The sequence below is a fragment of the Tamandua tetradactyla genome, chromosome 10, assembly GCF_023851605.1.
Source record: "Tamandua tetradactyla isolate mTamTet1 chromosome 10, mTamTet1.pri, whole genome shotgun sequence".
NCBI classification, from domain to species: domain Eukaryota; kingdom Metazoa; phylum Chordata; class Mammalia; order Pilosa; family Myrmecophagidae; genus Tamandua; species Tamandua tetradactyla.
In genome coordinates this window covers 49,041,801-49,113,889 of record NC_135336.1, presented here as the reverse complement: position 1 = coordinate 49,113,889, position 72,089 = coordinate 49,041,801, and the positions used below count along the sequence as shown (strand labels likewise).

The window sequence follows — 72,089 nt, the reverse complement described above, 5'->3', positions numbered from 1 at the left end:
CAGGGGTGGGGTACAGGGCACAGAGGCCAGGGCACAGGGAGGGCAGGATGCCGGTTGTGTCCTTGTGCAGGGGGAGGGATCCAGGGGCCCAGGACGAGGATTTATGAGTGTGCAGGCACAGGTCACAGGTTGCAGGGGTTGAGAGATGTGGGTCAGGGGCGGGTGATGTCAGCTGTGCAGGGCCCTGACACAAATGTGCAAGTGCAGGGGTTCGGCAGGGGTGTACATGTGCAGGGCATAGGCTATGTGGCACAGATACACACATGAACAGTTGCCACATGTGAGTGCAGGTTGCTTGTGCCAGCAGGGGTGTGGTAGCTGGGGCAAGGGTGTGCACATGTGTGGGGCAGGGGTCTGCAGTACAGAGGTCAAGAGGTTGGTGCACAGATGTTTGCGTGGCTGGTGGGGAGGATGTGGACAAATGTATGTATGGGTGTGACAGCACGACCCTGGTATGTGCAGGTCTGGAGGACAACACCCTGTTGTGCACATGCGCAGAGCCTAGGGGCAACAGGGCAGGGTTGAGTCTGTGTGGGCTGGGGGCAGTTATGGCCTGAGAATGAACATGAGTGCTTGCAACCTGGATGTTCAGTTGATGTCGGCAGGGAGGGAGAGGTGGAAGTTGAGGGGCTGAGCACAGGTGCATGGGTCTCTTAAGGGCTGGGGTGAGATGATGCACTTGCGGCGGGAGAGATAGTTTGGTCTGGTGAAAGTGTGCACATGTGTGCGGGTGTGTGTGTGTATAGGGGGAATGTGCTGGTGGGAGTTCAGGGCGGTGGTGCTGGAGCACAGCATGGGGGTGGGTGATGGGATTCAGGTGCATGGTGTACGGGGAGATTTGCGGGTCGCAGGATGAGACTGTTGCACATGAGTGTAGAGCATTCAAGTACCACAGCGGCTTAGCTTACTTCCTAGTCCTCGTCTCCATGTCTATACACTCCTAAGGGCTCTGTGCCTCCATTTGGCAATGGAACTCACCCAGTTATTGTGGGTGGGACCTTTTGATTAGATTGTTTCCGTGGAGGTGTGACACTGCCCATTCAATGTGGGTCTTAATTAGTTTACTGGCATCCTAAAAAGTGCTGAGAGAAAGAGAGAGAGAGAGAGAAAAAGAGAGAGAGAGAGAGAGAGAGAGAGAGTACAGAGCTGATACAGAGAGCAGATTGCCTAGACACAGACATTTGGAGATGCAGACAGAAATACCCCAGTGATAAGCAAGGACTCACACCAATAGCCAAGAACCTGGAAAGAGCCAAAGGAAGTTCAGAGATGAAATCTAGAGTTTACCCTATAGAAGCTGAGTGAGGATCCACAGATGCTTAGAGAGAAAGCCACTGGGGACAGAAGCTGAAAGCAATTAACTGGGAACTGGGAGCAGAGACCTCAGATGCCATTCACATGCCTTCCCAGCTAACAGGGGTGTCCTGGATGCCTGCTGCCTCTCCTCCATTAAGTCATCCTCTTGTTGGTGCCTTAATTTGAATATTTTTACGGGGTTAGGACTTTAAATTAGTAACTTAAAAAATGTCCTTGGTAAAAGCCAATCCATTTCTGACTCAGAAGTTGCTTGGGGTCAAGCACCACACCACCTTGTCTGCTACAAAGTGTAGCATGGTAAGAGACAATTAGGGTATGTAAGGACAGGAAGCAGTGAGGAGGGATGATTGTGAATGTAGATGTGATGAAGTTCATGTGCCAGTTTGGCTAAGTTATGGTGTCCAGTTTGGTCAAGCAAGCACAGTCAGTTTGTTGTATTGATGGCTGATTATAGCTACAATTAACAAAGGAAACTCCTTTCAGCCATGAGAGCAATCTCATCCAATCAACTGAAGGACTTAAAGGGACAACTTATGATTTCAGCAGTCAAAAAGAAGAATTTCTGTCTCCACTTCAGCCAGCCATCTTACACTGGGAAATTCACTGAAACTTTCATCAAAGTTTCCATCTTGTGGCCTGCCATACAGAATTTGGTCCTGCCTAGCCCCATGGTCATGTGAGCCAATTCTTATACATATATATATATTCCTATATACATATATATCTCTTGTAGATTCTCTTTCTTTGATGAAATTTGACTAATTTAGTAATACATCAGAGTGCCACTTAATTTTTCCTTCTGCCTTGTTCCAGGAAAACTGACTCAGGTTTTAAGTGAAAAGAGGACAAGAATGAAGTAGCTGAGCTAAATGGGTGAAAGATTTTATCCCTCGTGCTGTCTTAGAGGGTATAAAACACATGAGTGTACTTTGTGATTGAAGTTAGTTCCATAAACACTGAGCTCCTACTCTTTGTGAGGCACTGTTGTAGGCACTGGGGCTTAAAACAAGAATAACACATAGTTCAAGGCTTGTGTGTGTGTAGGTGGGGGTTGAAAATAAACAAAAATTATTTCAGCATAAAGTAGAAAGTACAGGGATAAAGGAACAAAGACACAGAGATGGGAAGCAGTATGGTATTCAAGGAAAACCATAAGAAATTTGGTAACATGGCAACTGTAGTTGTCAACTTTCATTGCACAGTAAAATCATCTGGCAAATTTTTAAAAAATGCACATACCTGGGCCCCACCCAAACTAATAAAATCCAAATTTCTGGAGGTGGGGTCTAGGCTCTCGTAAGGTTTTTAAGCTTCCTGGAAAATTCTAGTTGCATTCAGATTAAAGCTCACTGTAATGGATCATCACCTCTGAAGTAGAACTTAATGAGAGATGACACAGTATGCCCATCTGCAAAATAGGGCTAAGAACACCTATATGTCTAACTCATAAAGTTATTATGGGGATGCAATATGAATGCATTTGAAAATACTTTGTAAACTATGAAGCCCTATAAAGATGGAAGATAATAGTAGCTTTCTTGCCTGACTGAAAGCATTTTAAGCGTAGAGAACATGTCTTCTTTATCTTTGCATCTCTACAGTTCCCTGTGTAGCATCTGTCACGTGGTAGATCTCCAATTTACATTTTCCAAATGGGTGAATGGATGAATAACTCAACAATGCAAATAAACACACACTGAATTCTTGAAACTGCTCTGAAACAGAAGAAGTGATTAAAGGGAAAACTATCCTTATGGTTTATATTCAAAAGTAAAGTTTATAGGCATATATGAGCTTGCACAATGATTCAAATTAAGCTGATTCATTGCAAATTTCAAACAAAATGTGATGAAAGCTTAAAAATATGTACAGAAACATGTCCTTGATTTTGAGTGTTCCAGCTGAGAACATGGCTTGGTGCATAGACAATTTAAACAACTGGAGATTTCCAGAGGAAAAAAAGTCAATATTTGAAATCAAAGTACAATGGACTGCTTGGAAAGTAGTCACATTTTCTTTGGAGCTTCTTATTTTTATATTTTAGATGGTATGACTTTGAACAAAAATATGTACGTATGTGGGTGTTTGTTTGTATAGTGCATGCTGGTATATATAATTGTATGGATTTAGACATTATGGACATGATTGGATAAAATATATCTGTAATACAAAAGTGATTTACATGTTTTAAATTTAAGAGAAAATGTTGTGGGCTTATTGAATGGGTGAAGAAAGGCGAAGAACTATAATACATTATATTTTCATTCTGCCCTTTGCGATTTTTCAAGAAATATCATGAAAAAAAAACAGGTCCTTATTGGGGCCTGAGAAAAGTTAACCTCTTTGTGATTTTGCTGCACTTTGATATTCTTCCTAATTGATCACCAACTCATCTTCATTCTGACTCCTATTTTCCCCAATTTAGCTGTGCCATTCCCAGGAGGGAAGTAACATGCCTCCACCCAGTGCTAGAGGAATGCAAGCAGCAAGAAAGGGCGACCAAAGTGAAGGGAAGAGTGCAGGTAGATACAGCAACCTGAGAGAGGTTGCTGACCCTAAGAATAAGGTCTTCACAGTCCAGTATCAAACAAACAAGATCTTATTGGAAGACAGGATGATTCATGGATAGCTTCAGAAGTTTGATACCAAAGAAGCAGCAGCATTATATGGAACAGTAATGTCCAGGAGATCCATTTGAAAATAGGGGAGGGAATATGATAAGTGGGCAGGAGGTAAGGGAGTAGATCCAAGTTAGCAGCTCAGGGTACTGAGAAGGACTCCTGGGGTCCTCTGCTCTAGGTAGGGAAATGACAGTATAGAGAAAACTCCCAAATACAAGGAAAATGGGCAGCAAATAGGAGATCTGCCTTGCTTCAAGGATGTAAAAAAGATGGCCACCTAGCTTCTTAACCAAATTTCCTCCTACTTCATACACCTAACAGAGAGTAGCCAAGACTATTTTCAAGTGGTACTCTTTAGTGGAATGAGGACTTTGCTGCAGTGCTAGATTGGAGTATGTTAGTTGATGAAGGGGCAAGCTAATGTGCAGATGATTAGGGAAATGAAATCCATTGAAAATGGGGTTGGAATTGGAATGGATGGAAGTTAACATGTGGCCCTTAGCCTGGTCTATATTCTATAATAGCCCTTTACCCAGTCCCACAGCCTTCAGTCTACCTCCACAATGATTTTCCTAAACTGTAACCTTAATAACATTGCTCCCTGCTTTAAAAAGTATTCAGTGTTTCCCAAAGTCACAGAGTTAATCCCCAAATCTAAGCCTGGTTTATAAGGCACTTGCATCTATTACTTCTCCAGCTTCATGTCTAGCTGTCTTCCTTCACCCACCTTTTTACAGTCCCAGAAAACTTCCCACTGTCCAATGAACATTCCATACTCTCCCAAGTCTTTATTATGTAGCTGTTTCTGGTTACTTTTTTTCTTTTTTTAACATCTGACAATACAACAACCAGTCATCTAAATGGTTGAAATTCTACTCATCCTTCAAGGTTGGGTTCAAGTCTTATCTCTGGTTAGTTGTTCCCAGCCTTTTAAGCTACCCTTTCTTTGAGTGCTTTTGTTCATCCTCTCTTTTTTAACTCTTATGAGGTACTATTAATATTAATTGTACATTTATGTTTGTCTCTTCTCCAAACTTGTGAGCTCATCACAAGCAGGGAATCTGTCTGATTCATCTTGCTATTCCCCAGTTGTTAGCATGATGCTTGGTACATAGTCGATACTAATTTTTCATTGAGTGAATAGATGAATATATATTGTATTAGTTAGAATTAGGTTTAGTTAAATATAGAAGTTCTAAATAATGAACTCAAACAAAATAGAGAATTTTTTGCCTCATGTAAATGAAATTCGAAGACAGGTAGTCAAGAGCTGTATGTTGGTTCCATGGTGGCACCAGTTTTTCTAAAATTCTGCTCCCCATCCTGAACTTCAAGATAACCTTATGATCTAAAATGGTTGCTGGAGCAACAGTGAGTACATCGGAGTTACATGCAAGAAGAAGGAAAAAGGGGGGATAGGAAAAAGGAGAAATGCCCTATCCTAGCAAAGTCAGTGCTTCTTTGAGAAGATTTCCCAGACATCCACTTTAAGAATCCCATCTTACATTTCTTTTGCCACCTCTGGTTTCAAGGGAAGATGGGAAATGTATTCTTTAAGGTGGGCACATTCCTGTCTAGATAAAATTATATTCTAGTTTGTGAGGAAAAAGAGCAGAATGGCTATTAAATTAGGACCTAGCGGTAGCTCCTACAAAAATGTCTTTGTGATCCTTCCTGATGGTTGTGGCTTTTGGAGAGAGAGTGTCTGTGTTCAGATGATTGGGGTGGGCTGTCTTGTACTAAATTTGTTGATGTGTTACCATTTGGATACTAGAGACAAAGACCTAGACAATAAAAATGTCGAAGTATGGAATCTTTTAAATATTACTATCCTTTTATTAAAAGATTGGCTGGCCTAATATTTAACATTCCTGCAATGAGTTTTGAGAAGCTATTCTCTTTTTCTCCTGACGAGGGGAGAGAATCTCAACCAGATATTTCTATAAGAAGAAGAATCCATCCTAGATCTATGACTTCAAAAAGACTGATTATACTATAATAATCCAAACCCATGTAGAAAACTCAAATTGTGCTATAGCACCGTCACCTCATAATGGAGTGGGCTATAAATTCTGTCTCCTGGGGGAATGGGCAGGGATGGGCCATGATTGAAGGCCAAGCTGGGTATGCAATATTGAGGTACCAATCTTCAGAACTATAGTGATGTAAGACAACCTCTGCTTTCCAATATTTTCTGTGAGCACTCTTCCACACTTGGGCCCACAAAAACCAACTGAGTGGGAGATTCCTAAAATGCCATCACTATCCCAGAATTCCTAGTTAGCTACAAAGATTCAGATTCCTCTCCATGCTTAAAATGGAGTGGATAACTATCACCAGGTGGTGAAACACTTCAGGCAAACCTGGACAAGTTTGAACTAGGGGACCTTTCTGCTGGATACTCACTGCTGGCTCACTGTCACCTAATTAGCTTTGTAGCACTACCACACCAATGTGATATATGCAATTCACATTTTGCCCAGTTGAATTTATGGATCCCATTATGGCATATAGTCAGATTCTACTGTTTTCACATCACTATTTGAAAGGGAAAAGGAAATAAAATCCTTCCAAGCCTGTGTGTATCATGATGACAGAGTCTAAGGTTTTCTTTCCTTTCCATTGACCAGAATTCCAACTTTAGAAAGCTTATTTTATTTTATAAACATCTCCTTTTAGAATGTAACTACCTGGAGATAAAGAACTTTGCCAAAACCCAGAATTTAAATAGCTGAACACAAGTTGCAGTCTCTGCTGTTTACTTAACCCATTTGCTGCACAATCTCATTTAGGATAACAGCTATTATTTACTGAGCATTACCTATATGTAAAGCCCTGTGCTCTCCACTCCTCATCTATCACCCCCATTTACTCCACAAAGCCCTCTCATGTATCTATTGTCCCCATTTTACAGATGAGGAAGTACAGAGAGACTAGCCCAAGTAGGAGAGCAGTAATTAATCCTTTGATTGACTTCCAAATATAGATTCTTAACTATATGTCAAATTCCATAACAGAACTGGGAGGCATAGTGTAATAATTAGGAACTTGGGCTATGGAATACAAGTTAAAATTCTGATTCAGCCTATTAACCTGCTCTGTTATGCTGTACACTGCACAAGTGATTAAAATTCTCTGCAGGTCAGTATTTTTATCTCTAAAGTGGGAATATTTATAGTACTTACTTTCTATGGTGGGGGTGAATAAAAATAATAGATAATTTGTCCATGGATATCCAAGGTATTCTGTAGCATCACTTCCAAGAGTGACCTGGTGCACTGCCCACAGATAAGTTATTTGGAAAGATATATGATAAATTAATTCATGATAAGGTGTTAGTAATAATATGTCATGTTATTTAAGAAGTCTCTTGAATACTGTGATGATTTAGTATATTTTAAAAGCATTATAAATTTGTTTCAAATGAAATCTCACGTAAGAGCCATATATAGTCCATTCAACAGCAGACAGATGGGCAGGCCACCATGGCTCAACAGGCAGAGATTTCGCCAGCCATGTCAGAGACCTAGGTTCGATTCCTGGTGCCTGCCTGTGAAAAAAAAAAAAGCAGATAGACAAGTCTAATTAGGATGGCTCTCAGTATTGGGTGGCCATTTAGGAGTGATTGCACCATTGCCCAGGCTCTAAATCAACAGGAAAAGCAGAGACTGAAGATGGTGATCACAGGCTAGCCATGCTGGACTCAAGGAGCTTAGGGGACATCAGGTAGAGGCAGTAGACAGGTGTAGAGAGTGACTGGAGCTCAAGATAAGTTACTGAGCTGAAAACACAGATATGGAAGTTATCAGTGTTGGGGTGATTGTAGAAGTTGTGTGTTTGGAATGAGCTCTCAGAGAAAGTATGTAGAATGAAGAGAGAATGAGGGACAGAATGTTTGGGAAATATTCTCCCTATTGACTGAATGGAAGAAAAATCTGCAGAAGAGCCCAAGAAGGAGGGAATTGAGGAGGAAGATAATAACAAAGAGGAGATCCAGAAGTTGTTCTAAAAATGCAAACTATGATCTTTCTGTGAGTGTGTTAGGGATAATGGCCACTCCGAGGTGGAATGTTCCTGCAGAGGACCCCAAATGGCTGGCCATAGTTGGCTGGAGACTAGGACTTGACACAAGACTCAAAGTGAGTCAAGCAGAAGCCTCTCCCTGGGCTTTTGAACTGGAGGCTATGTAAATTCAGGGTCAGGACAGACATACCAGTCCTGGAATCAAGAAAGTTGGTCTCCAGGTATTTGACTAAAGGTGATATGCAGAGGAGTGATGACTCAGTGAGTTGGGATGCTTGAGAAAGAAGCAGGTTGCTTGCTTGTCACATTCTGGTTCCAGTCTCTCGGAGGTCCTGGGCTTCCCACTTCTGGGTTCTGTTATTTAGGTCACCTTATGTGGTTTGGATATCCAAAGCCAGTGTATCAAACCAAATCAGAAATATAGGGAGGAGGGGAGCATTTTAGGAAGCGAATGTGGTTAGTATCTAATGTAGTTAGGCCTACAAACTCATATGGTATTGGTGAGAGGTTGATGTAGTAGTGGGAAGAATGAAATGGAGGGAATTTGGCTATTCAGGGGATAAGAGTGAGAGAGAGGAAGGTACTTTTTTTTTTAATTAAGGGAATTTCTGAGAGCAAAGGAGCTGGCTAGAAAGGGAGATTTTTCTGAAACAATGATCTTTAGAATAGAGGATATGGGGTGCTGTGCACAATGTGAGGTACAAGATGACTCACTAGGGCTTAGAAAGAAAATACTAGAACTTCTATCTTTATTTTTCTCATGTTTAAAGTTTATATTTTGAGTAGTTTATAAAGAACAGATTATACTAGAAAAGCGATGTATTGGTATACCTTATAAATCAACATACACGCATTATGAATGCGTGTTAAAAAATGAAGCCACAGCACTAATGTACCAAAGAAACAGGACGTTCAATCTTTATTAAAGCCAATATTGTAATAGGCCTCATGGAGCTACATGAAGGAGAATATTTTGGCAAAGTAATAATAAAATAGTGGAAACAGGTGTGTCCTGATCTTAAAGATGTTTTACTTATTTACTTTCTTCTTTTTGTGCTTTCCTGAAACCTTTACTTTTCTCTTAATGAGGTGAGCGTTATGAATCTGGGAACAGAGTGGAACACAAAAGTATTTTTTATTTGATTACTTTTCCAGACCTAAGGCTCTTGGTCATCAGCGACTGGTCATTGCATACCAAAAACACCAGGTATAAAATAAAACATTTGTGTTAAACAAGTGCCAGAAGAACCTTCTTTGCTTTTTCCTTAACTCAGTTGTCTTTGGATGCCCAAATGGCTCATTCCTAAGTAGTCGTAGAAAAAAGAAAAATAGGTCTTCTGATTGCTAAAGGCTAAGGCAATCACTCTCTAATCTTTTTTTTCCTATTTGAAGTAGGACCACAAACATAGAAGACACAACACATCGTGTTCAAAACATTGAGAAACCTTTGCTCTTGTTTACAGCTTTATAATAAAAATCAGTTGAAAAGCAATAGTTCATCTTCATATATTGTGCATGTATAGACATATAAAACAGATTTTGCAGCTTATGTGAAAAGGAAGAGTTTTCCCATTTGTCCTTTGGTTGGACTGAGAGTGGGGATATTTGATGAAAAGTAAGGAGACAGATTATTTCTGGCATAAGCTCTGTATGAGAAGAGTAACTTATTAGCAAGGTAAAGGCCTGTCTTGCTCCTCTGAAGTTAAGGCCAGGATCCTAGAGAGGGCGAGGGATGGGAGGAAAGATCAAGAGGATTGGGCTGAGAGTGAGGACTAAGTACCAAGCACAGAGAATAACCAGCAAGCAAAGGTAAAAGACTGAATGGCCATCTGAAGTAGATTTTATATGAGCAGAGGATGAGTTATAGGAAAAAGTAAAAAGAAGAAAAGTTTTCCTCTTGCATTATCTTTTAGATTCTCTGTGCATGAACATCCACATAACTTCTGAATTTATTTCTGGTCAGAAGCTTCCTAGAGGTTATGTAATACCTAAAAGATTATATTTAAGAGGACTTCCACGTTGCCATCTGGTGACCTCATTAATTTTCAGGTTTAGTGTGGCAAATTCTTATCAGAGGATGTTAACTTTTAGTCCAGAGAAACTACTATCTGCACAACTTCTCATCAAAGAGGCTGACCTTTCAGAGAAAAGTCGTCAAATGTAATAAAATTCTGTAAATGACTTTGTACTGAGGGTCCAGATCATCTCCACTCTGCATTTGATTTTAGTGGATATTTGAATTCTTTAATTCCTTACTATTTCATTACAAAATTTATTTATGATTTTGGTTTAGATTTCAGGCAACTTTGCCCCATTTTGGCATATCTGCAGGCTTAAGTATGGGAGCTTACAAATACCATTTTCCCTAGGGAAATACTAGATAAGCAACCAAAGGACAACCAGAAATGTGAGATCGAAATAATTTATGACAAACCTACAATTCATACTTTATATATTTATAGGTTTATAGCTTGCCACACACAAATCTGAGCATAGTTAAGAGATAAAAATTTGAATTATGGCACACTACATATTGGGATTTCTTTTAATGTGAATAAATTATATTGACACTTCAAGAAAGAATTAAACCTCAAAAAACATATGCATTCACATATTGATTTTTTTTGGCCTAGGAAAGGAAACATGGCTAAGAATGTGCCCAGTGACTATATATTTCACCAGGCATACCCATGAGAATATTGGAGATATGTTGAATTCATTTTTAAATGCTCTGTTGGTCATTATCCCCTTGATTCTGCTGTTAGTTCCAACACCTGCTAGTTGGGAGAAGCAGTGCCAGGTCTGAACTGACATCACTAGCCTACCTCGCTGAAAACATTCTTTCTGGAAGTGCAGTCCCAAGTATTTCAATAGCTGTGGTCAGTCTACCATCAAAAATTGAACCAAGAGTTTGAAGATTATTAGACGTTTTCCAGATGCTGACTCCATACATGCATTCTAAAAATCAGTCTTCTTAAACATGCAAAGGTTCATCCAGTAATAATGAATGTTTTGATTTGGATAGTGCCCTATTAAGCAACTACAAGAAGTGCCAGCCACATTCTTCTTTGATGGGCTGATATTTAATAAGTTAGAAATGTCTGTCTCTGAATTAACAGATTTTTATTTCTTATCTTTTAACTTTAAGTAATCTATACATTTAGACTAGAATTATAAAATACCAAACTATTAGTAAATCCAAGTGCTTCATTTAAGAATTTGCCTCCAAATATTCTCTGAACATAGAGAAATAAACTCCAAGGTAGAGTTTTCCTTTATAAGACTGCACCTCATTCTTGCTTTGACTATCTGAACTAGTTTATCTAGCAGTCCTGATGTTCACCAAGGGTCATACTGAACCACTATATCAAAATCCTTCTATCTTTCTATTTTCCAATTCTGTTTAGTTATAGATGCAAAGCTGGACAAAAAATAATAGTTTGATTTTGGACTTCATTTTTATCTTGCCTAATTCTAAAACAAACTATAGTTTAAGAAGAAGCTCATCCAGGTACATTTGAATAAGCCACAAAATCCTCAGACAAATTGCAGGTATTTCTTCCTCTGTCCAGCCTTTGCCACACAGATTTCTACTGTTGTTTATGGAACTGTGAGAGCTGGGATTTGAGTGCACAGAGACTTTAGAATCAGATGTGTAAACTGATGTATATTTGAACATATTTCTGTGTCATGCAGTGTATTTTCAATGAATTGTTTATCTTTCAAAAAGGTACAGTCATTCTACCAATTTCAACTATCCTGTTTCACAGCTTCGCCTCATGTTTGTAGCAGAAAGGCATCTTACTTTTTGTATGGTCAGAATAGAAAAATAGTCTGTACTTTATTTTGTCACAACCGAGCTGGACCAATGAAGATGGAAGGCTGAGATTAAGTTGTCAAAAGAAGGAGACAGATAAAAAAAGCCTTAGACTAAACATTTACACACTGTCTATCTGGATTGACGTTCATCTGTGTGAAAAATCTCTGGCTATGTGTGACAGGCAGCAGAACAAGTGGTCCAGAGGGTTGCCAGCCTGCTGTCCAGGGACTTAGGTGGGTGGCAGGAACCTGACTACCATTGTGAAGACTGAATAAACATCAACATTTTCATAAGGAAGCTGAGGAATTCCAAATGCGTCAACCCAGTGAGAGAAACGCTCTGGAAAGGAAGCCACGGCAGACGCTCCCACACCTCTTGGATGGACATTCATATTTCCTATTTAAGGGCATCCACTTACCCATAAGCATGAGAACTGACCAAAAATTACTTGTACAATCCATCCCAATGAAGGCGTATTTTAGTTTTAGAAATTTAGCAAGGAAATCAACCTAAGGTGTCTACTTGAGAAAATTTCTGCCCATTTTTCTCCCAATCTCAGGAAATCTCCTGCTGAGATAGAAAATGTCTATATTAGTCAGGGTCTGGCTTCTAGTGAATAAAGTTTTAGGCAAGACCACAATCAGTTAAAAATAATAGTATGCACTCCAAGCAAATAGATGGAGAAATGCCATAAATATACTTGAGTATCATTAAAAGGTATTTTCAAGGGAAGGGAATATATTTTTACTGCATGAAAAATTTAAAGGCCTGAATATTTTTAAAATATGTTATTCTGAGTTAACTATTGTTTCTTTTCCCAACTCCTTAAGGGAGGAATTATCACATTTAACTGCGGCAGATAATAATTCAGCTCAAAAAATCATTAATATTGGAAATGGAAATTATTATTTTTGGAAATATGGCTCTAGTGCTCCTATGCTAGTTGTCAGGTAGATTTTAGAACTGTGTTTTCATTTGTTCTGTTTCCACTGTAGCTATTTGCTTTCCTACATGAAGGTTTTTAGGATTCCATATTGCTATATTCCATTCCAACAAGTGCATGGGCCCACTCACCAAGTCTGGATAAAGACCTTGTCTTGATATGCCTTTATTCAGTCTTTTTTTATTAAAAAATATTGACAATCTACATTTTCAAATTTTCAGAAAAAACATTCAAATAGTTACATTTGAATTCAAATGTAGTAGAATTGAAAGTCAACTAGCAAATGAGTTGTTTATATGGTAGAAAATATTCCCCTCAGAGGCTTCATCATTCATTTAAATTTATTGAGCAACATTGTATGTTCACGCGCATTTTAAAGCCTTTAATCCCTACTTATGAAGTGAAAAGCCCTGTTTCTCTAAGAATTTTCAAGCATCTGAAAGCAGATGGGAAAGTGGAAATAAGCCTAATCTTGAAGAGCAGCAAATCCAATGACCCAACTAAAATCAATGTTTTCCTTTAGAAGCATATGCAGAAACGAAGATGCTGAGAAATTAGTCTATTATTATAAAAAAAGTTATCTGTTTTATTTACATTAGGATCATATTTTACAAATAATAGAACTACTAATCTGATTATGTTCTAGACTAAACAGCCATATAGGATTCTATTTCCCTTTCTCCTTTTGTTATCTACATTTTATAAGGGAATCAATTAAGCCCTTACAATCTAATTGAAACACAGACTTTTGGCAGAACAGCAGTTAGAATAAAAGAGATTAATAAAATTCTAGGAATGCTCCTTATGATTCCAAATTTATGGCCTATGCATTGAATGATTTAGACTAGTGTTACCAGAAAAATAAATTAGAAACCATATAAAAAATAAATTAGGAGCCAGTAGACTGTGGCTGTTAGTTTCACTTGCTTCCCTCCACAGTAAAAGGACTATAGCTTATTAACTTCAGTGGGAATTCTTGCTAGCACTGCACCATAGGATTAGGCCAGTCATTATGTTGAAAGTGAGGTCCTGGTATGCTTGGATTAAGTGAATTCAAAACTGCTAACCATTGTTTGTTAGCAAATGAATTTCAGGGATTTTGGCATAGAAAGCTTAAAACTATTGCCCTAGCCAGCCTCAAAAGAATTATTTCACTCTAAGAGTACTTTGAAAATAAACCAAATCATACAGGAAGGGCAAATATGTGTTTGGCACAAGTTTATCTACTATATTCATTTGTATAAAGCATGTTTGAACATTTACACAGAAACATAATATATGTCAATGGAAGTGATTGGAAGACAATACATTTCCTCTGTACACTGGAGCTATGATAATCAGATGAGGTCAGAGAATGCCCAGGCTTATAGAATGACTTGTGTATTGTTCATCATATATTCTTCACATACAAGAAATTATCCATTTTAAACTCATCAGTAGCAAATCAAGGATGCTTGCTTCACTTTTCCTTGGCAATATATATATATATATATGGGCTTCCTTGGAGTTGCTGTGTGGGTTAGATAAAGAAAGTCAAACTAAGGAATCAAAAAAACTTAAGTCTATATTAATTCTATGAACTCACTGTGTAAGTGGGCAAGTTACAAACTTTAGCTAGATTCTAGACTGTTGGTGATTCAGTGGCTTTTCTGGCCAGGTCAAAGTTAGGGAATAGCTAGTTCAGTAGCATTCTTAGTATGGTCAACCTAGGGATTATACTTTAAATAAGCAATCATTCAGCACCAGACAAGTTCTAGAACATTCAACACCAAGCATCATCCAAGGACAAAGATTCTGATTTCAATCCAAGAGCTTCAGCTTCTACTTATTCTCTCTAATAGGAGGCACCTGTCTCTGCCAAGGTCACCTTTACAAAATAGATTACATAAATTTTACCATGCTATACAACAAGTGATAACTTTTCTTATTTGTAATAAATGAATCTGCCTGGCATCATTAGATCCCTCCCATTCTTTTTTTTAAAGAACTGTGCTTTTTCCCTTTATTTATTTATTTACTTATTTACTTATTTTTATTTACATGAGCAGACACCAGGAACCGAACCTAGGTCTCCAGCACAGCAGGCGAGAACTCTGCCACTAAACCACCATTGTCCGTTCCCTCCCATTCTTTTAAGTAATTTTCACTGGATGTAGGCAATTCTTTTGCACTAGCTGCTTTCTGGCTTAATTAGGCCTCCCTTTAATCCAGAAAAGAATCCTCTTTTACATCAGCCTTTGAATTTTTCTGGTTACTTCAAAGAATTCTTTTTAAGGAAAGACTGGTAAAGGTCTTGAACAGCACCAAAGAAGGTATATAAATAGTCATTAAACATGAGATGTGGCCCTTTGGAATTCAAGATGGATCTTATTCAGTTTACTGGAGTCCTTTAAAATAACTGACACAGACAGCAGAGATGCAAAATGAGATACAGATGCCTGGAGATGCAGAGGGAGCTGAGGGAACCATTTGAACCCTGAAGTTTGGAGAGGACAGCAGACATCACCACGTGCCTTCCCATGTGACAGAGAAACCCCAGATATGATCAGTCTTTCTTAAGAGAAGTCATCCACTTGGTGGTGTCTTAATTTTAACAATATTTTTTGTGTACAGTTTGTTTACATCCTTGGTTAAATTTATTCCTTAATATTTGAATCTTTTAGTCACTATCATGAATAGAATTTTTTCCTTGATTTCCTTATCATATTGCTCATTAGTATTGTATAAAAACACTACTGATTTTTGCATGTTGATCATGTTTCCTGCCACTTTGCAGAACTCATTTATTAACTCTAGTGGTTTTGTTGTAGTTTTTTGGACTTTCTATTTAGAGGATCATGTCATCTGCAAAAAGGGAAAGTTTTTACTTCTTCCTTTACAGTTTAGATGTCTTTTATTTCTTTTTCTTGCCTACCTGCTCTATCTGGAACTTCTAGCACAATGTTGAATAACAGTGGTGACAATGGACATCCCTGTCATATTCCAAATCTTAGAGAGGAAATTTCAGTCTTTCACATTGAGTACAATGTTAGCTGTGGGTTTTTCATGTATGCCCTTTTTTAAAGAAGTTTCTTTCTATTTCTATTTTATGAAGAAGGGGCTCTGGTTTTGTCAAATGCCTTTTCGGTGTCAATTGAGAGGCTCATGTGAATTCTCCCTTGAGTTTATTCATATGGTGTATTATATTAATTACTTTTCTCCTGTTGAACCACCCTTGTAAATCTGGGAAAAGAACCACTTAATCATATTATATAATTCTTTTAATGTTGTGCTGATTTGAAATGATGTATGTACCCTAGAAAAGCCATATTTTAATCTTAATCCCATTTTGTAAAGCCAGTCATTTCTTCTAATCCCTATGTAATATTATGTGTTTGAAACTGTAATGAGATCATCTCCCTGGAGGTGTGATTTAATCAAGAGTGGTTGTTAAACTGGATTAGGTGATGATGTCTCCACCCATTTGGGTGGGTCTTGACTAGTTTCTGAAGTCCTATAAAAGAGGAAACATTTTGGAGAATGAGAGATTTGGAGAGAGCAGAGAATGCTGTAGTACCATGAAGCAGAGTCCACCAGCCAGCAACCTTTGGAGATGAAGAAGGAAAATGTCTCCTGGGGAGCTTCATGAAATAGGAAGCCAGGAGAGAGAGCCAACAGATGACACCGTGTTCCCCACGTGCCCTTCCAGATGAAAGAGAAACCCTGACCCTGTTCACCATGTTCCTTTCCAGATGAGAGAGAAACTCTGACTGTGTCCACCATGTGCTCCTTCCACTTGAGAGAGAAACCCTGAACTTCAACAGCCCTGTTGAACCAAGGTATCTTTCCCTGGATTCCTTAGATTGGAAATTTCTATAGACCTGCTTTAACTGGGACATTTTCTTGGCCTTAGAACTGTAAACTGGCAGCTTACTAAATTCTCCTTTTTAAAAGTCATTCTGTTTCTGGTATATTGCATTCCAGCAGCTAGAAAACTAGAACAGATTTTGGTACCTGGGGAGTGGAGTGCTGCTGCAATTTGCAAATATTAAATGTGTTGGAACATCTTTTTAAATGGGTAAGGAGAAGAATCTGGAGGAGTTGTGAGAAGCCTGATAGAGAAGGCCTAGAATATTTTGAAGAGACTGTTGATAGAAATGTGGACTCTAAAGATACCTTTGACCAGGCTCTAGTCAGAAATGAGGAGTGTACTATTGCAGACTGGAAGGAAGGTGATCCTTGTTTTAAAATAGCAGATAATTTGGCAAAATTGACTAGTGACTTTGGCTGGAAGGCAGATTTTAAAAGCTATGAACTTGGATATTTAATTTGAAGAGATCTACAAATTAAATGTCGAAAGTGCAGCATAGTTTTTTCTCATAGTTTATAGTGAAATGTGACAAGACAGAGATAAGCTGAAAACTGAACTCTTGATTACAAAGAAACCAGAACTTGATGTCCTGGAAAATTCTGGGCTTCCAGGAAGGGAGACCCTAGAGAATAGTGCTCCATGTGAGGATTCAGCCATATGTGAAACCAGTCAGCCATTTCAGAGAAAGTCAGGATTGGACATGGAGTTATCCAGGAAGGATTTGTGGAAACTCCTTATATCTGATGGGCATGATCTGAGGCTACTGTGTAGAAAGCCAATGACAGTGCTGTGGGACCTGTATAAACATAGTTGCTGCCAATTTGGACTGGAGGTTCAGAGAAGGGACACTGTGAAGGTAAAATAACTTCAGAGGCAAAGCCACGGAGGCTGAGGTCTGAAGGCAAGAAGACTTGGGTCAGGAGAGCAGACCCACTCAAGCCTGTAGATAGAGAGAGTTTGCCCCAGGCAGAGGATGGGCCTTTCAACTCGTTGCAGTGGAAGATTCATGCCACCTCAGGCCTTGGAGAGGTTGAAACACATTCCTTGGGGTTTGGGGAGAGCCTGGCTGACACTACATGGAGGGGTTGAGTATGTACCCCAGAGATGGCAGAGAGCCAGTTGCAGCCCTGATCCTTGGAGAGGGTGGAGCCAAGAAAAAGGTGGTCTCCCCAGTGTCCCCAAGATTGTGTTCAGAGAGAGGCAGGTCTCTGTGCAGGCCCTTGGAAAGGGTGGGACTGCCATTTTCTAAAGCCCTAAAGATAAATAACCCTCAGACTTTTAAATCTAATGGTCTTTGCTCTGCAAGTTTTTGAAATTGTATGGGTCCAGTGACCCCTGTGTTCCACCCTCTCTATGGAAATGGGTATATGTATCCCATGACTGTTCCTTCTTTGTATGTTGGCAGCAAATAACTTATTATGAGTTTTCAAAGGTCCAGAGACAGGGGAGAATTTTGCCTTGGGGCAGGCCATGCTTGTAATTAAGTTTGAGATTTTGTACTGGTTTTAACCTTGTATTGTATTTGTAATGTTAATGAAATGGTTTAAGGATCTCCGGTATTATGGAATGAATGTGTTTTGTATATGGGGAAAACATGTCTTTTTTAGGGTCCAGAGGGTGGAATGTGCTGGTTTTAAATGATGTATGTACCCTAGAAACCCATGTTTTAATCCTAATCCCATTTTGTAAAGCCAGCCATTTCTTCTATTCCCTATTCAGTATGGTATGTTTGAAACTGTAATTAGATCATCTCCCTGGAGATGTGATTTAATCAAGAGTGGTTGTTAAGCTGGATTAGGTAGAGGCATGTCTCTACTCCTTTGGATGGGTCTTGATTAATTTCTGAAGTTCTATAAAAGAAGAAACATTTTGGAGAATGAGAGATTTGAGAGAGCAGAGAATGCTGTATCACCATGAAGCAGTGTCCACCAGCCAGCGACCTTTGGAGATGAAGAAGGAAAATGCTCCCAGGGAGATATTTTCCTGGAACTTCATGAAACAGGAAGCCAGGAAAGAGAGCTAGCAGATGATGCCATGTTGCCACGTGCCCTTCCAGATGATAGAGAAACCCTGATCCTGTTCACCATGTGCCTTTCCAAAGGATAGAGAAACTCTGACTGTGTTCACCATGTGCCCCTTTCACTTGAGAGAGAAATCCTTAATGTCAATAGCCCTGTTGAACCAAGGTATCTTTCCCTGGATGTCTTAGATTGGACAATTCTATAGACTTGCTTTAATTGGGATATTTTCTCGGCCTTAGAACTGTAAACTAGCAACTTATTAAATTCCCCTTTTTAAAAGCCATTCTGTTTCTGGTATACTGCATTCCAGCACCCAGCAAACTAGAACAAATGTGCTGTTGGATTTGATTTGCATGTATTTTTTGAGGATTTTCCCATCTATATTTATCAGATAAATTGGTATATAATTTTTCTTTTCTTGTAGTATCTTTATCCATCTTTGTTTTTAGGGTGATGCTGGCCTCATAGAACAAGTTAGGTTATGTTCTTTCTTCTTCAGTTTTTTAGAAGAGTTCTAGCAGAATTGGTATAGATTTTTCTTGGAAATATTGGTAGAATTCAGCTATGAAGGTATCTGGTCCTGGATTTTCTTTGTTGGGAGGTTTGTAGTTGCCAATTCAATCTCTTTACTAATAATTAGTCTGTGGAGGTCTTCTATTTCACCAAGAGTCAATATAGGTTGTTGATGTGCCTCTAAGAATCTGTCCATTTCATTTATGTTCTCTAATTTTATGGCATACTGTTATTCATAGTATCCTCTTATGATACTTTTTATTTCTTTGGGGTGAGTAGTAAGGTCTCCCATCTCATTTCGGATTTTATTTATTGCATCTTCTCTCTTTTTTACTTTGTCTGCCTAGCTAAGGGTTTGTTAATTTTATTGATCTTCTAAAAGAGCCATCTTTTGGTCTTGTTAATTCTCTCTATCGTTTTTTTATTCCTAATTTCATTTACTTATGGTCTAATTTTTGTTATTTCTTTCTTTCTTTCTGCTTACTTTGGAATCAGTTTGATGTCCTTTTACTAGTTCCTCCAGATGTACAGTTAGGTCTTGAACTTAAGTGCTTTATTCTTTTCTGAATAATCATTTAGGGCTATACATTTCCCTCTCAGCACTGCCTTCAGTGAATCCTATAAGTTTTGATATGTTGTGTTATTGTTTTCATTCATGTCCAAATATTTACTGATTTATTTTGTGACTTCTTTTTTGACCCACTGATTGTTACAGTTGTGTTGTTTATTCTCCATATATTTGTGAATTTTCTGGTTCTACATCTGTTGATGACTTCATCCTTCATTCCATTATGGACAGTGAGAGTGATTGATACAATTTCAATCTTCTAAAATATATTTAGACTTTATTTTGTCTAAAATAAGTCTAACATGTGATATATTCTGGAGCTTCCAATTGCTGGACCCCAAGATAGCTAGATGTGAGGTCGGGGAATGGGTACAAGAATCTGTATGGAGCAAGCTACTCACAGTCCATTACTGCATTATCTCAACCTCTTCTTTCTGTTGTTTCCTTAGTGTTGTACCTGATTTTCTGGCTTCCAGAGTCCTAAAACGGTTGTTTCAGACAGTTCCTGCCTGGTTCCCACCTGTTTTTGGAAGAGAGCGAGTCCTGGAGCTCCCTACTCGGCCATCTTCTGTGATAAGTTTTAAAAATTGGAAAATGTGAGTCCTCCATCCTTGTTTATCTTTTTTTTTTTTTTTTTTTTTTTGCATAAGCAGACACTGGAATAAAACCTGGGTCTCTTGCCTGTAGGCAAGAATTCTGCCACCTAGCCACAGTTGCAGTGCCCCATCCTTACTTATCTTTCTCAAGATAGTTTGGGCTATTTGGGGGCCTTTATTCTTCCACATGAGTTCAGTGTTTAGTATTTCCATTTCTACAGAGAAGGCTCATGGAATTTTAACTCAGATTGTCTTAAATCCCTTTGGATTATATTGAGTCAACCTCTGCAACAGAGGAGCTAAGGATGCTTATAGCCTGTCTTCAGGGAGAAATTATCACCTTCGATAGCTTGATTTGGGTGTTTTCCTGGTCTAAGAACTGTAACATTGTAAATTAATAAATCTCATTTGAGAAAACCAACCCATTTTTGATATATTGCATTTCATCAGCATTAGAAAACTGAAACAAAATTTTGGTACAAGGAGTGGGGTATTGAGATCACAAATACCAAAAAATGCTGGAACAACTTTATAATTGGGTGGGAGGAAAATTCTGGAAGAATACTGAGGAACTTGAAATAAAAGGGATAGATTGCTTTAAAGAGACTGTTGGTAGAAATATGGATGCTAAAGGTACTTCTGATGAGACCTCAGACAGAAATTTGTGTCCATTGCAAACTGAAAGAAAGGTAATCCTTGTGTAAAGTGGCAAAGAATTTGGCAAAATTATGTTCTGATTTCAGGTGGAAAGTGGAATTTGAAAGTGATGAGCTTGGATATTTACCTGAGGAGCTTTTTTTTTTTTTTTTTTTTTTTTTTTTTTTTTGGTATGAACAGGCATCAGGAATTGAACCTGGGTCTCTGGCATGACAGGTGAGAATTCTGCCACTGAGCCACTGTGGCCCACCCCTGAGGAGCTTTCTAAACAAAAATTGTGGAAATTACAACTTGGCTTCTCCTTGAAGCATATAGTTACATGTTGAGAACTGAATTCTTGGGTACAAGGAAACCAGAAATTGATAGTTTGGAAAATTCTGAACTCATGGAAATCAATTCCCCAGAGAATAGTACCACATGAGGATTTAACTGAACATGGATCAGTCAGCCATTTCAGCATGAATCAGGATTGGAAATGCAGTTATTCAAGAAGGATTTGTGAAAAGTCCTATTGTCTGATGGTTGGGAATCCTGTGTGATGCATGCAAAAACTGGCAAGTTTTTGGTGAGATCTGTATGAAAGGAACCACTGCCAGTCTGAAATAAAAGGAACAGTAAAGGAATAGATTGAAGGAAAAAGGATGTCAAAGGCAGAATCATGGACTCTGAGGTCTGGAATGAAGGCACCTCTGGCCAGAAGAGCAGACCCAACCATGTAAGTGGAAAAGGTGAATCTGTTTCAGATCTTGCAGAGGGGAGGCCTTTGACCCCATTTGTTCAGGAAGAATGCCTTGGAGATCATGGAGAACTCGGCCACCCCATTGTTTACATAGAGTATTACTGCCTCAGACTCAGAGTGGGTGAAACACATCCCCCATAGAATGGGAAGAGTTGGCCACTGCCTCACTGTTCTAAGGGGGTTTAACTTGTGCCCAGAAATTGGGAAGAGTGGCTACTATCCCACTGTTGTGAGAGGGTTGAGCTTGTGCCCTTGAGATGGCAGAGTCTAGTTGCTACATCAATGATTGGGGAGGGTGGGGCCTAGAGTTTAACTATCATCCTGATGCTTGATGATGGTGTGGCTGAGATCTTGGGCATCACCCCAATATTTGGAGGTATTGGAGCCCTCACCCAAGTGTTTACAGAGAGCTGCACTGCTGTGCAAGCCCCTTGGAAAGGCAGGGGCTGCCTGCCATCAAACCCCAAGGACAAAATCTCATTCTATATATGACTCTCAGACCTTAAAATCTAATGAAGTATGTCCTGCAGCTTTCCAAAACTGTCTGGGACTGATAACCCCTGTTTTGTTTCCAGTTTCTCCCTTTGAAAATAGGACTTTTTTACCCTGTGACTGTTCCTCCTAGCTATTTTCAAAGCAGATAACCTGTTCTAAATTTCACAGGTTCACAACCAGAGGGGAATTGTGCCCCAGGAAAGATCACACCATTAACTTATTTTGATAAAATTTTGTACTTAATATTGTTACTAAAATGATTTAAGGCTTTTAGGATAGTGTGATGGAATGAATATATTTTGCACATGTAAAGAACATATCTTTTGGAGGTTCAGAGTAGGTAACATGATAGTTTGAAGCTGTATGTACCCCAGAAAAGATCTTGTTCTTTTAATCCATTCCTGTGTGTGTAGACCTATTGTGGGGGGGACCTTTTGATAAAGTTATTTCAGCTGATACATGCCCAAGATTGGTCTTAATTCTTTGGCTAGAGTCCTTTATAAGAAGATGAAAGAAAGATAGAAGACACAATAAAAGGCTCCAGAGAAGATGAGAGGCAAGGATAAATAGAGAAGCTCAGAGAGGAAGCCACTGAAGCAAGAAGCTGGAAGTAATGAAACTAGGGAGAGAAGAGAGAGAGACCAGCAGATGTCACCATGTGCCTGGCCATGTGATAGAGGAGTTGGGATCACTGGTGGTCAGTTGTGTGTGGGGAGGTATCCTCCTGTGCATACCTTAATTTGGACAGTTTTCATGGTCTCAGGACTAAACTAAAACAACATCTTAATGATTTAAGATTCCCAATCCATAAGTATGGAATACCTTTCCATTTACTTAGGTCTTCTTTAATTTCTTTCAGTAATAATTTGTAATTGCACACATCCTTTACATCCTTGCTTAAGTTTATTCCTGGTTATTTGATTATTTCAAGTCCTACTGTAAATGGACTTGTTTCCTTTTTGGATTGTTCATTGTCAGTCTATAAAAATACCAGTGATTTTCATCTGCTAAGCTTGTATCCTGCCATTTTGCCTGAATTCATTTATTAACTGTAATTTTGTAGATTCTTCTGGGTTATACATATACAGGATCATGTTACTGGTTAATAAAGAATTTTACCTATTTTTTTTCCAATTTAGATGTTTTTCATCTGGCTAGAACTTCTAGTACAGTGTTGAATAGCAGGTGTCCTAATACACAAAATTTGTGTGTTCCTAATAAACAAAGCTTTCAGGTTTTCACCATTGTCTATAACATTATCTGTGGATTTTCATATATGCCCTTAATCATATTGAGGAACTTATTTCTATTCTTTTTTGTTTTATCAGCAAATGATGCTGACTTTCTTCAAATGTCTTTTCTGCATCAATTGAGATGATCATGTTTTTTTTTTCTCATCCTATTAATATGGTGATTGCATTGATTTTCTTATAATTTCCACTTGAACATGATGCGCAGTCATTTTGATATGCAGTTGGATTCAGTTTGACAGCATTTTGTTAATTATTGTTGCAACCATATTCATAAGGGATATTGGCCTGTAATTTTCTCTCCTTGTGATAACAAAAAGATATCTGGCTTTGATATTAGGGTGATGCTGGCTTCATAAAATGAATTAATAATACTTCTTTTCTCTCCAATTTTTTGGAGGTAAACTGAGGTATTTGAGAAGGATTGGTACTAATTCTTCTTTAATTGTCTACAGGATTCACCAGTGAAGTCATCTGGTCCAGGACCTTTCTTTTTTGGGGAAGCTGTTGATTACTGATACAATTTTTCTTGTCATTCCTTTTTTGGATTGATTTCTTCTTTATCTGTTTTTGTAGTTTGTGTGTTTCTAGGAATCTGTCCATTTTATCTAATCTGTTGACATACAATTGTTCACAATATCCTCTTATAATTTCTTTGGAGTTGGTAGAAATGCCCCTTATTTTATTTCTGATTTTAGTTATTTGAGTCTTCTCTCTATCTGTTTTAATCTAGACAAAGGTTTCTCAATTTTATTAATCTTTTCAAACAACCAAGTTTGTTTTGTTTATTCTATGTTTTCTACTATCTAATTTATCTCTGCTCTGATCTTTATTATTTCCTTCATTCTGCTCATTTTGTTTGTGGGTTTTTCTTTTTCTACTACCTTCATGTGAGAAGTTAGATTATTGATTTGAGATCTTTCTCCTTTTAAAAAATCTATTTAGAATCATGCATTTCCCTTTGAACACAGTCATTTCTATATCCCATAAGTTTTGATCTGCTGTGTTTTTGTTTACATTCATCTCAGATGCTTCCTAATTTTCCTTGGGATTTCTTCTTTGTCTCATTGGTTTTTGTTTTATTTTACATTTCTTTTTTGGTGTATAATCCAGGAACTGAAGCCAGGTCTCCCACATGGAAGGTGAGCATTCTACTACTGAACCACATGTGGACCCCTCTCACTCATTTGTTGTTGTTGTTGTTGTTGTTGTTTTCATGGACAGGCACTGGGAATCAAACCCAGGTCTCCAGCAAGAATTCTGCCACTGAGCCGCCACTTTTGCACCACCCTCTCACTCATTTTTGAGTGTTTATTTAACTTTCACATACTTGTGAATTTTCCAGTTCCCCTTCTATCATTGATTTCTAGCTTCATGCCATGACTTTGCATGATTCCTTTATTTTTAAATTTATAGAGATTTGTTCTGTGATGTAATATATGGTCTATCCTAGAGAATGAGCTGTGTACACTTGAGAATAATATTTACTCTGCTGCTGTTGGATGAAGTGATATATAGTATGTCTACTGGGAATAGTTGGTTTATAGTTTTGTACTGTATTTTTTAAATGATTTTCTGTTTCGATGTCCAGTCTATAATTGAAAATGGTATGTTGAATTCTCCTACTATTAATGTAGAACTGTTTATTTCTCTCTTTAAATCTATCAATGTACTGTCAATGTTTGCTTCATATATTTAGTTCTTTGTTGTTAGGTACATATATACTTATAATTATTATGTTTTCTTGATGAATTGTCTATATTCTCAATATATAGTGCCTTTATTTGTCCTTTTAACAGTTTTTACTTAAAGTCACCCTTCTCCTGTTTTTTTTTATTACTATTTGAATGGAATATATTTTCCATCCTTTCACTTTCACTTTCAACCTATTCTTTCTTTGAATTTTAGTTGAGTCTTGTAAATACCAGAGTCAATCATACTTTCTTTACCCATTCTTCTAATCTCTGCATTTTTACTGGAGAGCTTAACCCATTTATATTTAAAGTAACTACTGATAATGTCAGTCTTTTTCTGCCATTGAACTCTTTTTTTCTCATACTTTTTCTGTCCTTCAATTATTCCATACCTGCCTTTTTTTTTTGTATTTGTTGATCTTGCATATTAAACACTTTGGAGGCCCTTATTTCCTTCTCTGTATATTTCTCAGATATTTTCTTTGTGATTACCATGGGGTTTAAATTTAACATCTGAAATCTATATCACTCTTGTCTGTTTAGCTATCAGCTTTACTTCAATAGTCTACAAAATAAAGAAAGAATATCACTAAACTCTGGGTTAGGACAAACATTGGACTGAGAATCTATGTTCTAGCCCTGTTTCATTATTAACATCCATGAATCATAGTTTCCTCATATGTAAATTTAAAAAGTTTGGGAATCTAACCTTGTTTAGTATAAGTTAAGATTTTAAAATGGACACTCATTGGGCAACTCCACATTTTATTGTTCCAATCATGTTGGAAAATATTTTCACTTCTGGTTACAGCAAAGAATATATGGAATATCAATTTTAATATAGTGGTTTTATCCCATGGTATTTAGGAATGCAAATTATATGTATCCAGGTTTTGGCTGGCCTATGCATTTGGTGTGTATGTGTATATGTGTGGCATGTGCATTTTTAATATTAGTGATCAGTTCTTATCTAATCTTTGTGTATTTCTTCAAAAGCACACATACTCAGTATTCAGCCATATACTGTGAAATTGTTTGGTAACAAATTGTATCTTCATTGATGTCTCATATCATTCCTTTAGTGATTAAGTTTTCATTCCAGACCTTAAAAGGAGACCAGTCAGTACATTATGGGAACAAAAATTGGCAACTGGTGAACTATAATATATTAGCTATATACTGGAGATCCAAGCAAACAGTCTTCCTTTGGATAGAATATGACAATTACAGTTAAATTTTATTCAGTGCTTAGTATTTTTTAGACACTGTAAAAAAAGATCTTTACCTTTATTTTCTCCTTTAATTCTTACAATAAGCCTATGAAGTAAGTGATATCAACAGCTCTGTGTTACAGATAAGGGGACTGAAATACAGAGAAGTCATGGATCTTGCCCAAAGGCATACAACAAACCCAGCATTAGGATTCTACATGGTCTGATTCTACAGCCAACCTACTAACCATTTTCTGAAAGAGAAACTTGAACTTTCCATTCCAAGATTTTTCTAAAATAGAAAAAAATATTTATTAAGACTGAAGACTTGAACAATAAGAGATAAATTGTTCCTGAAAGGTCAGTTTTTAAAAATAAAGTTTTGGTGACTGTCCTGGTGCTTAGCTGTTTCCAAGCTCAGGTGAATTTTCAGATTTTACCTTGATCTCCATAGAATGTTTCATTTGGCTATAGCCTAATCTAATTTCAAAAGTCCCCAGGTCCAGAGTTCTACAACTTCTCCAGATATAAAATTTTTTACACTTTTCTTTCTTTCTACATCCAAATTTTTAACACACCCATAAAATGAGTCTAAACTGCAAAATACACAAAGAAAAGTTTTAAAAAATCTTTCTGACTTTACTTTTTATTGCTGGTAATGCGAGGTGGCAGAAGGAGAGAAATACTCTCACCTCAATCTATAGAAATTAAATTGCTGAATAAACAAGTAAATAGGTTTACTTAGGGCTGTCTGGAAAATAAAGCAACTTGAGTATATATTCATCACAAGAATGCCTCCAAATAAAATTGGATAAGTATGTACTGTCATAGTCCTAACCTGTACCAAAAAAAATCAAAATTTTGTTTCAAAACAATAATTTTCAGTTAAAACTGGAAAATTCACAATATTTATTGCTCCTCCCTATTCCTTTCTTCAATCCCACTGAAAGGACAGATGGTTTATTAAAATATGCCTTGTTTTCTCGTTTTTCATATATTTTGGATCATTCAGGCTTATTCTTGTTAGATTTTGTTTATACTTCTATTGAGTTGTTCCTTTTTCTTATTGATTTTAGATATCAATTCCCATGCAGTTTAGATATTAATTCTTTGTTTTTTATAGGTGTTATAAATATTTTATCCCAGCCCATGGTTTGGCAATTCACTTTATTTATGATGTCTTTTATGAAATAAAATAATTAAATTTAGTAGTCAGATACATCAATCATTTCTTTCATGTTTTTGCTCTATATACCTTGTTAATCCTTTACTATGACATGTCATAATGATACTCTATTTTCTTCAAAAAAATTTTAAAGTGTAACCTTTCAAATTTAGATTTTAAATCAGCTCTCTCTCTCTGTTTCTCTCCTATCTAGCATCTATCTATCATCTGTCATTCATTTTATATGTGGCATGGTATGAGGTAAAGGTGTATTCTTATCTTTTTTCCATATGAATAACTAATTGTCTCACACATACTGCATAGCCAAAGTGTTGCATATTAAACACTTTGGAGGCCCTTATTTCCTTCTCTGTGTATTTCTCAGATATTTTCTTTGTGATTACCATGGGGTTTAAATTTAACATCTGAAATCTATATCACTCTTGTCTGTTTAGCTATCAGCTTTACTTCAATAGTCTACAAAATAAAGAAAGAATATCATTAAACTATGGGTTTAAAAATAGTAAGAAACTTCAGTACGGTCATGTTGGATATAGGATTAATATGAAAACTAATATAACTTTCAAATGTGCTCCTAAAAGTATAAATAAATGTCTATAAAGTTTCAATTTTAAAAAATACACTTACAATAAATATAAGGTATCTAAAAATAAAGGTAATAATAACATAAAATAGTGTACAAATACTCCAATGAATAGAAGTGATAATCCTATTCCTTTTAGAGTAGAAAGGGGATGGTTTTGTGATTACATGTTAGTAAATCATTAACCTGGTTTTTATTAGGTTTTTGTTAGCTACCTTTTACCAGAAGACATCATATTCTTTCAGTATAATTGGTAACTTCCCTATCATTTTCCAAGCCCTTGTATAACAAAGATAAAATTCGAAGCTCTACATTATCATCATTGCTCTTTTTGTCACTTTAAAAATCATTGTCCTAAATGAAGCATGTCTTTATGATGAATCAGCTTTTGTTCCTTTTTTAAAAATAATTCTTTGCTTTTCCTGCTTCATACACATTTTATGATTAGCTTTACAAAATAAAAATCTGCTTGGGAATTTAGAATTATCTGGAAACACACACATACACACACACACACATACTTTCATTCTTGGAATAGGTCCTTCTTATGATATTAAATTTTCCTGTTCAGAAAGATATCTCTGTTTATTTAAGGCCTTTTCTGATTTGTAGTAACATTTTATATTTCCCCCATAAATTTTTTGCGCAACTTTTATTACCTTTATTTTTAGATACCTTATATTTATTGTAAGTGTATTTTTTAAAATTGAAACTTTATAGACATTTATTTATGCTTTTAGGAGCACATTTGAAAGTTATATTAGTTTGTATATTAATCTTATATCCAACATGACCTTACTGAAGTTTCTTACTATTTTTAATAATGTTAAAATAAAATCACCAGAATATTTTTATGTAGATAAAATAGTGTGCAAATACTCCAATGAATAGAAGTGATAATACTATTCCTTTTGGAGTAGAAAGGGGATGGTTTTGTGATTACATGTTAGTAAATCATTAACCTGGTTTTTATTAGGTTTTTGTTAGCTACCTTTTACCAGAAGCTCTATTTTCCTATAACCAGTGGTTCTCTAATACTCAAATGTGCATCAGAATCATCTCAAGAACTTTTTAGAACAGATTGACGGGACCTTCCCTCAGTGTTTCTGATTCAGTAGGACTTGGAAGATGCTCCAAAATTTGCTTTTCCCAGCAAGTTTCAATGTGATACCACACTGTTGGTTAGGGGACTACCCTGAGAGTTCCACTGCCACTGTTCTATGCTAAACGTAAACTTCTGTCTCTATCAGCTGAGCAGTGAGATAATTTTTATTTATCCCTAAAATTGTTTATACCAGATTTACTTGGGTTTTATTTCCCTGTCCTAAAGAAGATAACTAAGTTGCATGTGAGGCTCATCTCATGCCACTTTTCAACTTTTGTTGATGACTAACACCTGCAAACAATTTTTTATATATTTGCCCAGTTTTTATAGTTGTTTTTCTCTAGTTAATTCTTATTTTTACATATGGCTAATTCTTATTTTTACATCTTTTTTTGTAGTGTATTTTTGCGGCCATTTTATTACAAAACATTTCAAGAATGTAAAAATTGAAAGAATTTTACAGTGAGCATGTATATTTTTACCACATAGATTCTACTATAAAGATTTTATTATACTTAATGTATTACGTATTTTTCCATCTCTCCATGCCACTGACCATGTATCAGTATTTTATTTTTGATGCATTTGTATACTTTCTTTCTTTTATCTTTGATCTTGCTTTATTCTCGTTAATCATCTTAAACTTGTTTTGGAGTCTCTATTAGATTGTTCTGCATTCTACCAGATTAGGATTCAAAATCTCATGTTTGTTGCATGGGCTTTCTTATTCATGGTGAATTGTTTCCTTTTATTTTATAATTGCATTGTAAACTCATCTTCATTCCTATGGGAATCTTGTGCAACCTAGTAGAAAGCATGTATTATCAGGGTATTTTTGTCTTTTCTTATTCCATGAATCTCAGGAGTATTACTGTTACAAGTAATACAAGTGTTACTGTTACTGATTAATTTTTACAGTAATCACTCTTCTAAACCAAACAGTGTTTCATCAGGCCCCACACAGAGAAAACGTTATTTTAGCCATCCAAACTTAAGGCTATAATAAACAAACTTCTATTTCCATTGTATTTTCCCTGTACCAGTGGATATTTTTAAAAAAATCCTTTTTATTGAGCTCGGGCCCTAGGGGTCCCAATTTTTTTTTTTTTTTTTTTTTGGTGGTTTCAGTTTCAACTTCAGGGCTTTCTGAGGCCCATAGTTTGTGCTCCTATTTCAGTATAGTATTAAAACACCAAATCAGCTCATTCCACAGAGTAGCTACAGCCCCAGATCATGTGCTTGTCACATATCTCACCTTTTGATCCCTGTCATTTCTTAGGAATTTAAAGAGTGTCTGTTAGAAGAGGCTACTCTACTTCATATTCTCTGCTCCCTGTATTCTTAACTAATGTTAAGTTTACCTCTACTTAATTCACTTGGTATTTGTTTTTATTTGTATTCTGAGAAGGTATCTATTTCTGCTTTGTCTTCTACAAAATATGTTCCTTTTTGGAGTTTATTTACCCATTCTAACAAGACTTAATTCTATGTTCTTTTACATTTTTCTAACTGAAATAAACTTTACTTAGAATTTAGCAGTAAAATTTTTTCACTTTCATTCTAAATCCTTTCGAGCTTGAATTTTATTATAGCCTATTATAACCTAAATTATGAATCTAGTTGAGCAGCTGTATAGTACAACTCCTTAACTCACTTGCCAGCTGAACAGACTCTATTTTTTTCTCTGTAAATCATAGTCACTGATGATCACAGCACAGTAAACATTCATGACCTGTAGACAATTCTTTTTCCAAGTCTTACTGGGGCTTATGTTCCCATTGGCTGAGTTAAAGACTTGCCAAAAGTCAGTTTTATTGTTACATTTATGTTATTTTAAACTACTGAATTCATTGAAATATATAACAATAAAACATGAATGAAAAGAAAGTTATTTCCATCAAAACTAAATTAAGTTCTCCACTAAGACATAATAAATTGTGTTTCTACATAAAATATTTAAAAATTAGGTATAAATAAGGAAAATTGGAAAAATGACCTCAAAATCTTAAGACATTTGCAAGATTGATTTTCAAATGTGTTCAGATTCTATGATTGCTGGAGATATGTATCCCAGAAAAACATGCTATTTAACCTAATCCATTCCTGTGGGTGTGAGCCCATTATAAGTAGGACCTTCTGATGAAGTTACTTCAGTTAAGATGTGGCCCACCTTAATCAGGATGGGTCTTATAAGCAGAATCACATTCAGACAGAAGGAAAAAAAATCATGGATGCAAGAAGCTGAAGGTCAACAGAGGCTGGAAGAGAAGGGAGAGGTGAGGAGAGGCCACCATGTGCATGGTCAAGCGGCAGAGGAATCCAGAACAAAGAATCACTGGCAGCCAGCCCCAGAATGACAGTGTTCAGGAAGAAAGCATTGCTTGATCACATATTCCTTTGGACTTTTTCTTAGCCCCAAAACAGTGAGCTAATAAATTCCCATTGTTTAAGGCAACCTATTGCATGTTATTTGCCTGAGCAGCCCAGGAAACTAAAATAGATTTTACTTTACTCCAAAGAAGCCATAATTGGTAATATATCCGAACATACCAAATTAGAGATGATGGTTGTCTTAGTTTGCAGGTTATTATGAAAAATACCATACACTGATTGGTGTAACCACAAGACTTTATTGTCTCCTGGTTTTGGAGGCTAGAACTCCAAAATCAAGGTGTTGGCAAGACCATGCTTTCTCTCTGAAGTGTGTAAGGTTCTGGTGCCAGCTTGCTGCAATCCTTAGGGTTCCTTGGCCTGTTTCATGGTGATCTCTCTCTCCTGGATCTGCCCTTTTGGTTTCTAATGACTTCTGGTTCCTTCCTGTGTGACTTTCTCTGATTTATGGCACCGGATTTCTTCTGCTTACCAAGAACTCCAGTAATATGGATTAAGGCCTGCAAGGATTCATTTGGGCTATACCTGAACCAAAAAGAACATTTTCAGAAGAGTCCTATTTACAAATGAGTTTACATCCACAGAAGCAGGGATTGAGATTGAGAACATGTCTTTTGAGGGGAATATTCAATCTACCTCAGTGGTCTTTCTACAACACAGACTACTATGGGGCATGCCAAACAGAACAATTTACATGTTTTAAGTTAAAATATGGTGTATATGTAGTATATATTTTAAAAATCTATATTTCTCACTTTAAATGAGTTTTTTGATTAACTAACCAACTACTGATCCTGATTGTATAAGACAAAAGGACACATCTATTTTATTTGATTTCATTATTATTACTAATCTATTTTCTTACTGGATGAGGTGTTGCTAAAGTATTTACATTTATTTGAAATATGTCCAAGCGGATACATAGCAAGCAATAAATCTGACTGCTTAAAATAAAATGAAACATTCAATGAAACCATCAGCAGATTAATATTAAAACTAAGGAATATGGGGTAGTGTAGTGCATTCAAGGTGCATTAAAAGCCTCTGCCTACCAGATTTCCCCCTGTCCTCTTGGGATAGCTTCATTTCTTAGAGTTATCATGATCTGCATCCCATGATCCCACAATCTTGGCACAGCTAATTGAATCAGGGCTGAGGGGGGAAGAATGACCTGAAGACAGAGGCAATAGTGTGGTCAGGGACCATGCCTTTTTTTTTTTTTTTTTTTTACATGGACTGGCACCGGGAATTGAACCCGGGTCTCCAGCATGGCAGGTGAGAACTCTGCCACTGAGCCACCGTGGCCCCGACCCTTCTTTTTAAAAAGAGTGGGCAAAAAGTTGAATAGCTACAAAAATAAATAAAACTTAGAGGAATGTAGTAAATAAGCAGCTCTAAATATAAAACATATGAGACAAAGAATGCAAGTTTAGAGACAGGTTGTTTTCATGGAATAAAATGAAACCACTGGAGAAAGACTCAAGGAGGGAAGAGAGAAGTCACAGCCAAAGATATATATCATTGGGGACTCCCTAGAGATGCTCTCTGGCTTCTCCAGCTTTTGTTGATCCTCAACTGTAATGGTACATTTTCCAGTTCTCCTTAAGGCCTTAGGAGACCATGTTCTATCCTTCTTTACTCTTCCTTCTATACTCACTATGAAACTTGAGCACGTGTGCTCCTTGCATGTTAAAAAAGTTTACCTAAGGCAAGTGGAGAGGAAATGAATTTACAATTGGCAGTTTTAAAATAGTTTTAGTAGTACTTTTAAATGCTTTTAATCGTATGTTACTTTTGTATGACTGCTGGTTTTGAGACCTGTTTGAGTTAAATATGGATAATGGAATGGATAATGTTCAAAAGAATTTCCTGATATTTCTAAAACAATATATAAAAAGAAAGACTAGGCTTACTTTTCTCTACCAAATGCAGAGAAGAGAAAGAAACAATTCAACCCCCAACTTGCTCAATAAGAAGTTATTTGCAGAAAGTATATGAATCAATTGTCTCTAATACCATACATTTTTATATCAAATTGATATTGGACTTGGCAGAAACAAACTGGTAGAGCACTCTAGCACTCCTCCTTCCCTCCCTTACCTCTCCCTTAACACTTAGGGTTTCCTCCTTCCTAAGGCCAGTAGGCAGCAAAACAGTTTAAGTCTGACTTTTCCTGTCCTCTTTCTGTCTTCAAATCTGTCCTTCAGAATCTGCCTAAAATTATCAGTGTTAATGGTGACATACCTAATCATAATAATGCATGTTAAGAGGAAAGTATATTTCTCATCTTGAATAACATTTGCATTTTAAAAGCTGCCTCCAACAGTGATAGACCACTTGAATTGAAGTGTGTATGTGAAGTCCTTCCTCAGCCCTTCACATTCCACCACGTGTGAGGGTCGTGGGTAAACCAAAAAGCAATCTAGCTTTCTATACAAAGCTTTATTTTTTTATTATTATTTTGGTGACTTCCTTGGGGAAAAGAAACAGCTGTAAATTTACTTTCTATCTTGTCCTTACTATAATCCATGAATAGATTTGATTTCCAAAGTAATTAAATTTGCCCTGCTTGGGGCAGATGGTTGACCAATAAGTATTGGAGAATAATTTTTTTTTAACCATTGAAAGGTTCTTTATTGATGCAACCAGCAGTGACCAGGTTTGAGAAACTTTGTTTATACATGATGCAAATGCATGCTGATATCACATTAGGCACAGATGTTCATATTCCTAGTTATAATCTTGACACAAGAGCCCAAATCAACATTATGCTGGGAGACTGAAATTCAGCCATTATTGTTTCTACTCCTTTGGAAAAGTGTACATCTCCCCTCTCCCCCACCTCCAGCACATATACACTTTCCAGATTACAAAGTAAATGATCTAAAAAGTCAAACTGTATAAGAATATATTTGGTGTAATGGGATTTTAGGCCTTCGCAAGATCTAGACAGCTTAAGAATTCTAGTCATATGAAGCCCTAGTCACAGCTGAGCTATGGCAGTAACACAGAGAAATAATTTTGGGAATACTCCATTGGAAAGGATACAGAGAACCTGAAGACAGTCCAGGAAATAACAATAAGAATGATTAATGAGATGAAGATTAAGTCAGATGAATAAAGGTTATAGGATTAAGGTTTCCTTATGCCAGACAAAACGAGTCACAGAACTGATTTATTAATTTATTTTTAATCGTTAGCAGAGTTTGATTTGGTTTTATCAAGCAAATTGTTATAGCCTTTCTTTTTTTAGCCTTAATAATGATTTCAAGCAAAGCAGGGGTCATTCAAATGGAATTTTACCAATGCCTTTTTTCCCGAATATAAAAGTTATTTTAAACTAGATTCTGGTCCATTATCTTATACCAAGACCCAAATGGTAGCAATTGGACCTGTACTAAAAATTAGAATATTTTGTCAGATTTAAGGAAGACAGTCTTGATTCTAAAAGTAATTATACATTAGGACAATGGGGGATTGGATGGACTTCTATTCCCCATATATATTCAAGCAGTTCCATATTGAACTATATTGGTATACCTTCCAAAGGCAGAATGAATGAAAAAATAATGTTTTATGTGCCTTTTATACTTTTAGTTTATTTCCATGATTTTACCTTTCTGATGAAAAAAGAATGTTGGTTGAACCATTCAAATAGATAATGAAACAGTGAGTAGTTTAATCTTGTAGTCTAAATAATGACATTTACATAATAATAATTGTAGTTATACATTGAAAACCAAGAATGTATAATCTCTAGAAGATTACTCTTGCTTCAACATGCATTAAGCCATTTTTCAGACTGTTGTGCTTTTAATTTGTATTATCAAATAAATGCAATGTTAAATTTGAATGGATTTTTAGACACTGTAGTGTTAACATCTCAGGGCATTTTTGAGCAGTGTTAGGAATAAGGAAACTTTATAATGTTGAAATGTAAAATTATATTAGGGATCATATTCACAATTAAGAAAGTTGAATGATTTCAACTTGAGTGCTGGCTACTTGTTACTGCCTTAGATATGACCTAAATAATGCTAAGGAGTCCTTTTCCTACATATATTCATTTTAAATTTTATCATGCATTTCCAAATCAAAATCACAAGAAAGTTGACAGAAAAATATTTTGATTTTTCTTTCTATTCATACACACAGTACATGTTTATGGTTGGATTCTAAAAATTACAAAAAAAGCAAGGAAAAGAAATTTAAAAACTACCTGTATTAGTTCACTAATGCTGCCAGAGAGCAATATACCAGAAATGGAATGGCTTTTAAAAAGGGAATTTAATAAGTTACAAGTATACAGTTCTAGTGCTGAGAAAATGTCCAAACTAAGGCATCAACAAGAGGTTACCTTCACTCAAGAAAGGTTGATACCATTCAGAGCACATCTGTCAGCTGGGAATGCATTTGGCTAGCATCTGCTGGTCCTTTCTCCTATAATAAATAATAAATTTCAGCTTCTGCTTCCTGTAGGAGTTCCTACATCTGTGGGCCTTCACTTAGCTCCTTCAGGACACAACACTGGGTTCTGGCTTGCTTAGCATCTCAGGGGAAGGCACATGGTGATGTCTGCTGGGCCCTGCATCTCCAAACATGTGAATCTTGTGTTAGCTCTGTCAGCTATGAAGCAACTCTTGCTCCAAGTGATTGCATCAGCTCTAAACTTTCTCCAAAATGTTTTCCCTTGTAAAGTATGCTACTAAACTAATCAAGACCCATGCTAAATGGATGGAGTCACATTTCTATCTAATCAAAAGGTCACACCCACAATTTGACATTTCACATCTCCATAGAGATAATCTAATAAAAATTTCCAGCCTACAATTTTTAATCAGGATTAAAAGAAACAGCTGACCCCACAAGATTGGATCAGGATTAAAACACGGCTTTTCTGGGGGTATACCATAGTTTCAAGCTGGCACACTACTTAAAATCTGACTACTAAGAGTTGGGGACAGTTAACATGCATTCCTTTCAGGGGTGTACGTGTGTGTGTGTGTGTGTTTGCATGTCTGCCACTAAAATTGAATCATAATTTACATCTTCTTTTATGTTTTTCCCTACAGATAGATTTATTATAAACACTTATCATGCCACAAAGCAGAAACTGATATCAAAATTGGCATGCTTTGGAGAACAATGATTATAGGAAGAATAATCTCATAGCAAGCCTGTTCAGGATTCAGAATAACCATGAATATTAAGGAGGCAGGAATCTGAAGTTCCAAGGAAGTTCCTTCAGCGTTTCCATAGAAATATGATTAATTAAATGACTTAGCTCAATGTTGGTGTGCTACTGGTAGGAGATTTAGATATACATAGGTTAAAGGCAGCTTGATATGATATAAATTGTACTAATCTGGGAATCAAAAGACCTGGGATCCAATTAGAGTTCTGATGTACTGACTCAGAGTGTAATACTGGACAAAGGAATTAGCCCATATATATGTCTATATATTTTTAGGAATTTCCCTGTATATTTTCATTTACAGTGTAAGCCCATCTACTTCTGCCATAATTTTGATACCATGAACAGAATTTAGTTAAGAAATCCATTCAGATTATTGTCATTGTTTTTTGTGAGAAGAGCTATGACAGATTAAGGATGTCTGGATTTTATGTTTCTTAAAAGCTATTCTACCAATCTATTCCTTAAATCTTAGAAAAAGATATTCAGAACATATCAGTCATGGAAACCATCTTTTTCCTTGAGTAATTCAAAATTTTACAGAATTGGACCAAATACCAAAGTTCAAAATTTAAACCTTTACAAACAATAATTGACAATAAAGTATTTTAAGAAAACAGATGGAAAATAGCAAATAGCATAAGTAATAAAATAATAATGATGGTTTATGCTTATTTCTGTATGTGCTGCAACATCTTTTTCACTCATGAGTTGCTCAGAAACCAGAATCTCATTGCCTCACCGAAAACCTGCTAATTCACAGTAAGCTTTCTTGTAAAAATAATCTTCTCACAGATTTAACATGTAAAGATGGCTTTATCAGATGGCGTAAATGAAAATTATAAAGGGAAGGAGAATTTTGCCTTAGAGGACCCCATCTATCAAGGTTTGATAATATAAAAATGTGAGAAGAACACTTGAGAGGACAATCAGCTTATCTTCTATTACAGCACTAGCAATAGAACCCATTAGAGATAGAGAAGAAACTCATTTATCTGTTTCAGAGAGGGATATTATTGAACAACTTACTTCATTGCTTATAAGAAATTATTCCAAATGAAGTTAAACCCCTCCTAATTTATTTTTAACCCACTTTATCTTGTTCTGTGCTTGTGAGTTTGAAAACACCTGGTCACCACTCACTGAATAATGTCCCTTTGTTTATTTGCAGATTGGCATGAAATGACTCAAATCTTTTCTTCATAAAATTGTGTATTCAAGCCTATTAACTTCTCAACATCTGTCTTAGTTTCCAGTCCTTTAATCATCTGCTGGATCATCTCTAAAGCTGTTCCACAGTCATTCATAAGTCAGTTTTACTTCAATAAGTCTTTCAACTTCTAAGAAACATGTCAGGATATGTTTAGTTGTGTTTAGTTGGCATAGCATTTTAAAGTTCCTTGATCTGTATTCTTTGTAAACTCTAAGTCCACGGACAAAACGAAGATGGAGCCTTCAGAGGTATGGCTTTGCTTTTTTCTGTTTCACTTTTTATTTTTATATTATAATATTACAATTGCTTTGCCAGTGAGCAAGAGATTCTATATCTGACCAGGGTTCGTTTCCTGGTGCCTGCTCATGTTAAAAAAAAAGATTTGATATATACCGCATGATGGTAGCACAGCATTGTAAGTATAATGAACAAAGCTGAGTGTGAATTTGGTTGAAAGGGGAAGGCTAGGGTCATGTATATTACCAGAAGGAAAGCTAGGGGATAAAATCTGGGACTGTATAGCAGCAAAACCTAGCGTGGATAATGATGGTGGTTAATTATACAAATGTAAGAAAGTTCTTACATGATCTAGAGCAAATATACCTTGCTATTCCAAGGTGTTAATACTAGGGTAGTATAATGGAAAAAATACAATTAAAGCAAACAGAGATCTATAGTTAGCAGTAACATTACAATATTCTTTCATTCATTGTAACAAAGGCACTATACCAAAGATAATTGTCAATAATAGGGGGATATAAGAGGTATGAAATTTTTTTTTGGAAGAAATGGGAATGTTCTCATGTTGACTATGGTGGTAAATGTATAACTATGGGATTATACCAAAAGTCATTGATTGTACACTTAGGATAGATTATATGGTGTGTGAATAAAAAAAAATTTTTTAAGTAACATTTCCCTGTCAGGCATTATGAATTTAGATTTTTAGAGAAAAATTAACATTTTTCAAAATCATATTTTAGAAAGTTTCCATTCATTTAAAACTCTATACTTATACAATGTAATTATAATATGCAAAAAATTTAAAAATATGTAGGAAACACTGAAAAAATAAGCCTTTTTTTCTTTTAGCAAAAGAAATTTCATATATATGAATGATGTATTCAAGGCCATAAAAAGAGAATTTTTGGTATTTTTCAAAAATAAAATGCAAAATAACCATGAGGAAAACTAGAAGCAAAGGTAAGTAAAACTATTATTCTAGATGTTTATCTATTGCTAGCAAGTACATAGAAAAAATAAATGTACCGGAGACCCAGGTTCATTTCCTGGTGACTGCCCATGCAAAAAATAATAAATAAATAAATAAATAAATAAATAAATAAATAAGTAAACCATTACCCCACTTCATGCCATATATGAAAATGAGTTGAGAGGATTTGCAGATCTAAATGTAAATGCTAAGTCTATGAAATTTCTAGAAGAAAAAAATAAACATATTTTTGAACTTAGGGTAGGTAGTGGCCTGAATGGAGGCCCCCAAAATATGATATGATACATGGGAATAAAAAGCAGAATAGTGGTTGCCTGATTTCAAGGAAGCGATAGGGATTAATTGGAAAATCACACCAGGGAATTTTCTAGGGTGGCATGGCTGTGTTCTATATCTTGATTGATTACACACTTATGTGCTAAAACTCATCTAGCTCTATGCTCAGACTATATGTATTTAATGTACAATAAACAGAAATTAATAAAAAATAAACGCACTAATTCATTAAAATGAGTTTTTTGTATGTACAATCTCTTGCTTAAAGAATTCCTTTAAAAATTCCTCAAGCAAGAAAAAAATGTTAACTCAGAAGAAAGAGTGAGTTTGCAAGAAGGAATGCAAGCAAAGATACTAAAAAATGCTATTAACTTAAAAATACTTTTGGAAAAATGGAATAAAAGTTCCAGATAAATACTAGTTCCAGATAAGTTTTTCAAGATATTTAAAGCAAATTATGGCCTTGTATTACATAGGCGGAGAAAAAAAAATGTTGAATAACTTTTGACCTTTTCAGAAAAATATCAAGTTAATTATGCTTTAAAACATTTAAGGGAAACCACTAAAAGCATAGAAATAATAGCTATAACGTCTAACTTAGCAAAAGAAAAATAAAACAAATCTTTTTAATACAGTAAAAGAAATAAAATAAAACAGGATCCAATAAAAAAACAAAATGAAATGGCTGAGATGAATTCAGACATAAAAGAAATCACAATTTTCATTGATTAAGTTCACTTAATAAAATACAGAAATGTAAGACTGGGTGAAAATACCAAGCAAGATCAACTACTGTATTACAAGAAACACATGTAAAACAAAAAGAAACATGAAAATATAAAATTAGAGAATTTTAAATAATAAGCTAAGAAAACACCAGAGAAAACTGGTATCAAAAATAATATATCCAGGTGGAAAATTTTTTTCATGGTGTTTAAAAAATATATTTTGACTAATTTAGGTTCATGCTAAAAATTCCAGGACAGGATAACATAAAAAATATCTACACGATTCATCACATTAGTAGGTTGAAGAAAAGTTATATGATAATTTCAGTAATGGAATAAAATGGAAAAATTCAATACTAATTCATAATTTTAAAAATATTTTAGTAAACTAGGAATTAATAGGAATTTCCTTAAGTTGATAAGGATATACACTAAAGACCTATATCAAATGTCATATTTAATAATCAAAATCTTTATGAGCATTATCTTCAAATAAGACAAAATAAATTTAATCCTGCTACTATTTATTACAGTACTAGATGTCATAGCCAATGAAATAAGGCAAAAAAAGTAAGAAATTTAATATCTGTAAAGTATGAGGTAAATTTTTCATTATTTTCAGGAATAAACTTAAGAATCTGAAAACTAGGAACAGATTTTAGCAAGACTAACAATACATGATCAACATACAAAAATTGCTCTTGTTCCTATGTATTAGTTTTAAAATATCCAGAAATATAATAATAAAATAATCCTATTCTTAATAACAATAAAGTATAAGGATAAATCTAGCAAAAGATTTACAAAATTTTATGGAGAAAATTATAAAATATTTATTGAAGGACATAAGTGGAAATCAGAATAAATGGGGGAAAACACTGTTAATGGATTAGAAGATTTTATATTATAATGATGTCATTTTATCCAAATAAAAATGTGTAAATTAAAAATTGTTTTTCAATTTCAATAGAAACAAAAATACAAAACAGTACTGGAAAGATATCTGTCAAATTGGCGATAGTAGTTTTCATCTTAACAAGGAAAAGAAAGAATGGGGCTGGTCAGGAGAGCAAAAGTAATTTAAATCCCATCAGTCAAGTGTCAGTTTTCACAATAACAATATCTAAAATACAAATTCTGAACAGTTCAAAAATTCTGGCTTGAGAATTCATGAATGCATGTTTTAATGAAATTTTTACTTTTCTCTGTCTTTTAAACTTTTCAAATAAAAAGAAATTATTATTGGCCTTTTACTTGACAGGCTAGATTGGTGGACAATAGCAAGATGAATTTTCATTTTAATTGATTTCATTTAAAGTACCTAAGGTTTCCACATAGCTGAGTAACAAATAGTTGAAATTCTATTCTATTATAAAAATAGGAAGGAAAAGTCTATAAAAACAAGTTTATGGTAATTGATCATTAATACTATATTTTTACTATTAAGACTGGTACCATTGATGTTTCCATAAAACAACTAATGGGCTCCATTTATTTTGCTGTATAATCTGCCTTCACAATGCCAAGGATGTCTAAAATCCTAGAGATTATTTTAGTGATTTAGACAACAATTTAGTAAAAGCACTTCTTTTATCTAAAGTAATTATGAAAAATTATCAAGCATATTCCACTTATAAAGCATTCATTTATTTATTGGTCTCATGTTAGTCAAAAAGTTAGTATTAGCAGGATCTTTATCAGCTGAACTTTTTTTGGATGTTGTTTTATAGACAAACAGCTGGTAAAATATGTGCTTGTGTTTGTTCAACACCACATTGTCTAGACAAAACGATTTATAGAGTCACTGATTATAGTTACATTCCAATTATTTACTATATATTTGCATTACTAAGAATAATTTTGTTCCAAGTGTTATCAAAATATCAGCCCATATTTCTATTAGAAACTGATCTCTTAACAAGTGAGTAAATTTCATGAGACTAGTAAAATGAATTTTTAATTCAAATGAATGCTCATGTATTCAGTTTCTATTGAGAAAATTAAGAAAAAAAATCAAAGACTTTTCATAAAGGAGAATCTCTTTGTAGAGGGAGAAAGGAGGAGTTCTGAAGAACCCATAGCCCAACCTTGGGTTTGAGCTTTTACAAAGACTTGAAAGAGTCAGTCTCTGTCTCAGGATCCTTGATTTCCAGCCCAGTATTATCTCTTTGATTCAAAAGAACCTGGAGAATTTTCTTTTAGAAGATTACAGATTACATAGAACATGTATCATCTTTGCAAATTAGTACTTCCCTCTTTCATTTTTGTGGCACAGTGATTGATTCTTGGTAAGGAGTCAATATCATCTTGGAAGATGTACACCTTCCTTAAGAGAACAAAGGACATTCAACAGAAATTAAATTATATTCCTAAAACAATGCTCCACCTGGTTCATTCAGTATAAGGAATGCTATGCAGGGGAAGTGTTGAATTTGGGTTAGTTAATCCATCCTCAATAAAGAATGTTTGCACAGATAGCACGTAATAGGCAGTGTTTTCTTTACTTCATGAAATGGATTAGAATCTACATAATAGGAGGAATAGCTGAGTGTGTACCAGAGCATCTCTTTGAACACAGAGGAGTTTATTTTGTGTCACAACACATTGGAAATGTACTAGTATTCCTGGAAAAACTGATTCTAATAAACGTTAAAAGGGAAGTGATGTCAATGATTTAAACACATGCTTTAGAACTATCTAATTAGAATTATCTAATGTCTAGTTTTGGGGCTTAAGAAAAGGTCTAGGCAACTGGATGCATGATTAAAGAAGAAAAGAATTAGGATTATTTGGTTTAGAGAAAGCATAATTGTGAAGTTACTGACCTTGAGTTTTTAAACATGACACTATTATTTGGAGGATGTTGTCCAGCTGTTCTCCAGTCCTAATAGGTTATTTGCATGAAAGAAAATTGTTTAAATTGCAAGGAGAAATATGAATTAGCTCCAATGAGGCATTTACTCCAGAATAAAGACATTATGGCCTACAAGAAATGACTATAAATATGATAAATATTTGATAGCTGAGGGAGCTCACATCCAGCTATATGAGCTTCAGAGCCTACAGATTGTACAAATATTCTTGATAATGTATTCATGGTATTCATAAATTTTTACATCCCCATAAAAAAGCAAAAAATGGCTGCCAGAATGCCTAGAGTTCTTTTGAAGCATTGAGTTATTCCTCAAGATATGATAAAGATGGAATCTTTGCTTGGTCTAAATTTCATTACAACACTTGCTGTGATTCTTTGATCTCACGGTCATAATGGCACTCAACAGAGTAAATTGTTGTTTCTAATGTTCCCACAGTTTTCATTTTTCTTAGTGACAGTTACAAGCTGAAATAGCCATGAATTGATAAATTCCGTGTGGTGGGACTGTGCATTCCTTCATTGCCTTGAAGAGACTTGTCTAGCTTGAGACATAAACAAGGCAAAGCAAAAGATAGTACTAGTCCATCTGTAAAACTCCAACATAATGACAGAAAAAGAAGATTCAGACCAGGATAAGAATAGAGATTCTTATTTAGCTGTATTTGCATGTAAATTTTTATGGGGTTATTATAGTTAATAGCAGAAATACTCTGTCCTTATGTCTGTGGCTTTATTATTTTATAAATGTGATACAACTGTTTTAATCAACTTTACTGAATTTTTACAGGCAATAAAATATACTCATTTGAATGTGTATTTCAATGAACTTTGACAAGCATATATGCCTATGTAACTAAAATCAAGATACAGAATATTTCTGTCCCTTCCAAAAATTTTCTTATGCCCTTTCCCAGAAATTCTCCCTACTCTCCAGCCTGAGACAGTAAATAATTTGCTTTCTGGAACCATCGATTACATTTTCCTTTTCTGGAATTACAAACACATGAAACTATACAGTATGAGCTCTTTTATGTCTGGCTTCCTTTGCTTAGGCTAATATTGAGATTAATCCATGCTTTTGCATGTGTGCAGTTCATTCCTTTGTTTGTCATTACTTCTGTTGATGGATATTTAGGCATGTTCATTTGGGCTGTACTGAATAAAACTGCTGCAATTTTTTAATACAAGTCTTCGTGTGAACATGTATATTCAATTTGGGAGTCAGTTCCTAATAGTGGAAATCTTGAGTTGTGTGGTAAGTGTATATTTACCTATTTATGAAACTGAAAAACTGTTTTACAATGTGTTTGTTTCATTTCACATTCCCATCAACAATGAAGAAAAGTTATATTTGCTCCACATCTTTGACAACATTTGATACTGTCAGTCTGTTATTTTAATGATGATAATGAGTATACTGTGGAATGTCATTGTGCTTTTAATATGTATTTTCCTATCAAATAATGATATTAAGCATTCTTTTTATGTGCTTATTTCCCATTTAAATATTTTCTACACAAATGTGTCTACGTAAAATTTTTGCCTGTTCTTTGTGAGATGATTGATGTGTATATGCACCCAAATTTAGGGGGAAAGCATTTAGTTTTTCTCCGTAAGTATGTAAGTATGATGCTATCTGTGTGTTTTTTATAAATCTTTTTTATCAGGGTGTAAGAATCCCTTTTATTCCTCATTTACTGAGAAATTTTATCATGAATGAGTGCTGATGTTTCAAATTCTTTATTTGGGGCAACTAAAATAATCATATGATTTTTTCCTCCTTTATTCTATTAATGTGGTGATTACATTTATTATTTTTCAAATAATAAACCAACCTTGCATTACTGAGATAAACCTCAGTTAAAATCCTGGTATGTTATCTTTGTTATAAGTTGATGATATAATTTATTGTTATTTGGAAATAACTTTTGCTTCTATGTTTATAGCATATTGATATATAGTTTTTGACATCTTTGCATGTTTTGGTATCAAAGAAATAATACATAAGCTAGGAAACATTTCCTCTTACTCTGGTTCAAAAAAGGGTTGTATAGGATTGATATTCCTTAATGTTTGAAAGAGTGTACCTATGAGAATATACCAATACAGGCCTGGACTTTTTTGGGGGGGTGGGACTTAATTATTCAATATCTTTAATACATAACTCTATCATTTTCTATTTAATACTGAGTTACTTCTGGTAATTCATAACTTTCAAGGAATTTGTCTATTTATCTAAGTTGTCTGTTGGTTCTGTAGGATGTGTGATGATGATTATCAACTTTTTCACTCCTGAGTCTTCTTCATGTTTTTGTTGACCAATCTTAAAGTTAACGAATTTTATTTATGCTTTCAAAGAATCAGATTTTGGTTTCATTAATTTTATCTAATGTTTTTCTGTTTTTCATCTCATTTATTTCTGCTCTTAACTTTATTATTTCCTCTCTTCTTACTTTGGCTGAAGTTTGCATTGTTTTTTCTAGTTTGTTAATGTTGAAGCTTGGGCAAATTTGATTTCAGATCTTTCTTCTTCCATAAGATTTTAAGCTGTGAATTTCTGTCTAAGCACTATTTTAGTTGCATTCCACACGTATTGCTATGTTGTGTTTTTTTATTCTGCTAGAAATATTTTCTAATTTCTCTTGTGAATTCTTTTTATTCATTAGTTCTTTAGCAGTGTGTTAAATATTTGTCTTCAGGTTTGTTTCTTTTTTTAGTTATCTGCCTCTATTTAATTTCTCATTTCATTTTGTTGTGCACAGAGAGCTTGTTTTATTGCCCAGATTAAGGCTTATCTTTGTAAATGTTCCATGTGTACTTGAAAATAATGTGGATTCACAGGAGGGAGGTTTTCTAATATCAGTGATGTTCTCTAATATCAATTAGTCTCAGTTGCGTGACAATATTGCCCAAATCCTATTTATCACTACTGATTTTTTATCTACTTTTTACTGAAAGGATTGTACAAATTTCCAATTACAATTGTGAATTTGTCTGTTTCTCTATTTAATTCTATCAGCTCTTGTTTCATATATATTCAGACACATTTAATATCTTCTAGATGAATCTACCCCTTTATCATTATTATTAATGTTTATGTTTTCCCATCTGATTACATTTAACCTCTCTGTATTTGTTTGTTATATTTAAAGTTTTCTTGTAGATAGCTTATAGTTGATTCTGTTTTTTTAACCACTCTCAGAAGCCATAAGTTTAAGTCAGCTTGATTTTTCTTCTGCCTTATGTATTCTTTGTTCCCTTTTTTCCTCTTTTTCTTCCTACTTTTGGGTTAAACTCTTTCTTAGTATTCCACTTTATCTTTTATCTTATTAGCTATGCCTATTTCTTTTATTGCCTAGTGGTTGCTCTATGGTTTACAATAAAAGACTTTCATGGTCTACCTTGAAATAATTACTCCTCCACTATTTCACTAATAATGCAAAAACCATATAATACCTTACTTCCCTTTCTCTCCTCCTGTTCTCTGTGCTACTGTTGTCATATAATTTACTTGCCTAAATATTATAAAGCCCATCATAATAGTTACTTCCCTAATTTAAACATTTCTATTTTTAAATAAATTTAAAAGTGGAAAATATATTTAATATTTACTCATGTATTTATAATTTCTGATATCTTTCATTTTTTAAATGTATTCTAATTTTCACCTAACATCATTTTACTTCTACCTAAGTTAGTTCAGATCTGTTGGAAACACAACTTCTTTCAGCTTTTCTTTGTCTAAGAAAGTTTTATTTCACTTTCATCTTGGAAGTATTAATTAATTAAATAAAGAATTTTAGGTTGACATACTTTCTTTTCTCCAACAATTCACTTTATATACGTAAGTCTATTATATTATGCCTTGCATAATTTCTGACAAGAAGTCTGCAATAATTTTAATCTGTTCCTCCAGATAAAATATGTTCTTTTTTTCTTCTGGCAGTTTTTAAAATTTCTGCTTTATCATTGGTTTTCAGCAATTTATTATTTGCATTGGTGCAATTTTGTGGTGTGTGTGTGTCTGTTTGTCCTGCTTGGTGTTCATTCAGCTTCTTTAACTGTAGATTTAGTTTTGATCAAATTTGAAAAATATTTATCCATTTTGTCTTCACATATATTTTTATTCTCCCTCTCACTCTTCTCCTCCTGGTACTCTAATTGCATGTATATTATACTGATATTGTTCCACAAGTAAGTGAAGCTCTGTTTCCTTTTCTCAGCCTTATTTCTCATCTTGTTTCGTTTTAGAAAGACTGTATTTTCTTGCTTTCAAATTTACTGATCATTTTTACTTCAGTGCTGAACCTTCTGTTAATGCAATTTAGTGAAATATTCATTACTAATATTGTATTTTTAATCTCTATATTACATCTTTTTCTCTCCTCATTATGTTCATGTTTTCTTCTAAATAATTGAACAACACTATAGTGGCTTTTCTTAGCATTATTTTCTGTTCTTTCATCTCTGCTATATTTGTGTCTGTTTCTTTTAGATGATTTTTATCCCTCGTTATGGGTCACATTTACCTGTGTCTCAGTATGTCTAGCCATTTGTTTTGCATGAATACAATAAAATGAATACATGCAATGCAGTATGATTATTATGTTTCTGAGTATACATATTTTGTTGTTTTCCTTGAAGAGAGTTAAGTTTTGTTTTTAAAGACAGTTAAATCATTCATTGATCATTTGGACCATTTGAAGCCCTGTTATTAAGGTTTTCTAGGATAGATGTAAGTAGCCTTCATTCCAGAGTTAGTTCAGCTCTACTTTCAATGTTTAATACCTTTGAGGCCTTCACTGAAAGTCTCAGCTTATTTCCAAAGACTCTTCACTCTGGCTATCAGAGATCAAACTAACCTTGTAAAAGCTCTGGGAATTATTCAGTTTATAATTCCAGGGTTCTTTTTTTGCCTGGCTTTGTCAAACTTTCACTATGTTTATGTCCAGCCAAATACTAGAAAAAGATACAAGGGGACCACATGCATGTTTCTGGAATTTTCTTTATGAGTAACTCTCTCCTTCCTGTAGCTATTCCACAATTTCCAGCCATCTTAGTCAGTTTTCTTGAATGTGATCTTCATCTCCTCAGTTCAATGAGGCCACTATATTATGCTTGTGCTTCCTCTCCTGTCATGGTTAGGGACAGGTGTCAACTTGGCCAAGTTGTGGTACCTGTTCATCTGATTGGGCAAGCGCTGGCCTGTCTGTTGCAATGAGGACATTTCATAGGATTAGGTCATGATCACATCAGCTACATCCACAGCTGATTCCATTTGTAATCAGCCAAGGGGGAGTGTCTTCTGCAATTAGTGATGCTAAATGCAATCATGGGAAGCCTTTTAAGGAGGACTCAGAGGAGACAGGTTCGAGTCCTGCTTTGGCTGGTGAGCCTCTCCTGTGGAGTTCATCCAGGCCATCCATTGGAGTCATCGGCTTCGCAGCCTGCCCTGTGGATTTTGGACTCTGCGTTCCTACGGTCACGTGAGACACTTTCATAAATTTTATATTTGCAAGTGTTTCCTGTTGATTCTGTTTTTCTAGAGAACCCTAACTAATACACCTCCTTAAATCAGAAGCCTAGAAATTTCTTACAAGTAGAAAACTGGAGAAATAGCAGGATCACCTTGTTTGTGTTCCCTCACTTTGGTGTTTCATACATTTTGTCAGGTTCTAATTGTTTATACCATGAATTTAAGTCCTGTCTTTGTCATTCCATCATGATACAAAAGAGAAATCTGTAACAGATTTTTACATTTACATTAGGGGTTATTTCAGTCATGCAAAGAATTATTGGGAAACATACCCATTATAACCCAGGCTAAAATATTTACAATAATTTTCTTAAATAATTTATTTTGAGAGAAATGTAATGCTACAGATACAGACTATCATTTAACCTTAATCCATTTCCCTCCTCCTATATGAGAAGCAAATATTACTGTAATACTGGTGTATTTTTCCCAATCATGTTTTAATACTTTCATTGTTAGTATATGTGTCCATAAATCATATATAATACGATTTTGTTCAGCCCTCATCCCCACAGCAGCTGCTCCCTACTAAACCTCTAGGAATCCTTTCTGTAAATGCAGAGTCCATCCTTGACCCAAGACCTGAAGCAAACTCCATTACACTATCTCTGCCTGTACAACACTCACCTTTTTGGTACCCTAATCCCAGTCATATTTGTCACATTAGCAGAGCCAAAATCTTATGTCTGCCTCCATAACTCAATGAGTTTGTTTATGCTTAGGCTTCACCAACTTCTGTTGTAGTCATAACAGTTCCCTTAATAAGAAAATTAGGACAGATATAAAAGTCATATCTCATATTCCCTTTTTCTCAAGGATCACAGTCTTACACTACCTGCTATTAATAACAGAACTAATTTCAATGCTGTTTCATCTAGTTTTATAGTTATTTGGAGTAGGAGTGTGAATCTGAACCATAATTATGGTAGAAGTCTCTAAATATAATTCAAAATGTGCCCTAGCCAATTTTATTATGTAACAATTCTTATACCACATTCCTAGACCTTCTCTTCATCAAAAACTTCACTACTTATGAGAGTTCAGATATAGTACTCTCTCATCCCAAGTTTCCTTCCTCCTGGTTACTTACAGAACTCTTTTGGATTATTTACTACTATATTTTTTACTGTATCCATAAGTCAACTCTGTGTCATATTTCTTTTCCATCATGCTTATTTTCCATAACCTGTCATAATTACTGTAGTAATCATATATGGATCTGCCTTGCCACATCCCTTCTGTCACACCTACATAACCATCAGTAACTTTATTTTCAAATCCAGTGGAAGCTTTTCAGTTCTTATTTTACCTTACCAGGTACCCTTTGAAACTATTCCTTAGACTCACTCTTTCCCTAGATTTTTTTTTTTTTTTTACCATGGGCAGGCACCAGGAATCGAACCCAGGTCTCCGACATGGCAGGCAAGAAGTCTACCTGCTGAGCCACCATGACCTGCCCTTCCCCTAGCTTTTAATTTTCCTTCATCCTTTACTAACAGCTCAGTATTCTTTGGTGTTCCTTTTTCTCTACCCATTCCTTGACTTTTGATATTTCTAGGCTCTCTCCTGTTTTCATCCAACCAATTTTTTTTTTTTATTACAGCCACTCCAGTGTTTGTAAGCATGAAAGTTGGGCTAATGTAACAAAGAGAACCAGAGAATTCAATTGATTAAAGAACAGGAAAAGTTTTTATTGTCACATATAGTACTCTAGGCAGGTGAAATACTTTGCTCCAGGGATGTATTTTCCTTCCAAATCAATACCTTTCCATTCTGTAAGACATCTGTCAAAATGTGTTGCAGATTCAGACATCCAGCCATTAGAAAATAGGAAAAATATAGGGAAGGCATCACATCTGCCTTTATCCCAGGTCAGAAAACTACCATCTCTATTCTACCATTTCTCCATTCCATTCATTTTCTTCACAACATCCAGCACAATCTTTTTAAAGTGCAAGTCCGATCATGTCACTTGAGGAAAATCAGTTGTTAAAGAGGTATTGTGGAGTCAATCATGTACCACATAAAATATGTTTTTGAGTCTTAATTCACATTCTTGTGGGTTTGTGAACTTATTTGTAAATAAAATCTTTGAAGATGATATTATTAGTTAAAAATTGGACTCCTTTCTGACTATAATCCACAAAGATCTTATTTAGATGAGGCCAAATTAAATCAGGGTGGACATCAATCCATATGACTAGAATTCTTATAAGCAAAGAAAATATGGACAGAATTTTAGTAGAAGCTAAAATTCAGAGAATTAAGGAAATTGCCATGTGATGGAGGCAGAGATGCAAGCCAAGGAACCCCAAATATTGCAGCAAGCAAGCACCAGAATGCTACAGACTCTGGGAGAAAGCAAGGCCTGTCTAGACCTTCATTTTGTACTACTAGCTGCTAACACTATGAAATAATAAATTCCTGCTGCTTAAGCTGAGCAGTGTGTGGTGTTAATTTCTAAGCCTGCTATGACAAAAGGTAAAGCCCAAATTCCTTAACTTGGCTTAAAAATCTCTCTACATATTACCTAATACTCAACTGTATCCATTTCACATTTTTAAACTCTATAGTTAAGCAGTTATGAACTAATCTAAATTATTTTATATATGTTCCTTCTCATCTGGTTTTTGTATATGCCATTCCCTTTTGTGTAGATGTCACTTTCTACTGCTTCTCTGGACTATTTTCCACCTTTCACTCATTTTCTAGGTTTCAGGTTTACTTTCTCCAGTGAGTATACAAATGTGGATAATTAAGGAAAGAGTTGAAAGAGAATATATAAAATAGGAGAAGGGTTAATAAAATTCCTAACTTAGGAAGCTAGTATGTACACACTTATCATGGTTAGGTTTATGTGTCAACTTGGCCAGGTGATGGTGCCCAGTTGTCAAGCAAGCACTGGCCTAACACTACGGCAAGGACATTTTGTGGCTTGTTAATAAATCGAAAGACTGGTTTACTAAATCAACATGTTGATTGCATCCATGGCTGATTACAACTGGGTTGGCCAAGGGGAGTGTCTTCCACAATTAGCAATATTTACTCTAATCAATCGAAGAATTTAAAGGAGAAGTCAGAAGAGAAAATCACTTCTCCACTTCAGCCACCCTCCTCTCCTGAGGAATTCATTGAAGACCTTCATTGGAGCTGGCAGCTCACAGCCTGCCTTACAGAATTTATACTCGTGCATGCCCACATCTGCGTGAGACACTTATAAAATCTCATATTTACAGATATCTCCTCTTGGTTCTGTTTCTTTAGAAACCCTGACTAATATAACACTTCTTGGCTAGAATTTTAATACAAGTTCTGGAGCAGATAGCCAGCACATTTTACCACAAGCTCAGAAACTTTAACGAAGATTCATTGAAATTAGTATCTCCCATTTACAAAAGCATGATGATTATATTCCTGTACCTGAAAGTGGTACTGTGGAAGAAACATGTAGGCATTTATTTTTATGCATTTCCTCTTTTTCATTGCCATATTTTTGATGTCTTCAAATATATTTTTCATAACAGGACATAGCTAGTGAGGTCTTACTTTAATGTCAGTTCAATTAACATTTTAAAAAGTGAAATTTACTGTGTTTGCCCTATTGTTCCCACATGGAAGTGGGTAGTTTGGCCTGGGTATCTTGGCACAAATGCTATATTTATTTTTAACCTGACTCATCTCCAATTCAACTTGAAAAATTGCCTGTGTCATTGACATTGCCAAAGACATTTCATCAAAGCCTGTACTTCACTGATTTCCAAGAAAAGCAGGGGAGAACTTTGATTTTTGTTAGGTGGTCCCAGCAATTTTAGGCCTGGAAGAACTTCAGGAAATTGTTTTTCATTTAGACCAATACCCTTCTTAAAATGTCCTCAAATATAAAGAATTTGGACTAGTTAGTCCCATCAGTTTTTCTGGCATTCACCATACCATACATTTTTCCTAGAACTTATGCTATCTTTTTTATCGTGTTTAGGATTGATTCAAAAATTTAGTCAGGTGATTAGTTACTCCTTGAGATAGAGGTCAAATATTTGCTTTGCATTTAACATAGTATCTAAGTAGGTGCTCAGTAAATGTTTCCTCCATTGCTTGAGGAAGAGGTATAGAGATATAAAATATTCCCATCTTCTTTAAATTATATTTTATTACTCTTTCCCAGAGAAAGTCAATTCCTAAGTCAACTCTTACAGATTTTTGAGTTTAAATTTACACGAAGGTGGACAAAACAGTGGAAAAGTTAAACGGTGTTTGTGATTGTAGTGATAAAAGAAATTACTCATGAATTTTTATAATGGGATCTTAGCAGACTTTGTAATATTAGCTGCTGTTTACTGTCAAATATGTCTGCTGAATATGTGTATCATTTTTTTTTGCATGCAGATAAATGTTTCAAGTGTTTTACAAAAGAAGGAAAATGAAAAGGCAAACAAAAGCTAAAATTACATAAAATCCAGATGAAGATGATTGGATTTCTATGTCATTCCTGAATTCATCTACTCAGCTTTCTCAATATTGTGGGACTGTGCAAATGGAATGGTACAAAGTTCACAGGCATCTTTTAAACAAACTTGCATTAACATGAACATTATTAATTCTTGGCCTAAATATCAGAGAACAGTTTAAGAAGTGAACGACAGGGTACTGACAGTGAAGATCATGGATCAAAAATATGCTGACTTTTTCCAGGAATCTATTGTTCCAGAATCCTCGATTAATCACATAAACTATTTTAAACATGCCAAATTACAAACAGTAGGCATCTTTTATTTTTAAAAACCTTAATTCCAGTTAAATGGCTGGAACAGACACTTTGTATATCACCCATGCTCTTCACCTTCACTTCACAACCCCAGCAGTTCTAAGACTTCATTCATGCTATACCCACATTACTATGGAAAACGAAAGGACAAGTCTTGGAGAAACTGACTGTCTTTGCCAAAAATATCTGCTTCCAGTCCTTAAAATTCTATAAAGTGGTGGCCCAATGCATACTGACTTCAGATGTTCCCAGCATAATGGAATCTGACAGTGAGACATAGCTTCAGATGGTTCTGCTCATTTTTTTCCCTTTTAAGTCAAGAGATTAAGTGAAACTACTGTTAGATTATTGTGAGGTAGTGGAAATTTTGGTAGCAATTTTACATCTTTCCTAGGCCTGGTGATTTGGGGGGTATATTATAATTTCCCAGACTCAATGGTATTTTCCAGAAGCATCTACTGTGTAGCACCTTATATAACATTGCTTATAATTGTATTAAGCATACCAGGACAAACCTGTAAAACACCAATGATTATCCCAACAATAATAATAGAAAATTTACCACACATACAATTTGACACTAAAAGAAAGAAACCTTTAATAGAAGTCTTTGAAATATGCTCAACCAACTCTGGGAGCCATTAACATTGTCTTAATATATGCAATGATGTTTAAAAATGACTTTGTATCTGTCTTTGAGTGTCCTAATGGCCAGGGCAATCAGAAAAACACACTAAGAAGTTGTTTAAAGAATAACAATTCCTTAGAGGAGTTAATGCCTCCATTGCTTGGTTCCTTACAGCCTTGGCTCTCAGAATTTAGTTACAACCAACCACCTGTCTCTATAAGAAAGAATTGTCCTTGACATCATTCTTCAGAAGTCAGGTCTAGGGAACTTCACATCAGAGGAGCTTGGAAAAACTTGTGCTGGACATTTCAAGGTAGCTGAGTAATAAGCAGTCATCTAAATGCCCTACAATTTTTGCCTGGAAAATTCATTAGGAAAACAGAACAGGGAAATGTGTATTTTCCTTAATTGAAATAGTATATGGTCTATGTAGGTTGAAAATTTTGCAGTTACAGTTTTGCCACTGGATGATGCTCTTGCATTTTCAGTAAGGGAAATAAAGCTTGAATTACAATTTACTGTCTTCCCAACTCTTGTCAGAAAGTGACAAATGATAGTGTTACAAGGACAATTTTTGAAAAGAAGCATTGGAAAAACTAGGTGGCATACTGTGACGAAGGGAAGACTTGACTAATTCTAGTGAATAAGTGTTGTGTTGGAATAATATTTTGATCTAGTAACCATGTGGTTTTATTGTTCTTGTTAATGCTTTCTTTCTTTTTTTTTTTGGCTTTGTGACTCTTGGCATAATAGAACAGGAAGGCTCACTGCCTCAAAGAAATGTTACAATGAATTTGGAGAATTTAAAATTCATCTTCTCAGGCAGTGCGATGGTGGCTCAGTGGCAGAATTCTTGTCTGCCATGCCAGAGATTCGGGTTCAATACCCGGTGCATGCCCATGCCCGCCCCTACCCCCTCAAAAAATCATCTTCTGAATTTTTTAATTTCAAAAGTAAGGTCCTTAATGAGGGAGGAAAAAGACTTGGATGGATGTATGAACATGACCAGCCAGAGAGGCTCTTTTCCTTCTCACCCTGAGAGTGTAAACTGGCTTGCACAGTGGGAGAAGAAGAGAGACAGAAGGAAAATAGTGTGAAACAACTATCTGCCTCCGAGAAGGAGCCACATTCTTCCCCCTTGAACTAAGCCCCAATGGGGAATACAATGGACTTGGAAGGAACTGAGAACTGAGAGTATATGTTCCTTCCCTGCCAAGTAACATATTGAACCAGAAGTTGAGAAGCTGAGTACTATAGTATGTAGGTGAAGAGGATCTGAGATAATTTCATGGGGTTTCCAGGAGCTCAAAGTGGCATGGATAGAAATAGAAATCTTTTTTCCATATGTATAAGAGCAAAAAAGAAATAACTTGAATGGTGTCAGAGCTGAAGAGGTCCTCTAGTTGGGAGCAAAGTACTGCATAGCTCTGTCCTGTATAGATTCTGACTAGTACCTACTGTGGTCATGTACTTGTCAGTGGATTCTAACAAGAGCATAACAAATGCTTTAATACCTTTCCTTGAGCAGGGGGAGGTTGAAGGTGTGTCACAACCTAAGCAGACCTGAAAGCATTTACCTCCAAGAAGCACATCAGAGAGCTCTTAAGAAATTGAATGAAATAGTTTGGAAAACATAAGGCTAGTATCAATATCAGAGCCCCTGAGAATTAGAGACAATGAGCCAGCATATCACAGAGAAAGAAAGAGCCTTGCATCTGTGTCCCAATCCATGGTGTCACCTAATTAGAAAATAGATCTATATAGATGACAGAAATACTCATCAGTTTATCTAATCTTTCCTCCATAAATCCAAGTGGACACCTAAGTACCACAACTATATTAGATGAAGCATGAAACAGAAAGAAAAATAAGAGCAACAAAAAAAGTGGAGTGAAGGAAGGAAAGAGAGAAAGATGGGAAAAGAGGGTGGCGAGAGAGACAGAGAATGATAGCAAGAAAGGGAGAAAGAGGGAAGGGGGGTGGGAGACAGTGTCTCCAGAAGAAACAGATATAAATGAGAGAAAAAGAAAGAACATTTTAAAATTTCAACAGAATTGGAGAATAGTTTAGAAAAGCTCCTAGATTGTAAGTCTTAGAAGAAAATAAAGAAAAGAGATATGAAATAAATGAAGGATATAAGTCTTCAGATTGCAATAAATCTCAAAATAGTTAGCACTATTAATAAAAAAATAAAAATTGGTTTCTAAAAACATTTTTCTGAGTTTCAGAACAGCAAGATAGAAAGAAGATTCCGAAAACTTTCAGAGAGGAAAAAAATCACTTCCAAAAGAATATGAATCATATTGGCATCAGAATTGTCATCAGCAAAACTGGCTGTTAGAGGACAGTGATGCAATCTCTACTGAATTTGAGCGCAAATTTGAGGCAAATGCCTGGGTATGTAATTTTCCTCAAGTTTGAGGAGAAATTATATACCCAGGCAAACTATAAATCAAATAAAAAGTCAGAGTGAAGGAATTTGCAGACTCAGAAAATTTATCTTCCATATACCTTTGATCAGAAGGTAAATGAAAGATTTATTCTAGCAAGTCAAAGGAAAAGACAATTCTTTACATATATCGAATATATTCTGTATTCATATATAAACTGAATTTGTTACTTGCTAAGTAAGTGAAATTTAGTGGATGCAGAATGAAGTGTCTAAACAAATCAAAGAGCAGATTTTATATAGACTCTGAGAGAGGAGAGTTTAGGAACTGGAAAACTTTCAGAAGCCTACTGTAGGGAGTCGTCACTGATGAACTAACCATGAGAGAAGCCTGAATGCTGAAATGATACTACGACTGTTTGACTGGGACAATCTTATGACTTGGATTTGGGGTTAAATAATTGATAGCCTCTTTTCTTGATCTTGGAGAAGAGGCATTTTTACTCTCAAGGTGATGGTATAGGGCTCAGGAAAGGTGGATATAACCAACAAAGAGTAAAAAGAAGTTCTAGATGGCAATGACTCACTAAACTAGAGAACTATCTACCCATTACCTAACCCCTTAGGAGGTGAGAAGTCTCCATGAGAGAATTATTTATGGAAATAGGGGATTGAATTTAAAAAAAGCGTGTTTGAGTGTTTGGAAGGAAATATGATGCAGTGTTTTTAAAAGCACAAACTTTTGAAGCAGACTGCCTGTGCCTGAATGAATCTGATTTCTATTAAGTACTGGCCATGTGCATGCTACTTAGCCTCTCTTATCTCATCTGTAAAATAACCCTCATCATTGCATCTATCTCATAGAACTGTTGGGAGGATCACACCATGTTTTAGATATTTATTATTCTGTTACAAATTGCCCAAAACTTAGTGGCTTAAAACAGTGATAAGCATTTGTTATTTCCCAGTTTCTATGGATCAAGAACATGGGAGAGACTCAGCTGATTGTTCTGGCTCATGGTGTTGCCATCAAAATAGTGTTTGTTGCAATCAGGCACTAAACTGGTTGGTACTGGCTCTTGACAGGGGGTCTCAGTTCCTCTTTGGGTGGGACTCTCCCAGAGATACCTGAGCATCCTCCTTACATAGTGAATGACTTCTCCAGATCAAATGACCCAAGAAAAGGGGAGTCTGGCAGACACAATCCTTTGTATAACTTCTCAGAATCACATTGCATCACTTCAGCCTTATTGTACTCAGTAGAATGAATTATTATGTCTGATCCACGTTTGAGAGAAGGCAGATGTGATGGGAGGACTGTCAATGACTTTGCCATCATATTTTAAAGCCATTACAATATAAAGTGTATAGAACAATCCATGATACATAATGAGTAATATGTAAGTGTTTGATGTTGTCATTATCTTTTAAAATTACATTGTTCAACTTGTTGGTTGTTGGTTTATAGGAATGCACTTGACTTTTGTATAACTATATTGGATCCAGTATATTGAAAAAAACTCTTTTATTAATTCTGATGATGTATTTATGAATTCTTTGGGGATTTCTACAAATCCAGCCATAAAATCTGCAAATAAAGAACATTTTGTTTCCAACATTTACTTTTTTCCCACTTTATTACAGAAGTTGTGGGTTTATAAATAATTATGCATAAAATACAGGCTACCCATATACCAGCCTACCACTGACACCTGTATTGGTGTAGAACACTTGTTACAATTGATGATAGCACATTTTTATAATTGTACATTTACTTTTTTTACACAAAAATAATTTAATTACTATAAGCAAGACAAAGTAATAAAATTGTGCTTCTTTTGCAGAGTGGGGGCAATAAAATGTTTAGCTATAACTAACTAGCACAGTGTTATCTGATTCTTACAAAAGTGAATAATTTCAACAAGTAAAATAAATGGTAATACCTGCTTTTAGGCATACTGATTATAAAGCTAAAGTTTACTTTCCTTTGATCAGTTTTATGCAGCAACAGGGAAACTAGGAATCAAAATGGCTAAATATGCAAGAAATTGTTATTCACAGTGGGATGGCTACACAGAATGCATTATTCTATGCATATTCTTTCCATTTGTTGACATTTCAAGATAAAAAGCTCTGTGGCAGAATTCTCGCCTGCCATGTGGGAGACCCTGGTTCGATTCCTGGTGCCTGCCCATGCAAAAAAAAAAAAAAAATCAGACTGGCATATTTCTAAGCAATGACACTGTGTGGAAGAAGTTAACAAAGTAGTGTTTTTAAAGTATTGAAATTTAGAGAACCTGATAAAAATTGTTATGCAAATGTTAAAATGTTATTAAATGTGTTTAAAATAGATATTTTATGCATACAATTCCTCAAAAATTGGCTACATAATGACTCACATTGGAAATTCTTTTGAAGTTCTCAAATAGCAGGAAAAAAATATTATAAGAGATGGAATATAAGATGATCCTGTGTTTTGGAAAAACCTAGAGAGTTTAAAAATGGTTAAGGGCAAACAAAAGAAAATGAAGTATTTTTATAATAACTCACTTGTTAGTCTAGATATTATCAACAAGATGATGGATGAGTGGAGTGTGTAAGGGACATGAAAATATGAGCATGTTCCAATTAGAGGTTGTTATTGAAAAAGCAAAAAGAAAGATAAAGAAAAATGGAAAAGATGGAGCAAATTGAACTAAAAAATGCAGAGTAGAATTGTCTGAAAATAGCAATCACAGCAAATTTAAATGAATTAAACTCTACACTTAAAAGGCAAGAGATTGTTAGGTTAAACAAAATCCATCTACATGCTATTTACATAAGCATAAAAACACAAAAAGACTGAAAGTAAAGTTATAAAAGAAAGGTATATCAGACATACTGATTACAAGAAAGCTGGGATAAGTGCATTATTGTCAGATAGCATATATATTAAGGAAAAAGGCAGCCACAGTTAGGATAAACAATGTCAATTCATCAAGGAACTCTCATATGGTTATGAGGTGTATGTATTTGCTAGGGTAAATGTATGCTTATGTGGTAGTTTGGAGACTTTAGGTACCCCAGAAATGGCCCTGTTCTTTTAATCCATTCTTATGGGTGTACACCTACTGTGGATGGGGCCTTTTGATTAGGTTATTTCAATTGAAAAATATTCATTCTCAATTGAATTCACAAAGGTGGGTCTTAATTCCCTTACTGAAGTCCTTTATATGAAGATACAACAAGCACAGAAGCTAAGAGGTGAACTTGAGAGAAGCTCACAGAAAAAGCCCCAGGAGAGCTGAGAGAGGATGCCACTGAAGCCAGAAGCTGAAATTAATGAAATCAGCAAAGAAGGACCAGTAGATGCCTGCCATGTGCCTTCCTATTTGACAGAGATGTCCTGGATGCTGACAGTCTTTCTTCAGAGTCCAGCTTTTGTCTTGTTGATGCCTTAATTGGGACATTCTCACAGCCTAAAAGCTGTAAATTGTAAGTTAATAAATCCCCATTGTAAAAGCCAACCCATTTCTGGTACATATTGCATTTTGTCAATTTTAGTAAATCAAAATAACTTGTGAATAATTCATGCATCAAATGTTACACTTCTGACAGCAGTCCAATTAGAAACATTTGTGGCAGAAAATGGTTGGGCCAAATTCGTAATTGTACTTGCTGATCTGCATCTACTCGAAGACGGAGCCAGATGTCAAAATGGAGCTACTTTCTAAGCAGGTGACTTGAAATTCATGTGAAGCAATTATTTAAGTTTTCTTTGTGCTAGATGCCAAGGCTGTGATTTCTTTCTGTATTTAGTCAGCAATATCAAAGTACATGGTACAATACCAGACAACACTGTGCTGACATACGGGTCCTGTTCTTTATCAACATCGTATTTCATGATCTAGTTTAAAGTGGTCTCATGAATGTTGCAAGTTCCATAATTACAGGAAGAATGGCTGAAAAAAGCCTTCTCACTGCCAGGTATGATCATCTGATGATTAGGAGCTTGTAGTGCTTCTCCAAGGAGGAAAAAGTAATAGTAGCCATCTCTTGCTCTAAGTCCATGATATTATGACATAACTTCTTGATGCCTTGTACAATGTCTTTCCCAGCTATGGTAGTGATGCTATATCACTTTCCACTTAAGGAAGGTTGGCAATTCATAGCCAGCCAAGTACAGACATAGGATGGCATATGGCACAGGATTACCCTTATAGATGGGCACTGGGTCAGCGACACCACATTCAGAGTCTATAACAATACTTTGACATGTTCAAAGATATCCAGAAATAGATTATCCTATTTAGTAATGTTAATAAAAGGACTATTGAATGCCTCAAATATAAACTGTGGCATCTCAATTTTGTTGAGCATGGGCTCTAGGACAACTTCATTAAGGCTCATTGTAGAAGGTAGATGCCAGATTTTCCCCATGCTATCCTAGTTAGTAAATGTTATAAATGGGGGTAGGATTAAGATGCATTTCTAGCTCTTAATCTCAGTATTCAAAATGATGCTTTTTAGTCCTGTGTCTTCCATGGCGTCTTAGGCATCCAACAAAAGAGGGTAATAAAGCTCCCACATCTGTATTTGACTGATCATGAGTTGACATACTTACTGATGTAGATCCTGACAGTAAGATGTTATGTTTTATTACCACAGTTGAGAAGGATATTGTGCATGACATTAAGAAGAAGCTATATTATGTGGATGGCAATGGTGGTGGGTCATCCTACCCAGAAAAATCATCTTTGCTGGTGTCAGAGCTATTGTTAATGCAGATATTTAAATCTATTTTGATTTATCTGAGGTGGGTAGTGCACTGAGGAAGGAGGATCTGGGCAGAGAGCACACAATAGAAAATTTAATCACAACCTTTGCAATTTTGAAATATTTCAAGCAAAGAGCAGATTGATACAGTGAAAAAATTGTTGCTGGATATAATTAGTGTCATGATTTAGCACTAACAGACTTATGTGTATTTGTTGTGTCTCCCCCCAGTTATAATGTTTTGGACACATGGTAAATGCTTAAAATGTGCATAATTAATGTCCTGATAGAATAAGCTTTTTCATAGTAATAGCAGGCTATTTAAATATATCATTATGATGTGTTTCTTACAAATGCATTATTATTGAAATATATTGATCAAAAAAGAAAAAAATTCAATCCATTCATGCTTTAGTGTATGATGACTTTTAAGTAATTAATGACAAAATTTAATGGGTCTTTGACAAGTTTCCTGATATTAAGAGATTAACACAACATTAGAATATGTAGATTTTAGACATTTGACAAATAATAGAGCTATTGGAACAAATTACATTTTTGTTGTTTTATTTCTTTTTATGCTTTAAATAACAAATATCCACAGTTAATACAAAGAAAAAGTAACCTTTAATTGTAAGCAATAAATATGTGATAAAAAATTGTATAGATGGCAGATTATATAGATTTGTTTATCTAATGAGGTTGTTATCTAGTGATGAAAATAAGTTCTGGTCCATGTACTCAGAGTCAAAGGAAATAAACTCACCAGACTTAAAGGTAATTTAACAAAATACACATCCCCTTTTTACTCCCCTTCTTTTTTTTCTTAACTTTTTTATTGTATAGTATAACATATATACAAAGCAAAGAAATAAAAAAGCAATAGTTTTCAAAGCACTCTTGAAAAAGTGGTTACAGAATAGATCCCAGAGTTTGTCATGGGCTACCATACAATCCTCTCATATTATTCCTTCTAGCTGCTCCAGAATATAGGAGGCTAGAAGGCTTAAATACTTTTTTATCATCACAAAGGACTTTTTTTTTCTTTTTTTGTGAACAGTAACATATATTCAAAAAAGCTGTAAATTTCAAAGCACAGCACGACAACTAGTTGTAGAACATATTTCAGACTTTGACACTGGTTACAATTTCACAGTTTTAAGTTTTTACTTCCACCTGCTCTAAATATAGGAGACTAAAAGAAATATCAATTTAATGCTTCAGCATCCATATTCATTTGTTAAGCCCTATCTTCTATGTATAATTCCACCATCATCTTTGATCTTTCCATACCTCTCTTTGGGGTTGTTTGGGCTATGACAATTCTAAATTTTTGCTATTGAAAGGGTCTGCCACTAATATGGGGTAAGGAGATAAAACTATCCGATGTTCTGGAGAGGCTGAGCTAGGTTTCAGGACTTATCTGGACCAGGGACACATCTGGAGGTTGTAGGTTTCTGAAAAATTACTTTAGTGCCTGGAACCCTTGTGGAATCTTACCCTAAGTGTTCTTTAGAATTGGCTGGAATGGTCCTGATTGGGGGTTGCAGGGTTATGACAGGTAGCAAGGTCTACCTGAAGTTTGCATAAGAGCAACCTCCAGAGTAGCCTCTCGACTCTATTTGAACTCTCTCTGCCCCTGATACTTTAATAATTACACTTCTTTTCCCCTTTTTGGTCAGGATGAAATTGTTGATCCCACGGTGCCAGGCCTGAATTCATCCCTGGGAGTCCTCTCCCACATTGCCAGGGAAACTGTCACCCCTGGATGTCATGTCCCACATACGGGGGAGGCCAATGGTTTCACATGCTGAGTTGGGCTTTGAGAGACTGAGGTCACATCCGGACAACAACAGATGTCCTCGAGAAGTAATTCTTAGGCATGCCTATAGGTAGTCTAAACTTCTCCGCTACCTACATAAGCTTCACAAGAGTAAGCCTCCTGATCGAGGGCATGGCCTATTGATTTAGGTATCCCTAAAGTTTGACACATTTTCAGGGGATTCCCTGATGGTAAGGTTTAATAGTTTCATATTCTTTCTCCCCTCCCTCAGGGGACTTTGCTAATACTTTTTGATTATTTGGTTAATATACTCTAGGATGTTTCCAGGCAATACAATAATCTATACAGGATTAAAGGACCTCTTTCTTATTCTGTGCTTCCTGTGATTCTGTTGTTCAAATGAGTTATGTGGATAGGTTGAATTAGATTATGCACTACAGAAAATTTCAGGTCCAGGTCAAGAAAACCTTTCTTCCATTGCTCTTAAAGAGTATATGTGGTTCTAAAATATAGACATTATCTTCCCTACCCCTATGTTCTGAATTACTTTAACCGCAACCTGTTTGACTTTGTTCTTAACTCTAAATATCAGGTTATATATATAAAACAGCCTCTCATAATCCAGAAATAATAATCTCCACTCTGGACTTAATGTGTCTGCTCTAAAAGCTTATAATCTAGGCCCCTGTTTTTCTTATAAGTATTTTCTAAAGATGACCATACCATTCTTGTTCTTTTGTTTCTGGCTTATTTTGTCTCACCAAATGTCCCACATGTTCAGTCATATTGTCACATGCCTCACAACATTGTTCTTTTCTGTAGCAGCACAACTTTCATTCATAAGTATACACCATCGTTTGCCAATCTACTTCTCCATCAGTTCATCCTCCAGCTATCTGCATTCAGCAGGCATCATGTAGAGGGTCCAAAGTCCACAGTCCATCAGCATTCTCAATTTTAGATAATTTCATTGTTCCCAAGAGACAGAAAATCAATAAACACACCCTAACCAAATAGGAAATCTAAACCTCCTCTTAATTCTTGTCCCTCACCCCATTATTTATTTTGCTGTTGCTGTGGTAGTGCTGCTGGTTTCCTTTTGAGCATAACTCACAGCATGCAATAGCAGTTTTCGCCCTGTACCCTGGACTTAAGCACTCTTTATACAAGAATCTTATCTTTGAAGTCATTCTTATGAGAATTCATTTATATTTCTATCATGAGTTAGTGGGACACATAGGCCTATACAACCCCTTTCAATCTTGCTCATCTTCAATACAGTCATATTATTTCTAGACCCACTAGAGAATCACCTTCGCTCCTATCTATTTCCTTACATTGGAGTTCAACCTCATTAGCTAATGGTTCACCCAACTCTGCCTTCTATGTATCTCTAAATCCCCTCTATTCTGTATTATAAGCCTCTGATTATACCTTTATGCTGGTCATAAAAGTGGAATCATACAGTATCTGTCCTTTTGTTTCTAGCTAATTTCAGTCAGCATTATGTCCTCAAGGCTCATCCATTTTGTCATGTGCTTCAGAATGTCATTTTATCTTACTGCTGCATAATATTCCAGCATATGTATATTCTGCATTTTTTCAATCCACTCATCTGTTGATGGGCATTTGGTTTGTTTTCATCTTTTGGCAATTTTGAATAATGCTACTATGAACATCGGTGTGCAAATGTCTGTTTGTGTCATTGCTTTCAGCTCTTCTGGGTATATACCAAGTAGTGCTATTTCTGGGTCATACGGTAACTTGATATTTGGTTTCCTAAGGAACCACCAAACAGTCTTACATAGTGGTTGCTCCTATCTGCATTCCCACCAGCAATGCATAAGTGTCCCTGTTTCCCCACATCCTCTCTAACATTTATAGTTTCCTCTTTGTTTAATAGCAACCATTCTTATATGTGTGAGGTGGTACCTCATTGTAGTCTTGATCTGAATTTCCCTTATAGCCAGTGAAAATGAGCATCTCTTTATGTGCTTTTGAGCCATCTGTATTTGCTCTTCAGAAAAATTCCTTTAAAAACAAACAAACAAAAAAAAAAAACAAAGAAAGAAAGAAAAATGCCTTTTCATATCTTTAACCCATTTTATAATTGGATTGTTTGTTCTTTTATTGTTGAGTTGTATGATTTCTCAGTATATACAGGAAATCAAACCTTTGTCTGATATGTGATTTCCAGATATTTTCTCCCATTGAGTTGGCTGCCTCTTCACCGGTTTGACCAAGTCTTTTGAGGTACAGAAGCATTTGATTTTGAGAAGTTCCCATTTATCTATTTTTTCTTTTGTTGCTTGTGCTTTGGGTGTAAAGTTTAGGATGCTATCTCCCATTACTAGGTCTTGAAGATGTTTCCCTACATTTCCTTCTAGAAGCTTTATGGTGCTAGTTCTTTTATTTAAGTGTTTGATCCACTTTGAGTTAATTTTTGTGTAGCGTGTAAGATAGGGGTCCTCTTTCATTCTTTTAGCTATTGATATCCAGTTCTTCCATGCCCCATTATTGGTAAGACTATTTTGTTCCATTTCAGTGGATTTGGGGGTCTTTTTGAATATCAGTTTACCATAGATTTGGTGCTCTATTTCTGCCCTCTTGATTTAATTCCATTGGTCAATACTTCTATCTTTGTGAGAGTACCATGCTACTTTGACCATTGTGGCTTTATAATATGTTTTACAATCAGGGAGTCTTAATCCTCCCTCTTCATTATTCTTTTTAAGGACACTTTTAGCAATTCAGAGTTTCCTTCCCTTCCAGATGAAAATTATAAGTAGCTTTTCCAAACCTCAAAGTAGCTTGTTGCAATTTTGTTTGGTACTGCATTGAATCTTTAGATCAATTTGGTAAAGTTGACATTTTAACTACATTTAACCTTCCTACCCATAAGCATGGAATGTCTTTCCAACTATTTATATCTTCTTTGATTTCTTTTAGTAATGTTACAAGTCCTTTATTTTTCTAGTTAAGTTCATTCCTAGATACTTGATTCTTTTAGTTGCTATTTTTCATGGAATTTTTCCTTAATTGACCCCTTGTTTAGGTCAGTTGCTTGGGTATGGAAACATTACTAATTTTTGCACATTAATTTTATAATCTGCCACTTTGATGAATTAATTTATTAGCTCAAATAATCATGTTGTAGTTTTCCAAGTATAATATCATGTCATCTGCAAATTATAAAAGTTTTACTTCTACCTGTCCAATTTGGATGCATTTTATTTCTTTTACCTTTGATTCCTAGCTTTTGAAGTGTTTTTATCAGAAAAGGATGTTGAATTTTGGAGAATGCTTTTACAGCATCAGTTCAGATGATTGTATAATTTTCCCTTGCAGTTTGTTAAGGTGTTGTATTACATTAACTGATTTTCTTGTGTTGAACCATCGTTACACTCCTGGTATGATTCCCACTTGGATGTGGAGTATAATACTTTTAATGTGCTGTTGGATTCTATTTGGTAATATTTTGTTGAAACTTTTTGCATCTATGTCCATTAGAGAGATTGGTCTGTAGTTTTCCTTTCTTGTAGCATCTTTACCTGTTTTGGTATTAAAGTGATGTTAGCTTCATAAACTGAGTTAGGTAGTGTTCATCTTTCCTCAATTTTCTGGAAAAGTTTGAGCAGGATTACTGTTAGTTCTTTTTGGAGTGTTTGATACAATAAGTTAGGGACTGTTCCCTTTTCCTCATTTTTTTTTGAAAAGTCAGTGTTCTTCTATGTTGATAAAATTCCCCTGTGGCCATCCAGCCCTGGGTTTTTCTTTTCAGGAAGATTTTTGATGACTGACTGAATCTCTTTATTTGTGATTGGTTTGTTGAGTTCTTCTATTTCTTCTTGAGTTAGTATAGCTTTCCTTGGGTGTTTCCAGGAATTTGTCCATTTCATCTAAGTTGTCTAGTTTGTTGCCGAATAGTTGTTCATATTACCCATTTTTGATTTTTTAATTTCTTTAGGGTCTGTGGTAATGATCACCCTCTCATTTTTAATTTTATTTATTTGTATCCTCTCTCTTTTCTTCTTTGTCAGCCTTGCTAACAATGGCCCATTGTTTTTATTGATTTTCTCAAAGGACCAACTTTTGGTTTTATTGATTCTTTCTATTGTTTTTTTTGTTCTCCCATTCATTTAACTCTGCTTTAATCATTGTTATTTCTTTTCTTCTGTTTGCTTTGGGATTAGTTTGCTGTTCTTTCTCAAGCTCCTCCAAGTAAGCAATTAAGTCCTTGATTTTTGATCTTTCTTCTTTTTTAGTTTAGTCATTTAGGGCAATAAATTTCCCTCTCACCACAGCCTTTGATGTATCTCATAAGTTCTGATATGTTGTATTCTCACTTTATTTCATCTTCAGATAGCTACTGATTTCTCTAGCAATTTCTTCTTTGACCCACCAGTTGTTTTAAGTGTGTTATTTAATCTTTATATATTGGTGCAAGTTCTCTTTCTTTGGTGGTTATTGATTTCCAGTTTCATTCCATGGTGATCAGAGATAGTGCATTGAATCAATGTTTTTAAATTTATAAAAGTCTGTTTTGTGCCCCAGCATATGATCTATCCTGGAGAATGTTCCATGAGCACTAGAGAAGAAGTTATATCTGGTGTTTGTATATAATCACCTATATAGGTGTAATTCATTTGTCAAGTTGTTTAACGTCTCTATTTCCTTGTTGATTCTCTGTCTGCTTCTTCTACCTATAGGGAAGAGTGATGTATTGAAGTCTTCTACTATTATTATTAAAACGTATATTGCTCCCTTCAGTTTTCCCAATGTCTGTCGCACATCCTTTGGAGCTTCTTCATTGGGAGCATAGACATTTATGACTACTATTTCTTCTTGGTTAATTCTCCCTTTTACTAATATATAGTGTCCTTCTTTGACTCTAATGATGTCTTTGCATTTAAGGTCTATTTTGTCTGATACTAGTATAGCTACTCCTGCTTTCTTTTGGTTACAGCTTGCATGGAACATCTTTTTCCATTCTTTCACTTTCAATTTATTTGTATCCCTGTGTCTAAGATGAGTCTCTTTAAGCAGTATACAGCTGTATTATATTTTTAATCCATTCTGCCAAACTGTATCTTTTAAATCTCTCTCTCTCTCTCTCTCTCTCTCTTTTGCTTGGTCTGGCACCAGAAGTTGAACCCGGTTCTCCATCATGGCAGGCAAGAATTCTGCCACTGAGCCACTATTGCACCACCCCAATCTGTATCTTTTAATTGGTACATTTAGTCCAATAACATTCAAAGTTATTGCTGTAAAGGTATTTCTTGAATCCATCATCTTACCCTTTGGATTTTATTTGACAGATATATATATTCTTTTCCCTCTTCCTTTTCTTATCCTTTAAGTTACCCTTACTGGTACTCCTCAATTCTCTGCCTTTCTCCAGACTTCCATTTCCTGTGTTTTTTTTTTTCTTTTTTCTTTTTCAGCTGGCAGAACTCTCTTTAGTATTTCTTGTATGGCTGGTTTCTTGTTGACACATTCTCTCAGCCTTTGCCTGTGAAAATTTTAATCTCTCCTTAAGATTTGTTGTTTATTTTTTTGGGGGGGGTGTGTAGGGTGCATGGTCCAGGAATTGAACCCGGGTCTCCTGCATGGAAAGTGAACATTCTACCACTGAACCACCCATGCACCCATCTCCCTCAGTTTTGAAGAGCAATTTGGTTGAATACAGAATTCTTGCCTGGAAATCTTTCTCTTTCATATTCTTTTAAATATATCATACCACTGCCTTCTTGCCTCCATAGTGCCTGTTGACCAGTCCAAACTCAGTCTTATGTGGTTTCCCTTGGATGTAGTAAATATTTTTCTCTTGCTGCTTTCAGGATTTTCCGCTTCTCTTCAATATATGACAGATTGATGTGCCATGGGGAAAGCTGTTTGGATTTATTCTATTTGGAGTTTGTGGGGCTTCTTTGATTTGCCTATTTAAATCTTTTATAAAGGTTGGGAAGCTTTCCCCCATTATATCCTTCACTAATCTTTTTAGCCCTTTACTCTTTTCATCTCCTTCTAGGATATTGTTGATTTTTATATTTGTGCAGTTTGTTTTGTCAATCATTTCCCTGAGATCCAATTCAAATGTTTCCATCTTTTTTGTCATTTGTTATTTTGTGTATTTGAAATCAGTTGTCCTGTCCTCTAGTATGCTTACTATTTCTTCTGCCTCTTCAAATTTGCTGTTGTGTGTCTCTAGTATATTTTTTATTTGGTCTATATATGTTTAATCTCTGTGATATCTGCTATTTTTCTATTTATTCTTTCAAATTTCTCATTATGCTCATTTAGATCTTCTTTATGTCATTAGCCATGCCACTGATTTTATTTAGTAGAGTTATATGAACATCTTTGATCAGTTGTCCCAAAGTTTGTATCTCCTCCAGTATTTTAATTTGGTCATTCAACTGATCTATATCTGTCTGCATCTTCTTGTGGTTAGTGGTCTTCAGTTGCCTTCATGGCATGTAAATATCTTGATAGGTTTACTTCAGAAGTTGATTTCCTTCAGTACTTAAAGCTCTGTTTTTGCAGGATGGGTGTGGGGCAAGATGTGGGGTATGGGAAGGGGCACAACTGTACGGTGATGGGTTGCAGTGTAGATAAATGCACAGGTAGAGGATGCCTATGAATGTGGGGTGCAAGTTGCGGAATTGTGGAGGTGCAGTGTGGGGTCCCTGGGGGTGAGGTGCAGCTCAGACAGGCCTTGGAGTGCAGGAGCAGGGTGCGATGTGGGTGACACAGAGGTAGGGCACAGTGGGAGGCTGAGCAGATGTGCTTGATGTGCTTTGTAGGCAAGATGTGGGTGGGTACATGGGGCATGTGGATCATGGGTATTAGGGTGTGGGGTATAGGACATAGAAGTTAGGTCACAAGGAGCATAGGGCATTAGTGTTTCCTTGTGCAGAGGTAGTAACCCAGGAGAACCAGGATGTGGATGTGCAAGTGTGTTGTGGGGGAGCACAGGTTGCAGAGGATGTGTGTCAGGGGTGGGCAGTCTTGTTGGGTAGGCTAGGCCATGGTGCCTAGTTTGCACAAGTGTGGATTGTGGGGTGGGGTAAGAGTGCACGCTTGTGCATGGCAGGGGTTATGTGGCACAGATGCACATGAGAGCACTTGCCAGGTGTGAGAGAAGAGCACTTGTGCTGGGGGGGCAAGAGTGTGCATGTGTGTGGGGCAGGGGTCAGTTGGTCAGTGCACAGATATGTGGGTGTCTGGTGGGGAGGATGTGGCTATGCTCATGTGTGAGTCTGGGGGTAGGGCCATGGTGTGTGTGTGCACATAGTTCAAGGGCAGCAGGGCAGGATTGTGGCTATGTGGGTGGGAGGCAGGTGTGGCCTGGATTCGCAGGTCAGCTTGCCCAGTGCTGAGAGATTGTGGTGTGAGTGGGTATGTGTGCATGTTTCTGGAGGGCTGGATGCTAATGTGCCAATGCACAGAGTTTAGGGACAGCCCGATGGGATTAAGCGACTATATGAGCTGGATGCAGGTGAAGCCTGACTATGAAGGTGAGTGCCCATAGCCTGGATGGGCAGGTAACTGCCTGTAGGGGACAGGGAGGGGAGGTGGAGGTCAGGGTCTGAAAGTGGGTGCATGGGTCTCTGGATGGGACAAGACTGTGTGCTTGCACAGGAGAGGTAGGTTAGGCTGGGACAGTCCTGTGCATAGGCACAGGAATGCTTAGAGCATGGTGGAGGGTGGACGGGATGGGTGATGGGGTTCAAGTGCATGGGGTGTGGGGAGAATTGTATGTCACTGGTTGGAAGCGGCATGCATGAAGGTAGTCCTTTCAAGAAACGAGGCTTGGCTTACTCCCTTGTCCCCACCTCCATGTTAATGCACTCCTGAGGGCTCTGGGTTTCTCTTGGAAAGGAGCATGCTAGGCTGTTTGCACTAGCTGGATGGTTCTGTGCATCTCAAGTTTTCTGCTTTTTCAACCAGGGCCTCTCTATGTGGTGTAGAAGACCCTCCCAGATCACTTACAACCTGGAATCACTCTTTGGGTCATTTCCCTGTCACTTTTCTAGCTGTTCCTTGGAGCAGGGGTAAACTTGACCTATTCTATTCTGCCAATTTCCCAGAACTCATTGATCCATTTTGAGTTTATTTTTATATGGTATTAGGTAAGAGTACAATTCATTCTTTTGTATGTGATTATTCAGTTTTCAGTTGTCCCAGCACCATTTGTTAAAAAGACGAGTCTTTGATCATTGAATGATCTCAGTACTCTTGCTGAAAGTCAATTGACTATAGCTGTGTGGTTTACTTGGAGTCTACTTTCCAGTCTATTGATTTATATCTGTATCATTAAGCCAGTACCACTCTGATGTGATTACTGTAGCTTTGTAGCAAGTTTTGGAATTATGAAGCATGGGTCCTCTGACACTTATCTTCTTTTTCAAGATTGCTTTGGTTATTCGGCATCCTTTCCAATTCTAAATGAATTTTAGGACTAGCCTCTCCATTTCTGCATAGAAGGATTATGAATTTTGAAATAGCTTGCATTGAATAAAGATTAACTTGGGGAGTATTGCCACCTTCACAATGTTAAGTCTTCCAGTCAATAAACATGGGATGTCTTTCTATTTTGGGGGTCTTCTTTAATTTCTTTCTTATCCAAAGTGTCTCATTCCCCAGCTTTTTCTCCCTAACTTTTCCATTTGTCTATTATTTGACAAAAATGTTATCCCTTGCCCCAGGCCACAGCTACTAATGCATTTGTGTTTGCATAAAAGCATGCCCTTTAAATGTGTTTGATAAAAGCATGCCCTTCCTCCAGGAAGTCATATTTGCACTGGAGAGCTCCAAGTTAACCAAAAATAAAGGCAAGCCCTTTATTTCTTCAGTGTTTCTTCAGGGAACCAATAGGCAGGCCAAAGCAAACAGCCTAAATTTTTTAAGAATATGGTCTGTTCTGCTCCCTTCAGTAGGAAGCTATGTCAGGAATGTAGGATATTGTTTTCAAGGCTGCCACCAAGCTGGGGAGCAGGAAATGGGGACAGGTTGAGTAAAGATGTCCTAAAGCCCTTTTACCAAGTTTCAGTTGTTGTTTTATCTTTCTTGCAAAGCCTTCATCTGGTTGTTATAAGTCCTTGGTTAATTGACTTCCAAAGTTCTAATA

At 35.8% G+C, this 72,089-nt stretch overlaps 1 long non-coding RNA gene across 1 annotated transcript; it reads left to right on the top strand.

Annotated features, from left to right (window-relative positions):
- Window positions 1–37,958: 37,958 nt before the first annotated feature.
- Window positions 37,959–54,190, top strand: LOC143647895 (uncharacterized). The gene is made up of 3 exons (XR_013158257.1): window positions 37,959–38,238; window positions 39,083–39,193; window positions 53,023–54,190. It is a non-coding gene; the product is annotated as an uncharacterized LOC143647895 (long non-coding RNA).
- The last annotated feature ends 17,899 nt before the right edge of the window (window positions 54,191–72,089 follow it).